The sequence below is a fragment of the Lepeophtheirus salmonis genome, chromosome 6 (assembly GCF_016086655.4).
Source record: "Lepeophtheirus salmonis chromosome 6, UVic_Lsal_1.4, whole genome shotgun sequence".
Lineage (NCBI taxonomy): Eukaryota > Metazoa > Arthropoda > Copepoda > Siphonostomatoida > Caligidae > Lepeophtheirus > Lepeophtheirus salmonis.
The window spans coordinates 11,547,019-11,619,107 of record NC_052136.2 but is presented as its reverse complement, the minus strand read 5'-3'; the positions used below and the strand labels follow the sequence as shown (position 1 = coordinate 11,619,107).

The window sequence follows — 72,089 nt, the reverse complement described above, 5'->3', positions numbered from 1 at the left end:
AAGATAGGTGAGAATGCTTAGTTCAGAAGGAGATACTAACAAGCATGACAACCAATTAATATAGTGAACAGAAAAGAAGAAGGAACACACCCAACAACCGTTTTTCTTTTTCAAATTTTTAAAAGTAGTTTTTCCATTACAAATTACTTAACTCAAATTATAACTTATTACGCCCTTTATTGATCTAAAAGAATCAAATTGCGGATCACGTAGGAGGAGGGAATTAAGAGCTGTCAACAAAATACAATTGGTGTTTTTGTCTTAATAAGCTAACTTAGAGAAATATTCAAAGGGAGATTCAGCATAAAACATGTCTTGTTTGATGGTAATTTGTCAAGTTATATTTATTAATACATTCTCTACCTATAATTTTAGATTATGAATTCACATGTATAGACTACAACGGTCAAAAAGTAGACAACTTATTCACTGATTCTTAGAGTATCATATGTAATAACTACAAAGAGAAGATAAAGTTATAAGTTGCTAAATACCCACTGTAATTTTGGAGTGGCATAGTGTGCCAGTAAATTACTTGCGTTATGATTTAAAGGGAGTAATGGAGGATGAAACTTGAGTTAATTCACAAAAGAGGAATTCATTGGGTTACAATAAACATTATAACAAATAATAGCTATCTTGACTCTTAGACAATTTGATAAATAAATATACCTACATAATTCATATTGCAGTACAATGACCATTAATAGGTTACAAAACTACTTGTACTTAATGAGATGAATTCTTGACAAAGAAGAATTTACTGTTATCAAGAGTTTATATAAATGTATAATATAACATATATGTACTCATAATTAATATTGAGATGGCTTATAATTATATTGAGAGATGAAAATGAAATATTGTTTAAAGGGATTGAAATTAGTGTTGTGTGGACTCGAAGAATTACCCACCCGATGATTTTTGTAGTCGATTCATTTGGTTTGTTGATTTTCAATCTGGGAGAAAGTGAGAGTCGACTTTATATTATATTGAGTCGGCTTAGGGCTTTCTCACGCAACCTCGTCATATTTTTTGAGGTGTTGTATATGATATATATTTGGGAGCATTGTACAAGGTGTGTACAACAAGAAAGGTTATATTTTTAGCAAAAAAATATTTCTTTATTAATCAATATTAAGGTTGTTGTCCCCTTCAAGGTAACCTCTCTCGGATACAGTACACTTGTGCCAACGCTTTTCCAATCCTCGAAGCACTTCTCATGAGCATTTTTCAGTATAGCGATCCAGTCTTTATCTCCTCAATCATTGGAAATCTTCGTCCTTTAATAGGTTTATTCTGTTTTGGGAACAAGGAAAACTCAGATGGGGTCAAATCCGGTGAATATGGTGGCTGAGGCATGCTTGTTGTGTTGTTTTTGTCCAGGAAATCTCTCACATATAAATATCAAAGTTAAGCAGTTTCGGAACAAACTTCTCTGACAATTCTATCATACACAAAACGTTCAAAAAAATGTATGACACGTGCCAACCTATATCTAAATATCCTCAACAACTTCTCTGATAATGATTCAACGGTTTTCAAAAACAAAATTTTCTTAACTGTTTCAACATTTTCATCTGTTGTTGACGTACTTGGGCGTCCAGAAGGAGGCTCGTGAATAGCATCTTCCCGGCCATCTTGGAAGGGTTTGCACCACTTATAAACCTTTTTTATACTCAGAACAGTTTCATAGTATGTTATTTTCAAGATTTTAAGTGTTTTGGAGGGCTTAATTTCATTTTTACAAAAAAAAAAAATAATAATTTAATTTCTTTCATCCATGTTTTGCAAAAAAATTGCCGCACACACAAAATACTTCCAGCCTTTATACCTCTCACAAACAAACTAAGCATATTACATGCATGAAACTGTAAATATATGTTCGTGGCGAGTGTACTATAAAAAGTATAAGAAATTCTACGTACCAAAAGTACCATTCCCGCTAAATTTGAAAAAACACCTTACTTTCAGAACATACCTTATGTATAGTGAACCTGGGATGTACGCTCATTGTACATGCAAAACACTTGCGAGACTTTATTAATATTCTCTCGTTGAGAATAAAATAACAATGATGACAGGTTTGGTAAATGAAAACTTATTTTCAGGTAGTCATTACAAAAATTCAAATTTCATATTTTTTAACCTCTACTTTAATGTTCATATAAATGAATCCGTTTTCTTCAATGTACTCAACTCCTTGAGTACATAAATCCCTTGAAAAAGATGTACAGCACAATGTATTTGAAATGAGATACGATGCACAACAATATTAACATCCAATAAATGTTAGAAAGTTTATATTAACTGGTATATTATTGCTAGTGTACGAATAAGGGCAGATACTATTAGGGATGGAGTGCTCTAGATATTATCTTGTATTGTACATAGAACGATATCAAAATGTAACAATAGAAACACAAATAAAAGAAAATTCTTAAGCTAAAAGGAGACAGCTCAATGGCAATGATATATATTATGTGCATTTTGGGTAAACTAAGCCATTTAGTGGTGAGATGCATTGGTAATGCTCAAAACGATCATAGTTTGACCATTATACCTACTAGTTGTGATTGTTGTTGAAACAAGGTTAGGAAACAAGAAAATCGTAGGTCAAAGACAGCATAGTTATTAAGTAACTTCTTCTGTTGACCTCATGGAGAGAATTGTAATGTAATACCGGGTGGTCATTTGGAATCTAAGCACTCACAAATTCAATAATTAATGAAAGTGAGGTGATGGAAAGTAATTCATATTTTGATATATTTAAACATAAACAAACTTGAGCGCTCTAGCTTCCAAGTCGAGAAAATAGATCGTGAACGTGATCGACGAATTTATATATGTGCACTCGATGCAGTTGGGCGTCTCCAAGCCCACTGTCTGGTTCACACTAGACTGTCTAGAGAGCTTCCAAAAAATTGGGTTGAAAAATTCTATTGAAAGTGGAGAGGCCCTTTTTGACACGAGTAATGAAAAAAAACAATCTCCTTCGTTGCAAAACTCTTTTGAATGAGTCTTTTAAGCTATTTTGAACTCTTGTTTTGACACTTTTGGCCACCCTATAGCCCTGATGCCAGCCGATTCGACTTCAAATTTTGGACGCATGTTGAGGGGAGGCCTACAGTGTCCGCTATCCCAACACCAATATCATCAAAGCCATTGTCAGCAGCACTAGGACGCCATGACAGATGACTATATTTTCAGTGGCGTATATGACTTCCACCCTACGCCTGAAAGCCATCTTTGCCGCTAAGGTGTCTATATTAATGATTAAGAGAACTGTGACACACATATATTTATATTATGTATTTTGTTGAAATCCTATTGTTAATTAATAAATAATTCTAGTTGAAGTTTAAAATTCAAAGCTTTCATATTTTATTGGACCACTTGGTGCATAAAATGGAAAAATTTTATTTATTTAATTTTGTTTTTTCCATTGATACCTATTTCCTAAATTTATTAACGCTATATATAGGGTTTTCCATCATTCTCTTTAGTGATATTCCTGTATTTTGGCTCCCAATGACGTCATCCGTTACACTATTAAATTTTGAGTGAGAAATGAAAATTGTATTGAATATCATAGATAGTGGCTCGACTCTGCTACCATGGATTCTTTGAGTTGAAAGAAATGGGATATTAGACGGAAAATTGGGATTATTTATGTAATGACTGTAAACAAAAAAATTAATGTATTTCCATTAAATTCGGGTCACATCTTTAAATGAAATAGGAACACACTTTATTTACTATAGAAAATCATAAAAAAGACTTGGCCTCTTCTAAAAGTGACATTTTACAAATAAAAATAAAATAACTTCCAAAAAAAAAAGATGTCATTCGATAAAAATTGCTAAAATAGTTTTAATGAAGAAAGGCAGCTTGAAAATATTGGGTCTATATTTATATTCTGAGAAAGAAGTAATTTATATTTGAGACAAAAAAATAGACTATTAGTGGAGGAACATTTTTGGAGAAAATCCTGCAACGCATAGTCATAGGGACGGCCCTGACTGTATAGTGGACACATTTAAAGGGTAATATCCCAAATTGATTTTGGATCCGGTACAAACAATGCCATAGATAAAAATAATGCTATCCGCCTGGATGTTTTGTTTAAAAAGAACCCAAAAATTAATGTTGTCCACAAGCAATATAATAATGTTTTGGAGTAGAGCAGCTTAGCTGTCATGACGTTTTATTAAAATAGCTCCGAGCAGCTATGATAATGAAGGAAATAACAAGAAACCCTCCTCCGTAAATATCAAGGACTTATACGCTGTAATTACTCCGATGTCAATCATAAATTCTACTCCAAGCCCTACAAGGACTTATACATAGCATTCCTCAAAGTTACTCTCCCCTTTGGGGTTTCTCCTAGATCTTTGGGCTTACAGTATCATCTTGGGTTGTTGAAAATATATTTTTTATAGAAAATGTATATAATCATAAGTTTTTCGTATATAATAAGATGAAATGAACAATTACTGTGCATTTTATTAAAAAAAATATATATTTAATTTACTTATTTGATTTAAGAGTATATAATCGAAACACCCTTGTATGTACTTTATATTATATTCACACTTGAAATCTTTTTTTTAAACATGTATGTTTGAAAGCGTTTGCACACGTATATACTTTCTATGAATTGTTTTCAAACTATGTTGGCACTATGACCAGAGTACCTCACCAAATTTCAGAATTTTAGTGATGGTGCTAATGTATCACTCAACCGTCTCTCAAATTGTGCCTCATTCATCTGGCTTCAACCACTAATTAATCAACCAAATTTTTCATACGGATTTTATGCAATAATTAATTTTTATCAATATGACCAATGAAAACAGACTTCGTTAATGAAAATAAAGTTGTACATGCAGCGTTTCAATGCAGAAGGATTAGTTCTTCCTGAATTTAAATATTGTTCCAAACAAGATAAAAAACAATGCTGATTCTAGTTCTTGTAAGTGGTGTGCTGTTGCTTTAAAAAAGTGAAAAATTCAATTAATCCAACAAAACATAAATATTTTTTAAATATAAAAAAATTTTCATTTGGTTAAAAATACCGTAAATATAACTCAATTTATAACCCAAAAAATCAATCAAAAGCTAACGAAATGCAAAGAATGAACTACTTTCTGCTTCATATTTTGATAAACGGACTATTCAATGTGCTAAAATGGATCATCTTACACCATTTTGTGAAAAAAACATTTCGGGATAGTAAAATAACTCATTCTATTAATGTATTTGTAGCTTTAAGATTTATATAGCTACGTTTGGGGTTTTTGTTGAAAACCTCATTGCCAATCTTGATTGGGGACCTATATATGATATACGTATTTTAAATAAAATATACAGTTTACCAAGAAGTCTTAATTAAACTTAATAAAAATTGCTTTAAATTTAATTGAAAGACAAACTTCAGACACTCACATTCCTCAAACTTATTTCATATTTTTTTTAGTTTATTTATACCCCATGATTGTATTATCATGGGCATTTTTGTGCTTCAGAAAAGCGAGCATTTGTTCTACAAAAATATTTTTTAAACAAAATGTTGTTACTTTTACAATTACTAAATATATAATGCAAAATGTATGTTAATTTTTTTTTTTACTTCATATGGAAAACCTTGCAACCAATAAACCTTCTGATATAGTGAGGATCCTAGACCGTAAATTCTTATTTTGCCAAGTGGTAACATATGGCATGTCTAATGGGTAATATATTTGTTATTTTTCTCTCTTTTAAATAAATCATTTATTAATAAATATACATCCCCAATAAATCCTCAGTGTTACTTTCCATTTTTTATGTGCAACCTCACACGTAACTACTTAATACTTATATCAATTCATAGGTGTTCGAATCTCAAGAATGAAAGAATAATAAAAAGAGTGGGAGAAAAATAAATATGTTTAAAGAAAAATCAAAAATCAACCATTTAAAGAATATTATGGAGGAGAACAGCTTAGCTGTCATGACGTTTCATTAGCTCAGCTACAATCAGCTGTGACCAGGAATGAGGGAGAAAATGAATTAAAAAACCACATTTGCTAGAATTACTCCGATGTTGATCCGCAATTCTAATCTGTGTCCAACAAGGACTTACAATAATAACTCCGAAACAAATCCATATGGATACTCTCTGTCTTTTATGAGAACTCACAAATGTTTAATCTGTTTGTGATACATATTTTTATTAATATATGTATAATCGAAATTAAAAGTATGACATTATTGAAGAAATTTTGGGCAATATATGTGGATATAAATATGTACACACATATATTAATACTTTGATTCTAACTAAGGATGTTGAATGTTAAATGGCTGATCAACTCCTTCCCTTCAATTGTTTTGATCCTTGTTTCACAAGACATATGTGTTACAATGTTTTATATAATAGATTAATTATTTGCTGTATTTACATTAAAGCACATGCCTTTGAATTCTTTTTTTTTTTTTTGTAGAAAATTTGCAATTACCCTTTTCATCATTATGATATAACTTTCAAGAAAAATTACATTTTTTGATTAAAACACTTGTTTAACAATTTTAAATTGTAAAAATTACTCAATTCAAAATTCCCTATTGACCACATCATACAAGATACTTTACTATTGACGGATCAAATCGAGTAAGTAGGTACCGAATGACGACATAGACATCAGAGTCCAGAAGGAGCAAAACTGGGTGCACAGAAGGGACAATTTGATGTCTAGCAGTATTCAAAATAAAATTCTCGAGCTGTTTGTACATGGTATTTGGAGGAACATCCAAGTCAAATAATGTATAAGTCCTGTTTTTGGATTATCTACTAATAAAACAGCTGATCTTATTAACAAAAAGTTGATTTCATACAATGTATGCACACTGCACAGTAACCAGATGAACATTTTGACATTAAGGAAATTTTATCTAGGCTTTTACATGCCACAACAACTGAGATGTGTTTTTTGCGCAATAAAGACGCTCTTACCAGTTAAGCCTACAACAAAAAAAAAAACTGGAAGGCTACTGTTTTGATGGAGCCAGGAACGCATTAAAGAGTTTCAAGGGAGTTGAGGCAAAATTAAAGGAAAACTGTCCTGACTCCATATTTGTCCACTGCACAAAACACCCTCTGGATTAAGTGTTTTAAGATGTTTTGGATCGCTGAACTTTTTGCTAAAAGTCACAGTTGTTAGTAATGGTTCAGTATCGAGAATTGTAAGTGTAGTAGTGTTCCTTGAAAATTATTTAATTATGGAAAGCAACTGAGCGGGGGAAGAACTGGTAAGAAATGATAGATTGATTGCATTGGGATACAATCATGGACTGAATAGCATTAAAATATCAGGCATTAACATATAAAGTATATACATAATACTAAAATATATATACAAATATACTCTATCGCTAAATGGTACACTGATTGCTAAAACTAATCCCTACGTCATGTAAATGAAAGTAAATAAGACAATGTTGATACATAGCAATAAGGATTGTTGTGGTGGTCCTTATTTAGAACTGAATACTCCAGTCCTGCCCAGATCAGTATAGATCCAGTACAGTTCAATCCTGCATATAAGTTCTAAAAACTTATAAATTTATGTCCTTGATTATTGCACATAACTTTATTTAATTTAGTTGTAGTGACAGTCCTTAAGACCGATGATCTTAAGGGCCATTCCTAAGACTAGACCGGAACAATTAATTAAGGATTGACACAGCATTGATACTATCGTTGTATATATTTGTATTTTTCTTAAAAGAGGGTGTTGTCTGAGTGTTGTTTTTTGTGTTGACCTGTAGGTGTCATGTTGTTATTTATTCGTGTAATGAAACATACTTACTTTTGAACTCCTCTCTATCCGTGGTGTGCATTATTATAAGTTAATAAGTTATTATGCACGCTCAATTATCTTTCAATGTGGATTTCCTTGGATTAATCTCCTAAGATAAATTACATATAAAAAACAATTAAAGAAGATGAAAAAATATGGTTTTTAACAAAGGGATTATCCTTTTTTATTTATTGACATTCATTTTTTAATGAAATATCAACAAAAAAGAAATACATATTTATATATTTACTAGCAACAGTATCCGACATTGCTCGGAGTAGCTAGGTGTCGACTAAAAGACAAATTTTGCTTGAATAATATAGAATATAACTCCACAAGAAATCCTCCAAGAAATCTTCAAGAGCACTACTCAATACTTATGTTAAGAGGTTTTGAGAAAAAAAAGATAAAATGGCATAACTGATAGGTACTTTAGTCTCTAGAGATGCTACATACAAAACGCCTCCGAAAGTTAATTCATTTTCACATACCAGCGTTTATCTCTTATTCAAATTTTAGCATATACTGTAAATGGATTATAAATTATGATATATAGCACGGAGTAATGACAAAAATCAAACAATTCTCTTTGTGCGCAGCGCACCCATCTGCAGTATTTCATTAATACAGCTATATTATTATTTGTCAGAATACAAATATATGTATACGATATACATAAGTGAGCACAATATACAGTGCACCCTCTATACACCTTTGATGAAATATGTACACGCCTATAATTTTTCAGTACTACGACTACAATGTTATTTCTGCGACCAAAATTTGTTTATGATATATATCAGGGAGCATTATATACAGAGCACTCTGTGACTTTTTTTTCACAAATTTCATATTGGCACCACTGATTATTATATAAAAACATTTATTTTGAAAATCTACATGTTAATAATATTTTTTTGTAAAATGAGTAATTGACTAATAGATTCTAATGACGTTGTAAATCTATGTACATACATTGTAAATAGCCTATTATTTTGTTGATAACTGCGTTACATATACGAAATCTTTAGAACAAGAGGGCCTCTTTGGAGATAGTCAAAAGTAGTCTAGAATTAGAGTCACATCAAGGAATTAAAATATGTATAAGTACTTGTTTATATATTTAAAAATGTCCTATAACCCTATAAAAGTCTTATAATTTATTTATTTGAATTATTCTAATTTTGCTAAAATGAAAACAATTGATGTTGCAGTTCCGTTATATATTGCATTTTTGATCATTTGTTACTCCGTTACTTCACTAATATAACAATTTTGAATTTTTTTAGTTGTTCACTATCGATTTGTCTGCTCTTTGTCCTTATCATTGTTCTGATCGTTGATTGGTTAATTTCGAAAGATTCTTGTTAAGATGCTGTGAACAATTCACAAAATAAATAGAATAATAATGTCATAGTTAGGATGAATTGGCTAACTACCAATTAATTTTAGGCAATACATCCGTTTCTTATTCGAGGAAAGGAAACAATAGAGATGACGACATAGACTTGTACACGCCTACAATATTTCATAAATACGACACAACATTGTTATTTCTTAGATCAAAAATCTTTCTGTGATACACGTCAGCAGAAGCTTCTGCAGGGGTGGGCTGGAAGGGCTGTAGCCCTCCCCCCCCCAAAAAAAAAGACATTTTTGCTTTTAAGTAGAAAATTTAATATTTGAAATTTTTTTCAAAAAAATTATCATTTGAATTTAATTTAATTTATCAAATTTTTTCCCCAAAAAAGTTAATTTTAATATTTTTTTACAAAACGTTTCATATTTTGTTAATAGCTATAGATTTTTGAAAGTTTTTAAAATTGAATTTTTGAAATTTTGTCTAAAAAAATAATTTTTTGTAAATAGCCGTCGATTTTTGAATTTTTTTTAGTAAAAATTCATATTGAAATTTAATTCTTGGATTTTTTCAAATATTCATTTGTACGACTATATTGTTGTTTCTTGATCTACATATACATCAGGGAGCATTTATACAGTGTACACTTGTTTTTCATACATTCAGCCATTCATAAAAACTTTGTGTTATCAGTAAGATAGGTCATCCTCGCTTCTTTTCTTTCTTTACATTAACCTCGTTGTTAAATTGAGTTATTTTTTGACAATCAAGCAAATTAGCAAATACACTTTAGCTTATTAATTTATGTTGATTCAATTGCCCTTCAAACTTGTCAATTAATTATATTTAGCAACAAATAAATTAAGATTAATTTGTATTCAGATAATCTATTATTGATGCATTTTTATAATCTGATATAAAAACTGCATTTAGATAATTGGCAAATTGATTAGCTCCTAAATGTCAATATTTGAAATAACGTTGTCATCCCCCCCATATCATCATAATTTCTTATCACAAGTGATAATATGATGATGACGTCAGCATTGGTTATGTTCCCTATATCGGGGATTTAAATAATTCAATCGTATAGGAATATAAATCCTTATTTCATTAGGATGAAAGAAATTGCTGAATCACTGCCGAGTATTTGGATGCCAACATAACACCCTCATATTGGAGGACTTAAATCTACATCCTCTAAAAATAAATATTTTTCTGATGTCCTTTATTACATTTATGTCAGACCCTAATAGGTATGTATTAAAAATATCTTATTACATTTCTATATAATCATAGTTCTATATTATAGACAAGAAGTCTAGAATTACAGTTCCAAGAATCAGATTTATCCAATTATTTCAATGTTCTCATCTCTAATTGACCTAAATTATATTTATTTCAAAAAAATATAAAATAGAAAGATTTTTATTACCTTTGTAGTTTGATATAATTCAAATATTGGCCTGAAATAGCATGCAACACAGAGGTTTTATTTTATTTTTTACTTTTTAAAGCCATTTGATCAAGTTTCATCAATATTTATTTGAATTTTGTAAATTTTATTTGTTAAAAGTATCAAGTTTGAGTCCCTTATATGCTGTAGTTTTCAATTATCATACAACTGGGACGTCAAATAAAAAACTTTATTTATTTAATACACTTTGTCTACAGTTTCTAACTGTTAAATACTTTAAGAGGAGTAAAAAGGTAATAGTACTCTTCCGAGGATAGTTATAGTTGAAATATGTAGCTAAGTGTAAGGATAATATTATAATCATATTATTGATATTAAATTTTAAAATGCATTTCTTACGAATTTTACGACAACGGAAAAATATAGGCAGGAACTATTTAATTTTTGTTTTTATAACAGTAGTTGTTAAAAGGAGCATAATTAATTTTTTTAGAATAACTCATAAAATATTTAAGTTGAGGATCAGGAAGGGATTATTATCAATATTGAGATTCTGAAACTGGGGGATTCAAGGTAAAAATATGTTGATACATTTTTTTAGGGATAAATGTTCGCTTGAAAAACAATGTAACACAGCATTAACCAATTTTTTGAGCTAGAAAATTGTCCATTTAAAAGAAAAAAAAGCAAGAATCAAACTTTTTTTTAACGTCATGAAACATCTGGGCTAACCTCCTCCTCACATTCAAATTAACACTCATTTGGACTCGACTGTAAACGCATGCATATTGCATTGCATTTTACGTCATTTGTACGAAGTTATAACTTCCCCTCGGTTGGTTTGTCTAATTGTCTGATTATAAGCACATTTACGGTAAAAGTTACTAATCGATTTTAGTGTTACATTGTAGGAAGGTAAAATATGTTAACATTAAAAGGACATTAAATTTTGAGAGGTCAACGTCATTCAAAGACATTTAAGTTAAAGGACATGGTTACAGAAACAGTTATATATTGATTTTGGTAAAACCTTATCGGAAAGTTAAATATGTTTATAGTAAGACACACTGATACTAATTTTGATAACGAAACTAGTCAAAAATATTGGAATAGTGACAAATTTGGAACCAATCGGTTTTTCTTTTCTAATATTATAACAATATATATTTTTTAAACTATAATAAATTATGTATCTTATGATTCAAACAAATTCATTTAGTCATATCCAGGGGCTCTGTAAATTGATTTGTACTTGTAAAATGTCCTTGATTCAATTGTATTTACTTACAAGTAGGTATGTATGTGTAGAGTTATTGAAGGCTAAACTCATAAATATTAAGTAATAATTATTTCTTTTTTTATGCCTCTTATCCTTCTTTTCAAATGCAATTGTTTAAATGCAATAAAATAGCCATAAACATGGAATAACTTGTATAAATTATTTATGTAAAAATAATCAGTCATCAATAATGAGTCAAAAAATGGCCTTCATATATCTAAATATATGCTCAATGGTTTGCTTTTTCCGATATTTTTTTTAATGTTCCTTTAATTGGTCAGATGGAGTAACACTGATTAAGTATAAGCAAACATAACTCTATTTGACCTAGGAATTGTCGTTTGAAGTTCACATACATAAAGTATATTTACTTCTCTAGGAATGGCCAATAGGGAAACCTACAATTTAAAAAATTAAAAATTATTAGTTTAGTAATTATTTAATTGAGAATCATTTTGTTCAAATCCGTATATGTCCAAAAAATGAGAACAAATTATATTTTTCACAAAATATATAATCTATTTTAATCAATATTTTTTCAATGTTGAGTTACAATACTTCAGTGAATAATAAACTTAAATGTATCATTTACCGTTCGTTCCAGAAAATAATTAAACAACTGATTATGAAGGGTAATTATTGCTTCTTTTATGAGAATGAAGAAAGGTAAAAAAAAATTGGTAAAATATATCAAAAACAATTAACTGGTACATTAAACAACTAAGAGTCAGTTTATATACACAACAGTAATTTGTCATTTTCTTCAATATTAATAAAAAATAAAATTTAGTGGCTTAGACCCCCAAAATGGCTGACATCAAGCATTTTTTGTTATTTCTTTTTAGATTTTAGAAGAAAACATAAATTTTAAAGTAATCTTACTGCTATTTTATCAATTTGCATGTTATTCACTTATGTTATTAGCAATGATAATGTACCGGTTTCATTTTTTTAAGCCCAAGGGTTCCACTTTTTTAAGTTCTTTAACCCACAATAACAAACAATAGATATTTATTAATAAAAAAACTAATTTTTGATGAGGGCTTTGTAATTGTAAAATACAAAATCCCACCTCTGGACTCAAAGTAAACTAGCGCCTCCCTAGAATCCCTGTCACTCTTTTTATAAAAACATGAAATATTTTAAATGTCAAATTTAAACCGAGGGTGTTAAATTTAATCAAGCATATAATGAAATAATAGGACATCAGCAAATTTTTAAAAGACAAGAAATATCCGTAAGATGGCGCAGATATACTAAGTTATTGTAATCTATATTAATAAAGCATAGTGTTTCTGTTTGTCCGGATGTTTGTTGACACTTCTTTTTTTTTTAGTGTACACTTAATATCTTAGCACTGCGTGACTACTTGATCTAATAAATACCAATGTAGCAGCAACGAGTGTGTGTAGCTAAAGCTGAGACCGTAATATGAAAAAAGAAAAAGAGAATACAAATCTCCATATTATTGTCAGTCTTTTTGTTGACGCCTAATGACTCTGAGCAATGCCCGGGTCTCCAACTAGCAAACAAATTAGTAATCAAACTACTAATAAAAATAATAAACACAAGGTGATATCACTCTCTTCAGGTATGTTAAGAAACTTCTAATGAACTTAAATAGTCAACCTTATGTTCCCGTTAAGTACAGGATTTCCCATGAAATAGTATTTAGTATTCCAGCATAAGAGCCCTAGTACACACAAATCCTACATTAGAATACAGTAACAAATGTTATTGGAAAAAAACCCGGACAAAATGATAAAAAAAGGCTGTGTATTTATAGAAAATGCGGACTCATTTTGTATAACAGGTAAAAATGTATATAATTTAATACCTGCTCATAAATATTAAGTATCGGTAGAAAATGTCAACAAAAGAAATTGCAAACTAATGTTCCAACTACATTTTTTCATAATTCAATGTTTTTTACCTCGTTAAAACAATCACATATAAATAAACGGTTATCTTGAATTACCTATGTAATTTGATTGAGCGATTCCAAATATTGGCTGACGATAACATTCTTTACATATCCTTCGCAACTCACTGTCAGGTTTTACTTAGGTTAATAATATGATTATTTATGGGTGAATGATACTATAAAAATGGATGCATATACATTTATATGCAGAAAAATGAATCATCAAAAAACGAAGATAACATATTCCATATATTGATAGATGTATGTAGTCATAGACATATTTTCGTCCATTATAGACTTTGTATTATAATTTCTGGAATGATTTGCAATACCCAAGAATGTCAACTATAATTTAAAACCTTTTTTTTATTTTTGAGAATTAATTTGGTTAATAATAAAAGCTTTCAATTTACAACTATTTAATTGAGACGAATAATTTTTGCTAGTTTAAGTGTTATTTACAAGAGCACATCCAAGGAATTAATTAGAATAACTATTCTTTGTAGAATACAAATGCCAATCAGACTCAATTATGAAACATTTGTTTCTAACTTGTTTTTGAGTTGACAAGCCAGATATATAATATTTAATGTATTCAGATTTAATGAGAGATTTAAAAAAAGGAAAATAGAAGAAAAAATCACAAGAAGAATCTAATAATTAATTCAGCATTAAAGATGATCGTCATGTTGCTAATTGAACTATTTTGATCGTTGCATTTTTTTTTTTGCAATGAAGAGGACGTTGATCTGAAGGAAGAGTAATGCAAGAAAAGTTTGAGAAGGCCTTGGTGAAGTCGTGGCCTCTTTGTCAAAACCAAGACTCAAGCAACTGGATTAAAACATTTCCGATTCTAGACAAAAATAAAACATTTTTTTCCCTCTTGGTATCAACCCTTTTAAGCAGGGCTTAGAAAACATTACAAGGAAAGGGTCACATAAAATAAATGTAAGTTTTTCAACGTTATCAGTGTTTTGAACGTTAATTAATTGAATTCAAAATAGCTTTTGTTAGGTTATATACTATTGTTAAATAATATTAAATGAATATTCCATAAGTTGGTAAGGATTGGCTTGATGTTGACCCTTTTTCTTTTTGCTTTTGGAGAAAGTTTGCGAGCTGTAATAAAAGTAACAACCTGCCAAATCATTAACAACTCCAATTTACTATTTTATCAGCTAGTGATTTTTTACTTGTTTTAACCTTTATTAGTGTTCTGACCATTGATTAGTTAATTCGGAATTAGCTGATAGGAACAATATTCTGTCTATAGACAATGAAAATCAGACAAGTGGGAAGAATTGGCTAAATAATAATTCATTTAAGGTCTTTTTTTCTTTCACTTTTTACAAATAGGTGTAAAGTGATGCAATTAAATTGCTATATGTTATAAAGCAGTGTATTTTTAAAACTATTAAATGTTCAAACATCATAAGAATCCCATTTATAAAACTTCATTTAAGCTTTTTGTCGAGCCACACAATTATTTGCCAGGCGATTCGTGGCCTACATGCATTAGTTTGTCATTTGGCCTAAAATGTTTGGTCTCAACTTTAAGTGTTTTTGACCAATAAACCAGCTACTCATTTTATACACGTTTATAATAGGGTGGACACATACGGTTTTCTGAAAAAAAAGACACATACTCTTACCAGTGTCGATTTCAGAATATACATTATAAGGAGTTAGTCAAATAAATATATTTTTTATATTCACTTTTATTACTTTATTGTGTTAAGCTGTATACGTCCAACAACTTTATGTGAAACCGGGGTGAATATTTTTTTTAAATATTTCTTTTCAAGGAATTCTTCGTTTCTTCATAACTGGTTTTTGTGCTTCCTTGTGTAACAGTTCCTAAATAAATAAATGATATAAGACTAATATGTTTAGATTATAATCTAAGGGATGAAGTTTTCTCAATTTAGTTAGTATTTATTTTCACCTAATATGGAAGCTGATTTTTCATGCCCTCATTCTTCAATTTTGAAAAAGAAATGTATATCATAAATATTTACTGCATCAAAAATTTTTATAGATCTATATTGTGTAAACACATATATCTAGACACTATAAATAGTAGTTATATCAAATAAATACAAAAAATATGCATTCACAATGTAAAAAAATACTAATCATGATGGTGAGCCACGACAAATTAGTTTGCTGTCTTGGACAATGGATGCAATGGGCTATTATATGACAAAATATGTTGAATTTACATCCTTCATCGGAGGTCAAATGAGATTTTTAATAGAGTTTTTGGACAATTTATAGCTGAGCATTTTGCCAAATGGACATTTGACGAGAGAATATTATGTTAACATAAGTAATATTTTCCGCGCTGTGATTCTGCTTTCACTTGATTAATCCACCAGTTTAGGCTGATGTTCGTTTAATTTTTTATCCTGTTCATGTGAGCTTCAAATTCACAAAATGGGAAAACGACAAGTCATTATTGATCTCTGGCACAAATTAACAAAGCCAACATATGATGACCTTAAAGGGCCTCAAAGTAACACAGAGCAATGTCAACTAATTTATCCAGTGGTTCAAGAAGACCCAAATCATCATGAACAGCAAGAAATATCAATTTGGTAAATTGTTGAATTGGCAGCAAGTGACGAATTTGACGAGGAAATGACTCTTAAATCGTGCCAAGGTGGGAGAAAGAGGGGGGAGACTTTCAAGGCCGCTGAGAGGGGTCATTGTAGGTAAAGATTCGGGTTAAGATTGATAATATGTTGTTATTTCTTTTGTTATTATATAAATTTAAAAAAAATAAAACCACCACAAATGTGTTTTTTTTTATTGAAAGTACCTGAAACATAAAGCGTATCTTAGATATATCTAGTGGTAAAGATATTCGGGTAAAAATGTAAGAGGTTCTACATTTGGCGATTAAACCCATTATATTTTGCGTCACCTACAGGAAATTTTGCTGCTGCCTGGAAACCGTTATTAGTGCCTACAGTGGCCATATTTAATATTAATTCTCCTTAATATCATTATATTTATAAAATTGTTTTAGATAATAAATCTACATATAATTAATTATACGTCATTGTGTAATTTGTTCATTTTAGTCTCAAAACTTTTGCATACCCGTTATTTTGAAAAAGAAAATAACTGTATCCTGATCAAGATCATTATAAACATAAAATTGGTTATTTTATGGAGGAAAGGATCAATGAATTAGTATAAAAGTACAGGAGTTCTAAACGTAGGCCCTTGATGTATAAAAATTAGTATAAAAATTCAAATCTTATGTAATACCTTGTTTGAGTTCATAGTACGTAGAGTCAGCTGCTTTAAATCATACAAGAGTCAGCTCATGAAAATATCAGCATCTCTGTTTATTTCAAAAAGCTCATTGTGGAAGGCTGATAATCCTTGGCCATGTTGCAATTACAGCAACACGAGTCTATCTAAACATTACTGAATTATGTTATAATGAATATATTTATAATATTACTCCAACAAAGAAGTACTCAGTCATTTACTAAGGGCTATGAACGCAGTAGGTAAGAGAGTGAGAGGAGCTTTAAAATTACGCACTTTATAAGCATATGGGTTAAAGAATGGTGTACTAGATGCGTACATGAGAGAGGGTAAGTGTTGCACAAAATACCAATAACTTGCGGTACATATTTTGTACCTAGGCTATTAAATGACAAGAAACATAGTTATTTCTATTTAAACAAAAAATACAGTGTGAATTTTTTAAACAGCCCCATTATAGATACAAAATCAGTCCAATCTGAATTAGTTGATTGACAAAGTTTCTGATACATTTTGAAGATTGAAGCAGGCACGTCACACAATTAATACACAAAGATTATGTAAAACGACTACTTTTGGCCATTATTACCTTCATACACTTTGTTACTGTTTTGCATTTGTTTTGTTTTTTTCTGGGATTTTTGTCCAAAAGTGTTTTATATTGTTGTTATAGCCTTGACTGGAAACTTTTAAATATTTGGAGACCTCCGTATGTCTTTTTATTGCCCAAGGACTGCAAAACGACTAGATGTGTTCAAGTGATTTTTTAAAGTTAATAAGTTTCTCTGAAAATATGCATTTTTTTTTAAACAAGCGTCATGAAATACTTTAAATTTCATACTTTAAAAAAGATAACTTGTACGGAAATGTTCCCCTTATGATATTATGCCTTTTCTTAGCTTTAAAAATGAAAACTCTTGGATTTCTATATTAGGAGTTTATGTGATTTTATATTGAATATTTTGACGGTTCTTGAGAAATACGTAATACCAGAGGAAGACTTTAATGTTGGAAAATAAGGTGAATCTATGTATAAATTACGTCACTACTTTTCTACGATTTTTACAGCCCCTCAAAAAACCCTCCTCTCTGTAATCGTCATCAATGTTTTACTAGTCACACCATTATAATATTGAAACGTATTAGATTTAAAGTTCCATGAGTAAAAAATTCATTTACATAAGTTTTATTTTATTTTGGTGGCTTTATCGTAGCCTTATAAAAAATCACCAATTATTACAATAGTGATCATAGTAACACTAAGAATTTTGGGAGTTACCTTCTACATTATTATATACAATTTGTTATTTATTCTAGCATTAATTACTCTGGGCAATGCTGGTACAACCGCTAGTATAAAATAAATTAAGACTTACGACTCCACTAGATCTCACAATCAAAGACTAGCACCTTGACTTACATTCGAAAGTGACTTTATACTTTAATACTATGAGCACTACATATATGATAATTATGGATTTAAAACATACTCAAACTAAATATAGTGGCTCAAACTAGACTTGACAAAAAAAGTTCAAGGACTTGGACTAGTGAGCAATGACTTGGGACTCGACATGGACTTGAAGTATAAGGACATTTTCCCACCACTATTATTATTTAAAATACTACTCTGGAATTTTCTAACATCCTTTAATTCAAAAATTGCTTTATTGGTATCATGCTTAAGGACAATTCCCCTGGAAAATGAACAACCTTAGTACTTTATCCATCACAAAGATAAAAAGTTAAAAAGGGTGAAAAGTACATACCTTTATCTTAATTGAAATAGTACGAAACGAAATGAATGACTTGAAGACCCACCTCTTTATTTCCTTTTTATATTTTTATAAAACAAATCTATGTTTGCGTCATGCATATTTCTTTAATAAATGTCAGAAATAAATGGATAATATTAATCATGCTCTAATATAAAGTAATTAATGCCCAGGTTGATAGAATCAACTACAGACTTATCTCCAATTATAATGAGGAATGAATGAAAATAGAGTTTGTATATAATTGGGGCTGAAGGAATAATTTATATAAATTCTTAGTTGGGAAAAAGTAATTTTGTATTCACTCACCTCCCTTTTTTAACTAAGTATACGTATTGTTCAATACTGATCACATCCAATCATAAGATGTTGTAATGGCCTGTGTGTATATTACAAACGTTTTTCGAACACTGGTGAATTATCGTGCGTCGAGTACGGAAGAAAGAAGTTCACAATATCTTATATTTTTACTACCCTCTACTGTGAACAACTCGACTGTTTGAAGCTGGCAATCGAACAGAAGCGGCCAGCATTGGTGAATAGGAAACAAAAAGACATCATCATGACAATGCTACTCCGGACACAGTTTTGATGACACGCCAGAAGCTCCAAGAGCTCGGATGGGAAGTTTTTATGCATCTACCCTACAGTTCGAATCTGTCACAAGTTCTTGTTCTTGTCTATGGTCTTCGCTCTTTTGGGTACAAATTTGACCTCAATAAAGGCCTGTGAAAATTAGTTGTCCAAGTGTTTTGCCAATAGGGGCAAGGGATTCTATGTGAGGGGCATCATTATGTTGGATTCTTGTTAGCAACAAGCTTTCAAACAGAACGGTGTATATTTGGCTTAAATCGGATTATTCTAACATTAAAATAAAGCAAAAATTACAAAATTACTTTTCCCAAACCTATTAGTTTTGATGATAATATTTAGAGGCAATATTGCATCAGTATATTCATCTATAATCTTACTATTTGTGAAAAGAATATTCATGTCTCAAGATCCAGATAAATATGACATTGTGAATCTTGTTTAGAGGTTATGTTATTAAACATTGTTCACAATTTAAAAAAGACCAAACAAATGATATATTTTAGCAAGTATTTCCTCCCTTCTATTTGATATTTTTTTATTCAATCACAAACAAGTTATATATATGTGGATCATCAACGCAAAAGTAAGATAGTATGGTTTTTTACGTCAATAAATTATTTTGCTTTGCTTCAAATGGACTTAAGTTATTAAAAATGCATCGTTACAATGAAAAAATTTAAAGAGGATTGAGATTCTAATAGAAAAGAGTCATATCGGGCTCAAATTAAGTCTCATAAATTAAATGAAGACTTTCAACAATATTTATCAGCCCTGGGCATCTTAACTCATCCCAAAAATTTGATTACAGCGCTAATAAGGGACCAAAATATGAAGTAATTGGCTGTACGAATACATGATGTAAAAAAAAGTATAAATTGGACATTTTTTCTGTTCATGATTTTTTTTAGATTGTCTATATGAGTCTGGCTTTGTTAGTCCTAATTATTTATTTTATTATTGTAAATAATTGCATTTTGCCCAAAGCTTTGCAAATATTTCGAAATATATGTATGTATATTTATATGCTATCATCAATTGGCAAAATATATATAAAAAATTCACTCAAATACCGTTTGAATCATTTATAAAACAGGCTTTGTTATCAAAATGTATGTATAAGCAGTTGTTTATATGAGCAAGTTTTGGTCAATATTTATCAATAATAATAATTTTTCAGGGGTTTCCGTAGGATTATATATATTATTATTACTATTTTTATTTTCTTGGTTTTCGATATTTAAAAAAAAAGTTTCAGTTATTAAATGTCTTCAAAAAAAATTTCAAAACCCACAGCTTTCAGAAAAAATATCGAATATTAGATTTTTTGTATACAAATTTCAAAAATCCATAGATATTGACAGAAAATAAAAATTTTTAAATCAATATTTCAAACATAAAATCTTCGGAGGAATTGTTTTGTAAATACATAGATATTCATAGAAAATTACATTTTTTGGGAAAAAAATTTCAAATATTAAGTATTCTAGTAACAAGCAAAAATGTCTTAATTGAGAGGGGGCTACAGCCACTCCAGTACACGCCCTGCAAACGCCCCTGTCTTTCCATTAGCGATACAATTCGAGAATAAAAGAAATCCGATTCATCTACAAAACTTGATATTAATTAAGTGGATTCAACATTTCATAATTGATCGCTCTTGAGTCTCGACAAGCTCATTCAAAAGAATTAATTTATTTCATATTAATTAAATTAAAGTACTTGAGTTAGATGGGATCTTCGAGGGAGAAGATTTTTATCCATATAACATGTTTTCCTTATCATGTTTAAATATATATTCCCTGAGATATTTAAATATTTTTATCTAACTTGGGACTTTGAGTTACATTTTAAAAGAGGAGGAACGAAATATCTTCATATTGAATCGTTATACTGTTATCCCCTCATAAGTAGAATAACCTGAAGAAATGTTTATAATGTATTTAACTTATAGCAAGTGAGAGTACAGAAACAGGTTCGTTGTTAACAACTTTTCATTATAATAATCACCCCCACCTCCTTGAAGTATAAAAATGAGTCATTTTACGTTTGCTATAACAACTGTGTACAATAAGGGGGGTCTTTATTTATTTATGGTATTGCTGATAATAAGTTATATTGTGAATAGTAACACATCAGGGGCGTCCACTCTTGGACTCCCCAAATTAAGGAATTTCTGCTTTTTTCCAAAAAATTTAATCTTTTTATTTTCACTTAATAGAACGGAGTCCCTAAATTGATCGTCACGATAAAAGTCTCTTAAATCAAATAAAGGTTTTTCAATATAGATAAAGTACTTAAATATCTTAAATAATCCCACAAAATTAAATACAAAGCCTATATTTAACTCATATACAGAGTAGGTACACAAAAAATTGCAGACGCATAATAAAATAAGAAAGATGTTATTTTTATAGAATCAAGAAAAGAAAGCTTAAAATCAATTGGTTATATGTTTAAATTCTATATTTGGCTATATTTTTATTCACTATGTCCCCTTTCACAAGCATTGACAGCCTCGAAACTTCGGCGAACAGACAGAATCTAAATTTGGATAAGAGGTGTTGCAGAGATTATTCTCTATGACCCCCCAAATTGCTAAGTTCGGGGGCTTTAGGTGAACTTCTGTCAAAAGTAAGGCATTATGTTGCTGCATAAGTTTTTAATTTTCTGGTGGTATGGCTCTGTTCTCATTGTTAATAGACTTCTTGATATTGTAAACAGTCCGGATGGAAATGTATTCGGTCTTTTTAGCCTTCTCAGCATTGACAGAGGCTCAAAAAGATTGTACACGCATTGCCTTTTTTGTAGATACTCTGACATGATTTACAGTTAGAGAGATGGAACACAAACCCAACTTGTTTATTTTTGTTTCAGCTGTAGTTTGGTTGGATAATGAAATGGGGAAACTTTTTATTTCAATACAACTGAAAGTTTTAGGTCTCCACTCTATTTATTATGTTTATGAATTATTGGGCTCTATGTCTATATGAAACATCGGAAAATGGGAAATAGACATATATATATAGATTTGTGCAAAGGCCATTTAGATATTTCAGGAAACAAATTTGCAGACTATTTTTGCAAAGAATGGTAATGAAAGTCAAATTTGTTTGTGCGTGGAACGCCTCCTAGCTACATAAAGAAGGTGGCGGGTGACTTATTGTTCGAAGTTTGGTGCATCAGATACATGGAGGATCAATAAATGAAACACACACACATCACATGTTGAAGAAACCAAGACAAAAGTGTCTCAAACTTTGGCGTCAAAACATGAACTTACTTGTTCAAGCATACAGACCATGGACCATTTTTAGCCCATCTGATCAAATGGAAAATGCTATTTTTGCATGGAAGAACCTTAAAGCACAGACCACCTTATTAAAAGATGTATTGCATGAAAGATACTAAGGCATGGAAGAAAAGGATTGAATTGATGAAATGTACAAAAATGAATCAAATTGTTGATAATAACTATAAAATTAAGTAGGACTTAAGATCAATTTTTGCTGTAGTAGCACCCATTTGTGTGGTCCTTTCTTGGCCGTATGTATTTATAGTTTTATAATGTATGAATATCTGTACTATTTTACGATGTATGTATGTATGTACTATAAGAAACAACGACAAATTCTTAACTTACATGTACCGGGTGTGGCGAAAAAATCTTTACACTTTCAAATCTAGAACTTTATCAAAATGTATTTCCGCCAATAGTTTTGTAACAGGGTGAGTCAATAAAATTAAAATAACTAATATGATGTCTTGGCTACTTTAATCATCGATGAAGCGCCTTTTGGCTGTAATGATGGATTCCAGGTGGCTACAGAAGGCATTGTACCCATTGCGGATGTAGTCCTCAGACATGGCATTCCAGTGCTGGTTGACGGTGTCCTTGAGATTGTTGATATTTGTGTGATGGACGGTGCAGACCTTTCATTCAACGTGCACCCAAAAAGTGAAGTCCAATGCGTTGGCATCTGGTGATTAGGGAGGCCACGTTTTCTTTGGCCAGAAAGGTAAGTTTTCTTCCAACTACTTATGGACCTTTTTTGACGTGTGTTATGAAGTCTTCATAAAGGAATAGACGGTTGACCTGGAGATTCCCAACTGTTTTTGCAATCTCCGTTGATTTCTTGTCAGTGTCCAAAAGTGTGCGGGCCAAAATTTGTTGATCACGTTCAGATGGTATTTTCTCGGCTTTTTAGACACTAGTTTGTTTGTTCTTTTTTTTTTAATATTTGACCGGAACAATTTTACTACATTCACAAAAACCTTGATTTATGTAGCAAAAACTAAGTGTAAAAGTTTTTTTGCCGCACCCAGTAGATATGAACTGCAAAAAATATTTGGACTTTCTCTTTTTCTTGTTCAAGATTGTTTTTATGTTGGTACTTTACACATCAACATATTTGCGTTAAAAATAATTATACTAGACATTATATGTATGTAGGTTGTATAAATATGAATGTACACTATGTATCCTGTCTTCCCATAAATAACATCTAATAGCAGCTAAAATAACATTCTTTAAACAACATAAGAATAACCCTTAAAGGGAATAAAAACATATTTAGGTAGACATAGAAAGCATGAAGGAGAGAGGAAGAAAGAAGAGGCAGCCTTACTTTCCCCAAGGATCTGACTCATCAATATTTTTTTCACTCAACATAAATGTACCATGCCGAAGTAATAAAATTCTTTTTTTGTTATTTTCTAATAAGAACCATGGGGAATTTGATAATATGTTGATGGGAAATGTAACAAATAGGTAATGATTCAGACGAGTAGGAGGAGAGTACATGTTGAATAACTAATAATGATTCTTTAAATACCTGTAAAACTATAAAAGTTAAAGTATTTTATGGACATTTTATTTATTTTTATGATACTTATAAATAAAAAACAGAGATTTGTTTAAATTATAAATTTCTAAGGAATTGCTTCATATAAAGTTGTTTTTCAAACTTTTTATGCTTTTAATGACTACAATCATATATATGCTTGTTTTGATCCAAAGTTTAAGTCCGCAATTTTTTTCTTCATTAAAGAGCTATAATTTTGAGCTTTAAAAATATCCTTATCCCACTATGATTTATGGTCGATTAATTTTGATAAAATTGATCCTGTAAATAATTTATGTTCATAAGAATAGTTAATATTAATCTTATCTTTCATTTACCATCATTTGTACATCAATTGATCAGTCCAAGATACAAATAAGTCATCCAAGCCGATACTAGTATCCATTTAAGGACTAATTGATCAAATATTCCTTTATTTATATAATGATCATTTTTGATGTAAAATGATGAATAGTTTTATTTTATTTTATTTATGTTCATCTTTCAAACAAAATAATAAAAATTTGACAATCCGCTCTATTTTAACTATTCATAATGATTTAAGATATAAACTCAAACATTTTGTCATGAATGTGTTAATTACAAGATTACTCATAACATAACGTCCTTTTTCCTCAAACCAACACAACAAGTTTTATAAATCAGAAATCATTTAAAGTTTTTATTTACACAATTTTGAAAAAAATATCACATAGGTGACGTGCCCCATTTTCACCCACTGAATAAACTCTACTTTAACTCTTAGTGACTTTTTATTTCCCTTTATACACCTCTTTATTAAGAGGTTTTAGAGGACTAATTAATTTATACAAAAAGATACAAAATTAAAAAACAAAACAAACATATCTAGTTTTATACTTGTGAATAATTAGTTGATTAATTAATTTATCACTTGTTATTCCGCAAGTGTCCTTCAAATGTTGGTTTTTCATGTAACGGGTAGTTGATGTTATTAGTCTTAATTTAGTAATACCTGAAGTCCCGTTCCTGCATTATCCTTGTGCTCTACGAAATGGCCATCCCTACTCATAGTTGACTATTCTTTACTTGCACATAGTTTACTGAATGCCAATGAAATGTTTGATGGGTGTTCACAGTAAAAGAAGCAATATCTACCGATAAAAGCCAACTTGCTTGAACATACGATGTTCACCTTAAGAAATAATTATTGAAAGAAAATATCAACTTAAGATATCGCATTTCCGTCTTTCAATATGATGTTTAAATATACGGAAGAATTCAATATACCTCATACCTATGCTTAATATCTAGGCAATACATATGTATAAATAATAGTATTTTAAGTATGCATTCATTGTCGAACAAGGAGGATTATTTATGCAGTTTGACCTTGGTGATGTTGTTTTGGATAAAATAGTTGATTGAATTGGTTGTTTTAATATTTAATGTCCATAAATACATAATGACATAATCAAGAGGCCATGAATAACTAAACAAACAATAGTTAACTGGGAAAAACCTTATTTTTACTTGTCTGCACCTTTTAATTGTTGCTTTCTACATAAATGTTCATTGCAATCAAGGGTTAGTAATCTTTTCGAAAAAGACACAAAAGCAAACATATTTAAAATTGTAAAAATGTCAGTGCATGAACTTTAGTTTTTAAGTGTTTAGATTCAAGTATTACTCAAACTCGGAATAAAATCCAAAACAATTATGAAGCTGACAATTTCTTAAAAATGTCGTGAACTTCCCCGATTTTTTTGATTTTTTACAATTCAAGTAATGAGCATTAGTCAAATTTCTAGTGTCACGACTCAAAAGTAAATTATAAAACAACGGATGCTCTTTTTTTTATTAAAAAAGAAGAGTTGATGTACTAAAAAGGAGACACCATATTATATATTATGGAGATATTCTCAAAAACTCGAGCTCGAAAGTTTTGACCAAAATACAACATTAGATATTACTGTATTGGCTTTTATTAACTTTTTCCGAGTTTAAATCAAACTGAAGTTCATATGAGTCTGTTGAGTTATCACCATACGACGTTTCTACTGATAGACAATTCTACTTAAACTAATATGAATTCATTCTATACATAGATACATTCAAATATTATATACATACAAGTTTTAATCCTTCTAAACGATGACCTCACTTACCAATACATTAGCGAATTATTAGATTGTATTTCATCAAATATACCTTAAATTTGAGGTAAAGAACTTAAACATTACACTCTTAACTGTTATTGTGGAATCTTATTAATAAAGGAAAGTTTATCTGCATGTATGAAAAATAGTCACAGGGTACACCAAATATAATGCTCCCTGATATATATCATAAACATATTTTATATAAGAAATAACACCGTAGTTGTATTTTGGTAAAATTGCAGGAGTAAGCACACAGCATAAAGTGGTTATAGATGATGCACGGTATTCAATGATCCTAATGTTCATCATATTCATATTTTTGAGCAAAAAATAATAATATACCCGTATTAATAAAATATTACCGACGTGCATATATTTACTAGGATACTTTTTCTATTGTAGTTTTGTTATTCTAGTCTGATGGTTATCCTAATTAGAATACACTTACAGTACTAATATTTGAATAGAATACTAACGCTGATATGTAAAAATGAATTCACTCTCTCATGAGTTTTGTATGGAGTATACAGGGAGTACTGGCTTATTTGTTGTTGAGTGATCAAGAGACTAAAGTATGCAATAATCCTACCAGTATATTTTTTTTCTTAAACTCCTATTATTATTTTTTCATTTTTCAGCAGAGAACACTAAAAATTGATTTAAGTATTGAGTAATTACGTCATAGTGTGCTTATCAAAAAAAAGAGAGTAACACTGATAATTTCTTGGGGGGTTATTTTCTATATTATTAAAGCAAAAAATTTTCTTTGGACAGACGCGTAATTACTCTGAGCAATGTCGGGTACTACTGTTAAGCATAAATAAAAATAGATTATAAGTCCTAGGTAAAAAAAATCATAACAAACTATTTAGGAGGTGGAGATATTTCAGCCCTAGTACTTTTATATTTGAAGGCCTTGGCCCCATATCTTCGTGGTTACTACGCCAATGATATGTATATTTGTAAATTATATGCATTTTCCAGCGGGATAACTTTTTGTAGTTGTAACCTGAGCAGTATTTTTTATTTTCCGAAGCTGCTATGATTATTCTTTAATTATTTATGTGAGAAATAATTAAAGTATGTGTGCTCATGAAAGACGGAGAGTAGTAATGAAGATTGGTTCTGGATATATTATTGTAAGCCCATTTTGGACTTGAAGTAGAATAAGGGATTCCTACAAATGTCCTTGCTAAATATTTAGCGCAATTTTGCTACAATTGTAGCTAATCTAATGAAACTTCTTGAAAGCTAAGCTGCTCACCAGTAAAACATTATTCCATCTGAAAGCTAATAAAAAAAAGTGACGAAACGTGCCTGTTATCTATAGTACTATCCTTTTCTTACATATATTCTTATATAATTGACGTCACTTTATCGTTTTCTGTCATTTCTACTCAAGACGTATACAATTTATTCTTCGATTGCAGTTTCCCGTTTTGATAATCGAATGGAAAGAGTGAACCCATGGAGGCTGTATAGTTTGTTACAGAGTAATATGCAAGTATAATCAAACGGTAATAGCTGGAAAAAAAACTTTCATCAAGACCACTTCCCATTTCGGGCTTAAAGTAAAATCGAAGATTGACAACGGAGAGATTCTACCTGGGTATGTATACCTTGCTAGATATTGATTTTATCTTGCCTTCCATTACAGCTAATCTGATAAAAGTCATATAAGCTGAGCTGCTCTCTGATAGTGTATAATTCATTATTAGGCTATTCATTTTGTCAAACTCAATTACTATTTGGAGGGTTTTTGGAAATATATCTAAAAACTGCAAACAATTATTTGTTGGAAAAGTTGCCGCATCTTCAAGACCAAAAAGTCTTCCCAAAAGAATGGATTAGGAAAATTTTCCTCAAGATTAAAAAATGGGCAATTGTGAATATCACATATATTATACAATGTCAATCAATGTAAGGAAAATCCATACTTTTTTTAACATTTCAATTAGGAAAAAAAACGATTACCAATATTTGTATGCTACTATTGACTTTTAATGACTTATGAATGAGTAATATTGAACATTAAGATACATAATTTCTACTTGGAATAATGGTGCAGAGCAAACAAATTTACACATAAATAGTTTCTATTAATTAAATCCACTCAATTCAAGAAGATAAGAATGAGTTTCGAGTAATAGAACTTCAGACTCACTTAGAGTAGGAGGCATTTTAACTCCTTTGTATAATTGTGGTTCTTTATTACAAAGAACTTCAAAAGTAAACAAAACTACAAATAAATTACGTGTGAGTAGAGTTTTAAACCCTTAGCATTTTTTAGTGTGCTAATTTTTTTATCTTTGGCAACCTAATAGTATTTTAAACTTTCTGAAACTGATAACATTTCAATACCTAAATATATAGGGTAATTGCATTAAATAAAGAATAATTATGTAAATACGGTGTGTCTTTTAGCTGACCGTTAATAAATAATTGGTAATATAAAATAAAAAAACTCTTTTCCTTAGCAGTTGTCATTATTTTTTAATTCCTCAGTAGTGAACTTCCTTTCCTAGATAGATTCAATTATATTCAAAACCGGATTGAACATTCATGTGCGCTCATATAAGACGGAGCTTAATCCGGAAGATTTGTTCCAGAGATTTAATTGTAAGTCCTTCTACGACTCTGAGTAGAATTGGGGATTTACATCAGATAAGTCTAGCAAATTCCCTTGTTTTTATCCTTTTTCCACTCTTTTCAGCGGTGATTGTAGCTAATCTATTGAAACGTCATGAGCACTATTCTTTCTCCCCTCCTAAACATTCTTCAAATTGTCAGGGTTACGATGTTGATGATCGGATTCTTTTTTTAATATAAATATTCTACATACACTGAATTTTCATGATTACTCGTGAATAACAAAGAGTGTACCCTGTTCACTTGTTGGGATAAGTACTAAATGTAAGTCATTGTGGAACTCAAAGTAGAATTGGGGATAAATATCGGATTAATTCTAATCTATATGTCTTTCCTATATGAGAAGTGGGATTTGTATTTATTCCTCAATTCATAGCAACTTGTATCTAATAAAACAATGAAACGCCATCACAGCTTAGCTTCTCTCCTCCCAAACGTACCATATTTTTTTATTTATTTAGTACCTTGGAGTTGAACCATATCTACTATAACTATACATGCAGAACATATTCATTAAAATGAAATAAAATATCTAATTAAATGCAATACATAAAAGTAGAACAATAAAATAAGATATTATGTCATGGTTTCCCTAAAATTCTGGATTATTCTGTTGAAAACTCTTCCCTTATTGGAGGCCATAGATGTAATAAGTTTGATCACTTCTGATGCTGTCGGCCATGTATCTATTCCTATGTTTGGAATTTTCAGCGATAAGGCTACATATCGAGCAGATGCAAAACTATACCTCTCAATTCTTCCACAACAATCACTTCATATGACATCAGCCGGCTCGCAATAAGTTTAGCAAATCAAAGTCAACTGCATTGAATCCCAATGTAGCTCCTTTCTTCGGGAAAGTCCAAAAAAAACACAATTGCTTTTTGAAACTTATAATTTACAACTAGCACACCTTTTACTATTAATTTTACAAATGGCTTTAGAATGGCTAAACACGGACAATCTACCAATAAATGGACTGTGTCATTGAATATCTTACCACAGTCCTTACATGGCCACGAGAAAAAATACAATAAGCGAAAATCTGTAAGCGAAATGAGATTTTTTTTTGTTATTAATTCCTCTCAAGAATGACTTGATTCTGATCTTCCAGTTTTCAGGGAGAATCAATCGTCCCCTATGTACATCATATAGTATATCCGTCTCACCTTCAAAATTAGACAATGCAATTTTCAAATACCATGGGCATGGCATAATATAGAGACCTGACGCCCTCTCAAGAAGAAACTTGAATCTCCGGTCATTGAATAGACCTGAGGGGTGAATATCGTGCTGACCTAAAATGCGACTGCAAATAGTATGTTCTTCCCAAACCCTGTAATTTCCTAAAGAAAAACTTCTTACTCAGATTTTTCTGAACAATATCTACTGTTGAGTCGTCATTAAAGACAGGATCATTAGTCCAGATAACTCATTGAGCCGCACCCCACACTTGAGAAAGTGTTATGGTTACATCGTTGGTAAGATTGGTTCCCATCATAAGCTCTTTATATATTTTGGTCTCAATAATTGTCCTTCTCTATTCCAGCAAGGGGCATGTCTATAAAAATTTTACTGTACATTCGTCCAAGGATAATTGATAACTGGGTTATTCCTCCTCCCAGATAAGTAGTTTCGAAAGAAAAGTCTACCAATCCTCTTCCTCCCGATTCACCTATTCTACAACTAAAGAACTTGCTGTAGTTTTATAAATTACTGTAGGAAAAACACGAGTATGGTATAGGTCTATTCTTTTTTATATATTTAAACTCCTATAGAGTTTTATTTTTTGATTCATTGTTGACTTAATTTGGTTCCAATTATCTCCGTGGATACCATTACTCTCCCATGTGGGGCCTAATATATCAACTATCTTATTTATATTGCAGCTCCCAACTTTGAGATCTCGAGTAAGATTCTGTGAACTGATAGGCATAATAACAGTTTTACTCAAATTTAACTTCAGATCGGACCTCTTCTTAAATTTTCCAAGGAAATTTAATAGTACTTCCAGCCTCTTGATTAATTGAGCCTCTGAATTTGCTTCTACTACCACAGTTACATAATCCGCGTATAAGTCAATGAGATGCTTATCTCCCTCAAAACCTGCCAAACTTTTTTGATATATCTTCTACAAGTTCCTTAATCGTAGCATTAAAAATAAATGGAGCAGAAGGACATGCCTACCAATAGCTTTTATTCAATTTAACTGGTTTACTCTCCACTCCATCTATAGAAATTGTTGACGTGCTATTATCTACCAGTATCCAAACTGGATTAAAAAGCAGAAAATTTCTCCGTTCTAATAATTTGTGGAAAATAAATCGAATCAAAAGCTTTATAAAAATCAACAGCTAAAATGTCACCAAATTTATCTCTTTTCCTTACAGAGTCAATAGTAGCCTGTGTATTGGGAGAAACATTCGATATTTTCCAGTGTTTTAAAAACCTTTTTCTGCAATTCCAATATTGTTATTCAAAATTGGTTCCATTTGACGAGCTGGTACTCGGGAGAGAATTCTATAGGTTTTGTTGATAACTTTAATATACCTCCAGTGATGAAAGTCCATAGGGTAAGACCGAAAAAAAATCGGTCTATCAAGTGAGACCGAATAAAAGGTCAACAAAGTGAGCAATCCTTCCCTTTATCTCCGTTTTTGGTAATTTCCCGAATCTCTTTATTGAGTAAACAATTCTTTGTAGATAAGGGTTAACCTCATCCGGAATAAGTGAAAAAAAAATTAACAAAGTACCATCAGGATCTGATGCTTTACTCTCCTTCAATGAAATTTAATGTAATGAATAATATTTTCCCTTGTAAATGGTATATTCTCGGGATTACTTGAGATTTCTTTTCTTTTATGAAAACATTTTCTTTCTGTGTCTACTATTTTCTTGAATCTAGCATGAAAATAATTCACAATATCTGTCGTATTCGTGAGAACTTTAACTGTGCATTTCATTTTCATTATTCTTTGTGCTGAGAAATTATCATATACTGACAGCTGGTTTAATCTACAATTTCCATTACTCTCCAAATAAGGTTTCCCTCTATTTCTACCTTAGCAACATCAGCACCCAAAAATAATTGACGGATTTTGGCATAACTGTTCGAGAGAAAGTTGAACCCTCCTGAAGAATCATTCAAACTTCATTTTGAATTCTTCTCTTTCTCCCTTTTATGTTTCTCAAGAAATTGCCTTAAAGTAACTTTTATAATTCTCCTCTGCATCTGTTCTGCTTGATTTGTCGAAAAGGAATCATCGAAAATTCTCGCCAAGCGCCCTTTTAGTTTCATCTACTTCCAGGATCTATTTTGGTATTTTAAAACAGTTATTTTTCCGTTTTCCGTGAAGTTCTATAATAATTAACTTACGATCGGAATGAGGTTCTGATTTGTATGAAGCTGTTTTCAACAAACGAACTAATTAAGGAGAGACCAAATTCATATCAATTCTTGACATCTGACTTCCCCTTCTACACGAAAAAAGATATCAAATGGCCTCAACACACGGACGATACCTCCAAGATTAAATTCGCAAATTAAATCTCTTAAAATGGTTAAATTCGGGTGACAGGAGGAATTTTAAAAGTATCAACATTTAGATCACCAATCAAAATAAAAAGCAAAATATATTTCCTTTGATTATTAATAATACCACGAAAGAAAGAAAAGGAATTCTCACTCGGCCAATAAGCATTTAATAGACAAAATTTGAAACCATTGGCGTGAATTTAAATTTTGTACCACTCACTTTTATTGGAGTAATGTTTGATACAAGAAACATGTTCAAGTCTCCTTGTCATCATGGTTATGACTCCTTTATTCCCGGTAAAAAAAAATACCTTTCGCGTAAACAAATAGGATAGTTATAATAATACGAGGAAGAGTTCTCCGATTTAACTCTTGAAGACAAATGATGTCAAGATCCATTGACATAATATGATTTATTCGTACATGTCTGGATCTTCTATCTTTACCCCCTCAGGTATTCAGAGAAAAATTATCGGGTGAATGTCTATGTTTATTTTTTTAACATAACGAAAATACTTACGATTTACAGCCCAATGATGAGTATAGGGACCGGGAGAGGGGCCAAAGATGAATTAGTCCTCACTTCTTGAAAGACAATGATAGTGTAGGTTTGCATAATTATGTTTATTCATTTTTATGAAACTATAAAACTGTTTAAATATTACTTGGGGGCCACTAGTGATGAGTGAGAGCGTAGGAAACAAACGATTCATAACTCTATGTGACATTTTCGTAAATATTCATTATCCTCTTTTCAGGACTGATGACGACGTCACATAAAGTTTACTTTGGTTGCTCAGTCATCACTTGTAGATAACTGAAGTTATCAATCCTCATACAAAAAAAGAAAACATTCGAAATTACTCATCAATAGTGAAGGGTCACACCCGTGATGCATACTACCGAGTGATCCATAAAAATACGAACAATTTGTATCTAAAACTTCGGCAAGATATAAGTTTTTAATTAACAATAGAATTTCAACAAAATTAATACTATAAATTGATGTGTGTCTGAGCTCTCTTAATAATTAATGTAGCTGCCCTTAGCGACAATTATGGCTTCCAGGCGGTGGCGGAATATCCGATATCTGCTGCAGATGTAGTCATTTGTTATGGCATACTAGTGGTTCGCTGACAGTGGCTTTGACGGCCTTGGTGTTTGGAAGACAGACAGTGTAGGTCTTCCCCTCCTCAACATGCACCCAAAAGGTGTAGTCGAAGGGTTGGTATTAGGATTGTAGGGGGGACATAAGGTGTCATTCAAAAGAGTCATGCAATCGAAAAGATAGGTTTATTTCACTACTGGATCACAAGTGGCCTCTCCACCCTCGCAAGGCTCTTTCAACCCACTTTTTTTTATAGCTCTTTGGACAGTCTGCTGTGACACTCTTAGATCTCTTGCATGGGCCCTCATGAACTTGAAAGGATTGGCCTGGTCTGTTTTCTTGATATCCTCTGGGTCTAGTTTGGCCTTTCTGACAGAACCCTTCTTCCTTTCTAATGTTTTGGACTTGCTGACAGCGTAGACAGCGGTCTTGGAGACCCCCAACTGCTAGGAAGCTTTAATATAACGAAATATGAATTAATTTAATCACTAATCTTTCGTTAAATATTGCATTAATAAGTGTTCCGATTTCATAGGACCACCCGATATAGGTCCTATCGACATGTAAAAATAAAAGAAACAAAAAATTAACATGTTCACCCGGACAATTAGAAGAATGTTTAGCAAAAATATAATTAACAGAAAAGATGATGGTAATATTTCAAGAAAAGAATCATTATTTGTAATGTGAATCAATTTTCTCACTTAAGCTTAACAATAAATTATATATTTAATATTTTTATAAAATTCATTATTTTAAAAAATACATAAATTACATAACTTTAATTTAATTCAAGTATTGCAGTAATTAATGTATATTTCTTTCCTTAAGAGACTGATTGTAGATTTCTTGAGCCATCTCGGTAAATTTAACATAAAATACAAAGTATTATATATATATACATATATGAACTTTTTTATCCGAAACATACTTGAGATTTTCACAGCACCAAGAAGTTCCTGATGGACTCATTTGTCCTGGAATTTAATTATCAAGGTTTCATTTATTATTTTTATGTAATCTTATTATTTACTTACTCCAACTATGAATAAATGTAAGTAGTTATCTTTATTGTAATACACAACCTTTTTTACCAAAATAAAACGAAAAAGACCCAAATCAGTTACCTCATTATTCCCAACTTTGGAGTTATTATTTAATCATTGTTGGAATCGTCTTCAGCTCAAACAGAGATAAATCGATTTATATTTGCCATAATTTTGATTATTATAAAAAAAAATTGTTAACATACATGTATTTCATTTTATGTTTGAATGTCTTATTCACTTGATCTTCCTTTAAAATCTTTGAAATTTAATTATAAAAGGCAATACAATTGAATAACAAAAGACATATATTGATGCAAAGTTGATTGTCCAATCAAAAGAGTCGATTGTGTGTGCTTTTCAAAAGGAATCTTTAGAGTTACAAATGAAATTCATGAATAGCTCGTTTAAAAGTTCATTTTTAAAATAAATTTATGATGGAAAAACTTTTCGTGCAGTCTTTTTAGTTTTTTTTTAAATTGTATTTTGATATGTATGATTTTTTTCTTAAGATAAATGGTATAGTTTTTCTTCATTTTACTTATGTACAAATATTGTTTACATATTTAATCCATTCCTTTGATGATAGACAATGCATGAATCAGTAATTCAATCCTTATCGTCATTCATTCAAATCTGTTTAAATAGTAAACAAACAAAAAAACGCCTATAAAACAGGTTAACTGTCCATAATACCTGCAAGCTTAATCCAGATTCAAATTTAGAGTATATGTTCATTTCTAGAAGTGGTGTGAACTTGTCTCCAACTTGCAACTCGAATTCATCGCACAATCAAAGACTCTATAATTGAATTTAACACCAAAGCTAAAACTTGAGAATACACTTGGGTTTGATGTTCATTTTAATTTTCCCAATAAATATAAGGTACTCCTTGAAGCAGGGATTTTCAATAAGCGGCCCATGGACCAAGTCCAGCCTGTGAGTGAATTTCATACAACCTTTGTAAATTATGTAATAATAATGATTAAAAAATAACAAAAATATACATTATTTGCTTAAATTTACGCATTTGATGTAGCTATAATTCGTAAATTAACACTTATTATATCTACCCTAGATAATATTTTCTTTATTTTATCAGATGGATTTGCACACACTTACCACTGCGCTAAATTATTCACTAATAAAATTAATTGAACGACTAATATAAGTACTCCCTGGTTTGATTTTATATATTTATATCCAGTGATGAAAATCTAGTGTATATTGAACATGCATCAAAAAGATGAATTAAAAATCAACATGGTAACCCTGAAAATTGAAGAATATTTTGAAGTAGAGAAGAACAATGCACATGACGTTTAATTAGATCAGCTACAATCAGTTCTTACAGTGGAGTAAAGGGAAAAGATGTAAACAAGGACATTTGCTAGTATTACTTCGATGTCGATCCCCAATTCTACTCTGAGTCCTACAAAGACTTACAATTATAAAACTGCAACAAATTCTCAGGGTTACACGTCGTCTTTTATGAGAATAAACGAACGTTCAATCAGGGTTTGAATATAATTGTATCTATTTAGGAAAGGAATTAAATAATAATGTCAACTACTAAGGGCAAAAAAAATCATTCTGCAGATTACCAATTCCGAAAAAAAGGGGCCAGATAAAAAGTACACCGTATTTTCATCAATGTTTACATCTATTAAGAATGCAAGTACGCTTAGCTCGAATTTATTGACATAATCATGGTTTATGGAGATCTATAGAACTCTATAAGAGGGATTTCAATAAGAATGAATGGATAAGTTGAGTTGAGCTCTCCTTCTTCTGTCATCCTTGCCATCCATGCTCTTTAAATGTCTTACAAAGCTACTCTTCTGTCCACAATCCGGAGGTTTTCAGCACTTTTATTTTTATATTTGTTTATTACGGCGGAAAGTATCGTTGAAAAATGTAAAATTACAGGTAATATTTTATGAGTGTGCCTTACAAGATTATCTCTTCTTCTAATTTTGGCAAACACTCAAAAACTCTTGAGAACCTTTACTTTAAAGTATCTTTTAATTTCTGAAGAGTAGCCTTGAACTTGCAGGATAAGGACTTTTCCCCCATCTCTGTCTCTTTCTCAGAATAAAAATATGTATGTCTTTTTTTTAAATAGTTTAAAATCTTTGATTTTTTTGAAATCCAGATATTATGGTCTGGTTAGAAATAGTCAATTTTCTTTATTCAAAGTAATTGACTGACTGTTTTTGATGATTTTTATAAAAAATGAAATATTTACTCCAAATAACTCCTCTAAAATTGGATTTGTATTTTTTTTTTTTCAACGTGATTTTAGCCATTTATAACACAAAAGCTTGTCATAAGTAAAAAATTCCCATTTTTTTCTGTTTAATGATCCATTAATTATAAATTTGCAATTACATCAATCATGTTTTTACGCAATAAGAACTGTCATGCTGCTCAAATCGAGTAATCTAAATCTAATATATCAAATTATGACGTTATAAAATTAAGCACGTTCATCTTCAAAGTTTCATTTTGACCTTTGTTCATCTCTAACATACACTCAATTTTGACATTTTTTAATAATAAAGTCATTTACGCAATAAACGATTGTTTATGTAAATATTTTATTCACAATTTTGACATTACATAGTCGTCAAGTTCAAGGGGGAACATAGAAACTCTAACTAATGCACACTAAATAATAAGAACTGAGAATCAATATCAGTATATGTTGTGCTTCAACACATCAGTAATCTGGAACAAAAATTATAAATAGTAGAAATTCTCATTTAATTGTTAACCCTCTATTTTGAACTGGGATATTATACACCCCGAAATTTATAAAAATACTTCAGATTCCTTTGAATCTAAAATTTAATTAGAATAAATACGATTATGTATTTATCATGATTATGAATCAATTATAATTTTTTTCTTATATTGAACAATTTTTAATCAGGTAAATCAGTAAATTTATTTAATTCTATTGCGGAAAAGTGGTTCCAGTGTTTTTCTATTTGATTACTTGGATTTTTCTTATTTTTAATTTGAGAATAGAGGTATAACATGGGCGCCCAAAATTATAATTTTGGGGCCTATTTTTGTATAAAATCACTTCAAGATTAAGAATACAAATGTAGGCCAGACTCACTTTTGAGAAGAATCATACCAACTTGTTTTTTGTTAACAGGTTGCTCCAATTGAAAGTACACAATATTATCTTATGCTCCTTATCAATAATATTAAGAATCTTTAATTGCGTATTAAAAATTGCACAGGTATTATTTGATGAAATCTTTATCTATCAACTAATCCTTGTTTATATAACAAATTTGAGCAATGAAAGCTTCCTACAACTTAATAATTTGCGATGTAGTTTTGTAAGACTCTAAATTGTTGTAATTACAAGTTATGGGAAACTTTCAAAGTAGTTTTGTGCCGGTCACTATTTAGAATAATCATAACACCTTGTTTTGTTAGACGGGCTGCTACATTTGAAAGTACATAATTTTATTTTATCCTCCTTATCAATAGCATCAAGAGAAATTAATCGTCTACTTAAAAATTGATCTGGTATTACGTTATAAAAAACTTTACCTACTAAATAATTTTTGTTAATAGTAAATTTGAGCAATGAACCTTTCCTTCTGCCCGATCTAGACCAAACTTTTCCTTTGAACCGATCTAGGTCAAATATTTTTATGAGACTGGTCCAAACCGAGCTTTTTGTTAGACCAAACTAATTTGGTCCAACTAAAAATATAATGGCCTCAGACTGGTCCAGGATTTCCAGGCCGATTCTCAACAATAGTGCAGTTGTGTTCTTTTTGTTTTTTGTTTATTCTTTAATAGTTCGTGATCGTGTTAACAAATTGCTCTGAGTGCTGATTTCCTACCTACTTTGAATGTTGTTTTTTTTGTTTTTTTAATTTGCATAATAAAATAATTATATTCACGTCAAAACTATTGGACTTATCAGCCAAGTGTGTGGTGGCCTAAAATATGAACATTGATATCCTCCTCTACTGTATAGGTATAGAAGGTTAACTTTGTCCTTTGAAAGACAAAGAGTACCACTGATCATTGATTGTGGAGCTATAAGTGTAAGTTCATGTTCTACTCAGAGTAGAATTGAGAATAGAAAAAATTCTGGAGTGGGAATTAGGGCTGTGGCAGTCCTTTTTTAAGATTGAAGAATGTAGTCCCATCCAGTTCAGTCTCGGTGCAGTCACTTTCTGTCCTGCATATCAGTCCTAAAACTTATAAATTTCGGTCCTTGATGATGTCACTCAACTAGATTTTTTTAATCAGTTCTAGTACTGAGAGTCCGAAGGACAAGTCCCAACGACTGATAAGATCAGTCCTAAGACTAGATTGGAATAGACCAAATTAATAAGGACTAACACAGCACTAGTGGGAATTCTGTTGTTTTCCTTCTTCTCATCGATGCTCGCAGATAATCTAATAAAGCATCCTAACAGTTAAGCTCCTTTTATCCATAACATTCTTCAAATTACCAAATTGATATTTGGTTTTATATATATGTACCAACAGTTCATATTTTCCACAACCCTACCAAAATACATTTGTGGCTTGGCGAATCAAGTCAAATAAAAGGAGTTAGTTTACTAGAAAATAAGCAAAGAATAATTTGCCGATGAATCGTTAATCTGCCAAATTCTTTATACATGCATCACTAATTTGAAGTCACAAATGCTTATAGGAATTTGTGCCTTGGAGATATTCACGTCATGTAAAAAGAGTTGTAATATCCTTATCTATGTCTTCCTGATGTATTTTACAAACATATATGGATGTTACTATTTCTACAGACATATTTGTATGAAAGCATTCTATGATTAGATAGATAAAAGTTATATGTAATTCCTAGAGTATGCATAATTATGTTATTGTAATGAAAGACCTCACTTATTGAATGAGTGAGTCTGTGTAGCATAAGTCACGTATACTTTGACTTTTCAGATAAAATATCATTCAGGCATATGTTAATAGTTTGATAATAGGACAGGTGAGTAAATATAGTCTCTTATTTTGCTATTCGTTTTTGTTCTTATTCCAGAAAATTTTGTATGACTTTCAAAATTATATTTCTCTCTTTTTCTCTCTCTCTCTCTCGTTCTATCGCGCGTATTAAAGATCCATTTCTTCATTGGAGATAGTTTCTTGTATAAGTACAGTATTTGTAGTTCGCTTTGCTCTCTCAAGGATTACTGGATCCAAAAAGGCAGAATATGTTCTGAAGGAAAATATCAAAACTAACCGGCTACAAATATGGACTTGGTAAGAAATGGGTTAAATATTTTTCATTTGTAGATACTATTGTAGACTAATATATTTATCTATTATAATAATTGTACGATGAATATTTAATAACTTCGACGTAATTAGAAACTCAAACAAGCATATTAATCAATAAGACGACGCCTCTTGTCAATAAGTAAAGTCGTAAAGCTATTAGTGAGCTTTAAAATATTCATTAGCGGAGTCCTTCTTCTAATGAATATTGATAATTATTTTTCCATTTGATACATCTATATATTATGTGATCCGTCAATACAAAAGTAATCTTCATAGAAATTATTAAATTGATAAGTTCCCAATCTATTGTATTATATCACTTATATAAACGCATCAATGACCAAAATTTGCCTTATTTCAATCAAATTTTGGCTTCATTACAAATTGTTTGGGATAAATTGAGATATCAAGAAATAAGTTTGCTGGTATTGCCTTAAGGAGGACAGGATGTTTTACAGGAACACCATCTATGTCAAAACTGTCAATTATATTATAATGAAAAAATATGTAAAGTTTTTTATTCAAGAGGCGATGTCTTTATTTAAATTTGGAAGTTGTGGAGAAGAGTTAAAAAGGTTTACTATAAGAGCCACTGGTAGAGACTTTCCATCCATTTAATTTATAAAACTTTATTTAACTCCTATTTTGACCTATTTAGATATAACGGTTCATAGAACTTTTAAGACTTTATGTGTAATTTGCAGTGTAGATTTATCGAAATAAGGTATTAATGAAAATAGAAGATAATTAGTTGAAGAGTACAAATATAATCCGGAATCACTTTAGATAAAAATCCTGCCTTCTTGTTTTTGGGAAATCAAACATCGACAATTTTTCTATAAAAAAACAGGATTATATTTATATTCTTCATCTCTATCTTTATTTAAAAATTATTTAAATTAATTTTTTAGAAGTACTGAAAATGTCACTTAAATGTTGAAAAAGTTTCCGTTCATGATTAAAGAAAAATAATATAATAAATTAATTATATTTGAAAGGCCATATCGGAGTGACCTTATAAATATTTCATGAATCAAATGACGATTATATGAAGACTATATGACATATTTGATCTATTATTATGATGTATTCTCTCAACTTATTCTAGAAATTTGAATGTGAAGCTCATAACTGACCAAAATGTGTCAATGAAATATTGAGGCATTAGTATTTATTCAGGGTTTTTATAAATTACTGTCCCATCAAAATGTACTCATACTTGCTCGGAATAAGAACTGTAAAGAAGCGTAGAAAGTCTGAAATCAATTTTTCCATAGGATACATATTAAAAATATTATTAATTTGCTAATTAGGAGTCTCATTTGCACGTATCACAGCCTTAAGTCTTTGAAAAGAACTCGAACAACTGACACATACATTTTCTTGCAGAATACAGGAATGCAATCACCGAGTGCATGCATTTGTGATATTTATTGCTATGTTACTGGTGAGCCATCCATAGTCACTCCAACCAGGCCTTTCAAAATAAAAATAAAAAGCCTCTCCCAATAACAAAACCGTGATTACTGTACTTGGATATAGCTACAAGCACTCTCTGCAGCTGCTATTTTGTTGACTCTTAGAACAGCATTAGCCTTCATATTCTATATACCTTAAACTCATGACTAAGTTCACGAAGTTCCAATCAGGTGAAGAAGTAAGACAAAAATATTGTCAAATGGACATTGCGGACGAATGCTTCACCCGATTAAAAGCCGATTGAGATTCTTGAAAACACACATCCTAGATCTACGTTATAAATTTTATCTTTAGGAAGTCTAATTAGATTTCTTCTTAAACATATTCAGAACTCGGAAAATAGGTGATTATTCCCCATTTGAATCCACTGCATTCCACACTATGACGGAAGCCGGTTTGAAGGTGTATTTATTATTACAAACGTGGATAGGGGAGCAGGTTTTAGTTTCTTAACAAAACCTAGAAAATGTTTAGGTCTCAAGATAAAAGGATATAAAATTGAGGGACGGTCATCTATAATAACTCTGCAAAGTTAATTAGTTAATTGGGAATTTTTTTTGTTGACTTCTGTCCAAGATTGTTTTTGTGTTGAGGCACCAGAGAATATGTCAATGGATCCTTCACGATTAAGGGATTCATCAATGATATATTTTTAATCAATAAGTCACATTACATAGACTGTCATTCTAATCAGATTATAATCAACTCCACATTTTCTTAAGAATTAATCACATAATAGCATTATCATAATACATAGTATGTATTAAGACACTCTGCTTTGTTTCTCTTTGTATGTGTCATTCTTATTTCTTGGCTTATGGATATGATAAGTAGTATCAAAAAGATACTACTTGCTATAAAACATATAATATAGTTATATAACATGTTTGTAAAACAATCTGTTTGCCTCATGTAAGGAAAAACTTACATATACATTTTGATCATACTATGCTGCAGCATGTTACAGTTGCCTGGAAATTGATCCGAGTAACACCATAGCCGTGGAATCGTACTGAGAAGATCAATATATAAAATACCCGTATATTACACTCAGAAACGGATAAACTGCGGGGAGTTACTTTTTAGCCGGTAAAAGTCTTCAAATCTGTATTTTTTGACCGTTTTTATCATTTGTCATATTTATATTGCTACTTAAGGGCAATTTCGAGTCTTTTCTTTCTTTGCTATGATTATTTATCTACTAGTGGGATAAATGAGCAAACGAAGTAGTTTACTGTCTTTTTGGCGTCATCATCTGTATTTAAAACTCACCAAAAAATGCCAAATTTAAAAGTGAGGGAACAGTTTCATAAAAATGGTAATATAATCACGCAATCTTTCCCTATCACTAACTTTCCAAACGTGAGAGCCCAATACTTCTTGTTGGACCTATGGTCACCACTCCTCTGGCTAATAAGGGTTCTATTTAGTATTTCTGATGGTGTTTTTTGTAATTATATGGAATGAGCACAGATGCAACTGTGATTATTTTTCTTTATTTCTTTTCTTGTAGGAATTGAGTAAAGAAATGACATAAACTCTTTTTTTCGACCAATCATTACTTTTAATATTCTCCTCGTGTAGGATTAAAAATTATATGCGATTATTACAAGTATCTAGAATTCTATGAGTCATTGCTACAAATTACTCGTGGGTATTAAAATATCTGGTCCTATGGAAATATGAAGTTAAATTACAGGTGTTTATCTAATACAAAAAATAATATATACCTGAAATGTATCTTTAAAGATTACATTTACGATTTTGTATCGATTTTACCATTTTCTTTTTTTTAATTTGAATTGAATTCCAGGTTTGGGTTTTCATTTTCTAAAGAAAATATTTCAAATGCATGGCCTTGTTTTAGATAAACGAGTGTCCTTTTTTTTATTACCTAGGATATTTATGTTTTTGATTAAAGTCTACCTTATACAGCGTCCCTAATTTTTATAGTGCCCCCCCGGAAACCGGGTCTGATTTTGAACTCGACGGATATTGATTTTATTAAAATATATCGCTACTAATTAGTCGGTCAATTTTATTTAACCTTCAAACTAACCTTTGAAACCCCATTAAGAATAATAACATTTGCCAAAGAAGGGCAATCCGGACGCTGGAAAGTTTGCTTAAAAAACGAATAATGATAACAGCTTCAAAAAATTAACAACACTCTTCTAGTTTCAAGTTACAACTACAGAAAATACTACACGCGTTTAAATTAATACTTTTATACAACTCTATACCCATTTGTACTCAATGTTCCTCTCTAAACCAACCCCTGCATGGGATTAATATGCAGATTCGTACGTTACTTTCTTCTCTATGTACCCATACAGTATGGAAGGATATCAATGTTGATATTTTAAACTACCACACACCTGGTTGATAAACTCTGCATACTTGACATGGATGTGAATAAACTTTGATACTCATTGTAAGCCTATGTATGTATGTAGTTTGAATTATCATTAAATTAAAGACAAGAGGTTTTTGATTTATCATTTTCATTAGGAGGAATTGAGTACTTCTTAAGAAATACAACGTATATGTAGATCCTTTTAAAAGAACTGTTGACCCAAACTGTTTATTGCATAATATATAAGAATAATCGCTGAGGGGGTCTCTATCAATGATGGAAATATCATTTCACAGTAGTGTGCAAATGAATTATAATTATGTTTGACTTAATAATAAAATAAGAAGGAGGAAGTTACAATTTCAGCTCTTTCTTGGAGATTAAGTAATAACTAAGATATGTATATCCGTATTCTTGGGTATTTATTGTAAATAACAAGTATGTAGTTCATAGAATGAAACATAGAAACCAGATAGCTATGGCAGGCGTACTCACACAACTCAGCCAAATTAACAGCCCCCAATAAAACTAGAATTGTAAAAAATATGACAAAAGATGGAACGGAATCGACGAACCCAAAATTGTCCGGGATAGTTGTTAATGTATGAGAACCATAAACACAATCCACAACTTAAGTTGTCTGAGTTTTATTTTTGTCTTTATCGAAGAAAAATTGTAAAATATGACTTATTTTCTTTTGTTGGTATACTGAATAACTCAATCACAAAGCTGTGCATTAAGTTTATTAGTACGAAATCTTATCTATCGAACACCATCTAGCGTAAGCCGATTGTACTTATATAACGCAAGATACACATTACTAAATTCTTCTATTGGAAAAATAATGAACTTCTTTTAACATACTTATTATAAGAATAAAGTAGAGTTGTCCCCCCCTCAAACAATTATTTAATCGGGTTGATTCGACTTCATTCGATTATTTTTTAACTTTACTCAAATTGTGAGTTGATTTTTAAATTCGAAAAAACCGTAGTGTTCTTCAACTTTTATCATAACGTGTTGTATATTTTCATTATAGATTTTTTTTTGCTTTAGTTCGAGTCCAAATTTCATCTTTATAATTAATATTTATTTACTATTTTCACTGATAAAAACACAATTGTTGTTTTCAATTTTTTTAATATTAACTGAGTCACGTCTTGTTATTATTACAGTATGAGGACTCAAAAATTAGAATCCTTATTGAAGCTGTCTAGCCTCACTTCTAAAAGTCTAATAAGTTTGTACTTGACACCATTCAAAAGAGCTGACGTAAAGCAACAATTTAATGTTTGTTTTATTTGTTTGTGATCAACAATGTCCGAGTAACAAGCAAACAGCAGAGGTTTTGTGATTTCCGTTGCGCAAAATTCGATCTCCGACAAGAAGATCTTCACAGTAGACGCTGTTCTGAACAAAAGAAATGATCGCTTCCTGGCTCAATCAAGAGCTCAGGTCGAGGGAACCTTCAAGATCAAACATCCAGCCCAGGGCATGGTCTTCGGTGTTGTAGCATCTGACGACTCATAGATGCCTCGCTACTTCTTCAAGGCCAACAAGAAAGTCAACTCGAACGTTTACTATAAGGTCCTCAAGTACCATGTCTTGCCATGTTGAAGTACACTTTCATCAGGTACAACTATGTGTTCACCCAAGACGGTGCCCTGGCCTCCAAGAAGGTGCAGCATTTCTGCAGGGAAAGCATGGCTGCTTTCTGGCCTGCAAATTTCTTGCCTTCGTCCTCACCCTACGTGAACCCCTGTTCTTCGTTTTTGGTGTATCTTGGATGGCATATCTAACAGGGATTTTCACCCGAATGTCGATGCCCCGACGGCTGTGATCACGGAGAAGTGGAACAACTTGTCCTCGGAGCGCTCTAAGCCAGTTGTCCGTCTATTCATCCCTGTATTGAAGCCATCATTCAGAATTGAATAAAAAGTGTAGAAAATTGTTGAATTGTTAACTTTCCCTTCAAAAGTTTCCCATAAAAATGGCAAAAAATCAAAATATATAGAAGTGTAAACAGTTTTAAAAATTTTCTAATTTTTGAGTTCTCACCCAGTCAATAAATGGTTACTGTAGAAGGCCATTCAAATTTGAGAGGTCAAATTAGAACAAAACGTTAATAAAAAATTGTATAATAGACGAAAACTTTTTTATATTTTAAGTTCAAATTGTTGTCCTCATGTAAACTTAATAAAGATACATCATAAAACAAAAAAATGAAAAATTACCATAGTTGGAGGTTTGTACTCAACCGAGTGCCCATTCCAGTATTGATTTGTATTTGGTCTCTCCAGGTCATTCAAACTGCTTTGATTCTACATAAACTCTTAATATTGTTAACTACTTTGAATTCTATTTACAACGGTATGTAAAATAAAAAACGAGCAACAGTTTTTGATGTAACAGTAATTTGGATATTGAACAGACTTGGAAAGTTGTAAATCACTATAACAGGGTATTGCTCTAATAAATCAAGTTCATGCTTAAGGAAAGGTAAAATATATGAAGTGGTAAGCATCTAATAATCATTAGTTGAAAACAGCAATATATTTTTTCAATGATACTTCCTCTCTATAAATCATATAATATTAGCTTCATTTTGCAAAATCTTATTAGGTGAAAAGGTAGAAATTTAGCCACAATCTGTACTGCACATCTCAACCTTTCCTTTGCAAAGAGTAAAAAAAAAAAGAATCTTAATTAGAGTTGTATAAAATATGACTCCTCATAGACATGAATAACTACGTTTTCGATCCTCTATTCTGCTCCGATTCTTACTGGGACATACACTTTTAACTCCTGGGTTGTCTGCAAGAATATATATATATTTATTTTTTTTTTTTTTTTGGGGGGCTAAAAACTACAAAATTTTGAAAAAATTGCAAAATTCACATCTTTTGACAAAAATTAAGTTTTTCCGACGAAAATTCAAAAGCTCATAGTTATTCACAAGAAATTTAATTTTTTTGAAAAAAAATTTCGAGATAAAATTTTTTCTTTTTTAATTTCAAATGTTAAATTCATTTAATAATTATTCACAAAAAAGAAATTTTTGGAAAAAAATTCAAAAATCAATATGTATTTCTAAAATATTAAATTTTTTGGAAAAAAAAATAAAAAGCTGCTTACAATAAAATCAAAACTTGTTGGAAAAAGATTTCAAAAATCCACAGCTGTCCACAAATAATTTCAAAAATTAAATCATAAATATTCAAGTTTTGTAAAAAAATTTCAAATATTAAATTTTTTGTAAAATAAATTCTAAATCCATAGCAATTCACTATAATTACAGTGGGGCATGTGAAATAAATAGGAAATAAACAATTTATGTTCAAAGAGCAGAATATCTTGAATATTATGGGAAACAGTTATTAAAATCTGTAATAAATTTATTTATGTAGAGATTCTAGGTCTTGACGATGGTAACATTTTATTAGTGTGATAAATAATTTAGTAATCCAGACTCACTAAGTTTTGAAATTTGAATGACATTCAATTTGTCCAATGCCATAAATGACTCAGGAGTAGTAAGGAATTCGAGAGTAAGGCTTGAAGAGTCTAGGATGTTTACCGAATTTATATTCGGTACGGAGTGTACAGCACAAATTCATTATCATAAATAGAATTGCAATTAAATGAATGTGGTGGAGATGATAAATGTGTTTGTCTAGAAGACTAAAGTACTATAATCAATAAAATATTCTTCATAGTAGGAAACGAAGTGGAGTTGTCTGTAGGAGGAATCCCTCTGAGTTCTAATTAAGGAATTGAGGATAGACTTCCACTGATGTGAGGTTATTGAGCACTAAGTTTTTTTATTTCTTGATTTGCTTGCATATCTTTATGTACTAACCCTCGGGAGCCTTCCCTTCCTTGTCGTTCAAGCAATGATATACATAAGGGACCAATAAAAAAAATTGTATCATTGCTCTTGTTAGACATGCACACGCCTTGCAATATTTCATTAATACAACTACATTATTATATCAAAAATATTTGTATGATTTACGTCAGGGATGACCATATAAAGTGTATCCTGTACACCCGTTCGATGTATTATGTACACCCCTCCAATATTTCATTAATATGACTAGATATTCTTAGATCAACTATATTATATATTCATAGGTACATCCATAAAATTGATCTTAATTGAGAACTAACAAGAAGGATGCTTTCTGTTGGACCTTTGTACATATTAAATATACCGTGAGTTCCGGCGAATCTTGAACAAACTTTCCCATGCTCAACTTTATAAATATTCTCAAAAAATAAAAGTGTTAAGACTTTATATGAAAATTAAATTTCAAAGTGGCAACCCTTGGCCTCTAGCATGACCTCGATCCTAGGCCTGAACCCCTTTCATCCCTTCTTTACGCATTCATTCGACATGTCAACCAGCTCCTTCTCCAAGGTAGCCTAGGGGGACTTCACTTTTGCAGGGCTTCCTCTCAATGACGTGCCAGATACCCTAATCAAAAGAGTTATAGTCTGATGAGGACGAAGGTCATATTGACCAGGTCCAGAAATTTGTCAACTTATCTATACAACACCTTGATTTTTTAGTCAAACTTTCTCACAAGGCTGTTTTTATCGTCCGTCAGTTTTTTAATCTTGGTAATGAGACAATTGGACATGGGAAGGATGGGGGAGATCTCATCATAACTCATTTCGACGTCAAGAAGTGTTGATACAGGGTTGTTTTTGTTTGTTTTTTGTCTCATCTCAATATTCCTTGGTCTGATGAAGAAATGTGTTCCATAAGAAATGTTTGTTTCTATTTTTGTACTAATTTGTATGACAGAAAAAATTCGGTAAATAATTTCAAAAGTTAATGAAATATTTTTATAGTTTTATTCACGATTCTCTTCGACACGTTTTATTAATTTGTGAAAAAAATATTTGATAGATGTTATGAGTATTTTGAACCCCACGTTTACAAAATCCAGGCGATTCAAATATTTATTATTTAATCAATAAATAAATATTATGAATGTATATTAGGGATAAAGTATGTACATAAAAGACTCTATGACATAATGGAAAATCTAATTAAATAAACGCCTGAATATTTTATAAGTCTCTCTACTTCACCGAATAATTTATATAAATTGTAGTTGTTTATATAATGTAATTTTTTTAAGAAGTCCCCCGAAAAAATAAACTTACATCACTAGGTTTTTGAGTATTCAAAACGGAAATATCAATCCCATTTTATCCAGGTTGGTCGAAAATAAATTTTGGTTAAGTAATTACCTTTTTTTCTAAAATAATTTATTTTCTTTTAACCTAATTTCAAGCTTTTAAAAAAAGTGTAACACATGGCAGTTTCTCTACTAATAAAAAACCCAGAACAGAAAGGTATTGAGTTATTTATTTACTTTGCGCTGATGTATAGAAAATCGTGCAAATTGTCGGTAGGACAAAAGGACTCTCCAGAACGCCAGAGACCAGATTGCTTTGTCAATGGAAAAAGAACAAAGAGTCACCCGAACCAAAATTTCCAGCCTCAGTTATGGCTATGAGAGTCATCTCATTAGATTCTAAAGTCATGCCAACCCACTATTTTAATGTCGATTGGGCTAAAATTTACTCCAATGTCTAAATCCATATTCTCCAGGAAAGTTGTCAAGCCTGGATTGACACCAATTATCCAAATGGAGCAAATGTTTACCATAAGATGGTCCTCCTTATCAAATTTCCAAAAAATATCACAAAGTTCTGTGCTGAACAATTTGAAAAATGTTGTCCAAAGGAGATGTGCCCTCCTCATCACCAGATGGAAATCCTTTGGATTTTTATTTTTTGATGCATCCTCGAGAGGAAGGCTTACCACATTCTCTGTTCAAGTGTCGATGCACTCAAGGACTCCATAATCTGGGAATGGGCCAAAATGCACCTGCAATACATTTTTCCAGCTTGTTGGAGTTTTTGCCCTCTTGTAAAAAAATACTTAGCAGCTGAGGGCTCAAATTTTGAGTTATAATTTAATTATGTATTTACTCTAAATTTTAAACTGAATAAATATTTATATTTATTATTAAGTTATACGGACTTATTTTTTAAATTGAAAAACTGAAGAAAAATTTATAGTCACTATATTCAAATGTTATCCCAAAATGTTTATGTTTAAATATTTATTGTTAGTTGGTTTTTTTTATATCAAATCTCATAAGATGAGATTTATAGCGAATGTTTGTTTGTTTGTCAACCGTTTTGAGGTCCCTAAACAACCAAATAAAAATATTTTTTCATTAAACATTAACCCTTTGTTAGTGAACTGGGATATTATTATGTCCTTTAAATCTACACTTGATCTCCAATACTTTTTCAGGAAGCTCTCAAAGCATTCAATACGATTACATCCTATTTTTCTTTTATCTAGATAATGCCTTGTTTAGGATTTATTAGTGTATTTAGCAGTTGTTAATCGAATCTGAGTGAATTTAATGAACTTTTCTACTTAAAAGTTTTTTTCCTTCTGATTTATTCATTTTTTTTATGTAATGATATTGTATCCATTATTTTATATCAGACAAACAGCCTCATCAAAATTGATTAGTACTAATTTGATTCCCAAAATTTGTATAAAGTATAAATATTTAACATATATTTTTGTCAAAAATGAAACTTTTATATTTTTACTTTACGAATAACAATTTATATCTTGTTAAAACCCCAAACTCATGTTGTTAAACATATTTTAACAAAAGGATTTTTTTTTTCTCAAGGTCTTTTGAGCAGTCTATTTACAAGTAAAAAGTAGCTGTAAGAAATAAAAAATAACGTAATTATTATAATCCTTCAATCGTTTATCATAAAATTAAATACTTTCTATTTTTGGGGTTTATTTTAAACCTAGTTCACTACCAGCGGTATAAAAGGGATGTTCACTAAAGGAGAATTAGGGAAAATAATGAAATAATAGATATTAAAATGGCGCCAACAAATAAAAGGACTTAAATCTTTAAGCAACCTCTCAAAAATATATCATTGTATGCTTATTGTAAATCCTTCCAAAATATTTATTAAAAATAATAACAAAATTGTTGAAACGGAATAGAGGAAATCAAACTTGCACGTAATTGGCTGTTACAGTTTCTGAACCCAAAGCACTATTCACATTTACAGCCGTTTGGCTAGCGTTTAACCCTTTATCAAAAAAAAAGCTGTAAATATGCCGTATTTCCTCTTTGTGGGAGTCCATCTTTGACGCACTCTCAAACAATACTTAGTCAAAAAACCACAAAAATTTCAAATATTTTTTTAGTACAAAATCCAATCTTTCTAATACCATATAGCATAAACTGATTGCAATTATCCAGGGCGAGATAGACAATACTAAAGCCATCTATTGGAGAAATAATGTATTTTTGTTTTTCCACTTGTTATTACTTCGTTATAGATTCTTATTTGCATTGTGTTGACAATCAATTAACTGCTACATTTGCAAAGATTAAGTTCAATTACCTGATTTGGCTCGTCCCCAATCGATCCACAACAAAAATAATTGTCATAAACTTTACATCTAATAGAGATATTCAATACTTATCAATTTGATTTAGTTCAAATATCACTGTTTTTCTTTGACATCAAATTGTATTCAATACGGGTGCTTAATCATTTTTCTAAGCAATTTGATGATGTTTAGGCAAAATTAATTGGAAGTATGTTTTTTATTTGATTAAAAATATCAACTATGAGCAATGTCGCGCCTTCAATTATAATACAATTTGTATTCAGTGTAAACGCGAGTATGTAAGTAGAAAAAATATTATTATCCTACAGATATTGCATCATTGATGTTGAACAAAACAAATGCCTACACTCAATTTACCATTGTCCTTATCAGTGTGAATTTTATAAATTTTAATCCTATTTTGATATATGTAGGTATAAACAGTTGATATCACAATTTCAACGAAATGTTTGCTCTTATCCGGATTTGTTCTGATCCAAAGTCAGGGCTCTCAAATGTCATGATCCTACACTAAACATGGCATTTATCACGCATTTGTACTTTATCACCAATCTTATAATACAATCTTTATAATACCAATATTTAAAATGGAAGCAACTCAGCCCCGTGATCTCAAAATAGGTCGCAAGTGTTGTTTAATGTTTTATCTGTACTCAATGAATATTTTATTGTCAAATGTATTATCATTTTTCATTTCTCAGAACTTATTTAAAAATTTGATAATCATATTCAATGACATTCTAACACTGATAACATCTCGCTGACAAAAAAAAATCTTAAATATGGAAGCAAACCAAAAATAAAAAAACTTTATTGATTTCAAACCATAGAAAAAAAAACCTAAAATCGACGCTGATTCAGCTGTATGCCCTCTTATGGGAAGTCACCCTAAGTTATACAGAAATATACAGTGTTATCGGGTGTCAATGTTTTTGCGTCTACTGATAATCAGTGTTTTGAATGTTAATTGGTTGAATTAGAGTTAGTTATTTTTATGCTGGAAAAAGGTGCTAGGTGGGTTAGTGTCGTTTTATCCTTTATAGGGAGATAATGAAACTATCAAAGCAAAATCAAATGACTTTGTCTTTTTACTCTGTATCATAGACTTTCTATTCAGGTGAAAATCAGGGCGTTATTACGGGTAATAGGTAACTTCGTATGAAATATATTCGTATAAGGACAATTCGTATAAAAATATTTGGTATCAATTGATGTAGAAACGGGGCATGGACTTTATGAATTGTCATTTTATACTCTGAATGTTGGGGCTATTTGGGGTACCGCTGGGTCCCAAAATGGAATGCAACCCTGTCAATACTTGAAGAAACTACTAAGAGACCCCCATCATTCCCCAATTGTACACCGAATTGTAGGGGTGTTTTCGGGGACCGTCAGGTTCTAAAACGGTATGCAACCCACCATTGATACTAGAATAAACTACTTAGAGCATCCTACCATCCCTCGATGGTACCCCGAATGTTGGGGGTGTTTTTGGGTACTGCAGGATCCCAAAACGGGATGCAACCCACCGTTGGTACTTGAAGAAACTATATCGTATTGGTGTATCGGTGGTACCCAAAATCAACCACAACATTCGGAGTACAAAATGGCATTTTATAAAGTGTATGAAAGTTTCACCATCCATCGAATTTTAAACAAAAAGATAAACCTATTTCTCCCACCCTAGATACTAAATAAACCCTGCCTCTTTTACGAAACGAGACTCTCTGTTCGCAACACCATTTACCTTCCAAAACTAAATATAGACATTTTAAAGTATATATTTTATTATAGATTGGGTATTCATGGGAATTCTATACATCTATGCTCTAGCCAGGGAAATGAGGCTAACCTCAAGTGATTTTTAGTTAACTAATTTTTGTATGTAATATTTAAAAATATATAATTTACATTTGGGATTATTGTATTTTGTTAGTTTTTCCTTAGCACTTTTACGTTTTTTTATTAGAATTGTAATGTTTTTATCTCAAATGTATTACTTCTAGTAGGAGTTATAATTTTTATATTTCCTAAACACTAAATATAAACCGACCTTTATAAGCTTTTATTATCGCCCCTTTTCTGTTTGTTTGTTTTTTGTTTTGTTTTTCGAAAGAAAGTTTGCATGATACAATAAAAGGAACGACGTGCCGAATCTTCTCCCTTTTTTCCAAAGGGCTGTTATAGAAAATGACCTTGAGAGTTGAATAATCTTATACATGCCATAAATGTTTTTCGTCAAATTGATTTAAATATTCTTTTTTTTTTTTAAATAGCAAAACATGTACAAAGAAAAGAAAAGTAATTAAAATTATATAATTCGAGAATATGATTTTTTTTAAACATAATATATATTTGACTGAGTTTTCTTAATGAAAAACTTATAAGTATCTATAAAAAATGTATACAAGGAAATTTAAGAACCCCATTAATCTAGTTGATACAAGGAGGGTACTCAAAAATGTCCGATAAAATTGTTGGACATTTGATAACTAAAATATCGGTTTAAAATTATTTATTTAGCAACCAAAAACCCTCGTTTAAGTATCTTGAGTATTTCAGAAACTCATTTAAATTTAGTAAATCATTTTTCAACGGTTGCTTTCCTGGTGCAGAGTCCAAATAATGTTTATCAAGCCAAGCTCTAGTTTCATATGATTTTTTAAAAATCAAATAGCAATACTTCATTAACACACGAAATTCTTGTTAGTCCATTTTTCTACCAATACCAAAATTTGCTACACTCACCATGCTATATTTCACGAACTGACTGTCCGAAAGTTGACAAACTTATACACATATCGTTTAAAGTTTGATAATTACTAAAAATCATATGATTTAATTATAGTGCCTTCATCTACAGCGTGCAGCCGTTATTTAACAACAAACTATGAGTTCATGCACAGGAAGTTGCTCTTTGTTGTTTTGGCGGCTACCCAAATGTAATTGGGGACAGTTTAAAAAATGGCAAGACAGAGTGTCCTTGTTGCGATATGCGACGACGAGACAATGTTAAGATTGACAACTTCTTAAACCTGGACAGATCCTTTGTCTGGAGAGTCAGAAAAAAACTGGAAGAGTCTGGAGGTAATTATGAATCAACAGCAATGTGTACTATCCACAAGATGAAATTAGACTGGCAGAGGGACTTAAATTTCCAAGCAAATTTGTAAAAAATTATTGATGATGAGCCATCCAAATCGATGAGGGCTATTGTCAGGAATCTCAAATGCTCGAAAAGGCTGGGCAGGAAGTGTGTGGCAGATGATTCGTTTGGCAAAAAGACTCTCCTATTTTTGACTTTGTCCGACCGAGTGGCTGGCCTCCAAACTCATTGAACCTCAGCCAGATGGACTCCATTGTGAAGGATGCAGTTAAGTGACACACCAACAGATCCTCATGCAACACAAAATCCGAGCTTATGCCTGGGATCTGGGAGGAATTCTGGAATTGCCAAAAAGACTGTCATCCAGATCTGCTCCTGCTTTTGAGGTCGAGTCGATGCTGTTATTAATGCCAAAAGGGATAAATTTGGGAAATAAATACTTTTTTTTTTTGCATTCAGCTTTCATTTGGTATTAGTTTTTATTAAAATCAGATGATTAGTTATAAGAAAATCCTTTTTTTTTAATCGTCTTGTCTGTGAAATAGAGGTTGCACCCTGCATATGTCAGCCTACAAACTTTTTAGACGACCTAATGTATACTAAATAGTTTTATTTTAATTAAAATGGATTGTTTTTTTTTTTGTTTAAGTCTAAGTTTGAATTATGAAAGAAAGAGACCGACCTCATTTATCTTTATCCTAGTTTTCACTCATACTAAAACCGTATATGAGACTAATATCGTGTCAGTCCTTATTTATTTGGTCTATTCCAGTCATAGAATCAGTCCCAAGACTGTCAGTACTAGAAACGATTTTTTTTTTTTAAAGACGAAATAAAGTTGAGTAATGTCATCTAGGACCAAACTTCATCAGCTTTTGGGACTGATATGTAGAACTGAACTGGATTGGAGCAAGACTGGGCGGGACTACAAACCCAACGCTATAATAGACGTCATATTAATAAACATAGTTTAGATTTTAACTACGTCATGGGCATTAACTATTAATATAAGAAAATATACATACCCATAAATAGTTATATAATATATATTATAAACATGAGTAGGCAAAATGAATTGATGTAAAAATGAGTCACTACTTAAAGAACCATTCACTAAAAAAATCCTAACGTATTACCATTAGTAGGTGTGTTCAAGCTTGAAGAAGGGTTCACCTCAAGGCTAGTTCTCTTTCTTCAAATATCAGTATACCTTGTTCACTGGTATATATATACCGGTAGTTGCATAAATACGCGGACTAATTTTTAAACACTTTTATCCCAAGGTTCCGTGACCGGAAATAAAAATTCCAGCACAAGTAAAGTCTTTTGCCTTTGTTTTTGTTGTTCTTACTCGCATCAAACAAAGTCGTTTACGATGAATGACGAGGCCAAACGTCATATGGTTGCCACTCATAATCAGACTTAAATGAGAGGCCTACTTGGAGATTTTGAAGGACAAAGTCCTTCCATAGGCCCTCTAGATCTCTAATGGGTCCCTTTATCTTCCAGCAGGATGGGGCACCTCCCCATACCTCTGGAATGACTCAGGATTGGCTTGCTGCTAAGATGCAATTTTGGAACAAAAACATTTGGCCACCTCAATCACCTGATTTGAATCCCCTTGACTACAGTTTGTGGTGGCAAATTGAGAAGAAGACCTGTGCTACCCGCCACCCGAATTTAGACTCATTGAAGGCCAGCGTCAATGAGCAATGGGCAGCCATGGAAGACCATTACATCATCAATGTGTGCAAGGCCTTTCGCGAGCGCTTGGAGGGTGTCATAGCAGCTGATGGCGGTTATATTCAGTAATCATATTAAATTTTATACCAGAATAAATTCTCTATTATATAATTCTCAAAAAAAATACGTCATACAAATTTTATTACACATTTAATTATTTGCCACAAATAGTCCGCGTATTTATGCAACTACCGGTGTTATATATATTCAATGCCCACATCAATTGCTTGAATATTATACATATGTGTGGTACACACGTTCTTTGTGCTACTTAATAAATAATGAGTGGGATAGGGTATTCCTATTTTAAAAGTCAATAAATATGAAAGCAAGCAAATATGACTAAATCCCTACGACAAGCGATAAAAAAAGGGGACCAAAAGACAAATTATGATTCGTGTCCTAATTGTGTCAAGGTTTATTAATTTATTATATGAACTTTATTGACTTTTATGTGTGTGTCTGTTTTTTAATAAAGTTGTGACCTTGATAAGTATATTGAAATTCTTTTATAGTTTATATTATACTTACTACACTTTATTAAAAATGAATAATACAAATTTTAAGACATTTGACGTTTAAAGACATTTTTACCTTCACATTACTAAAAAGTAAAGGGATAATTATAAATAATTTCCAACAAAATCTGTTATAGAATAAAAACAATTATTTATGAAAAAAAATTATGAAATTGGGAAATTTATGTATGGATATAAGTTTACCATTTGTGTAATTAAATTTGCAAAAACAATTATTTCATTGGAGACAATAAATCTACACAATATTTTTTTTTTACATTTTTCTATCTACACATATTTGGATTGAAATGATTTATAAAACAATTAGTATTAGGAGCTGAGCCTGTTAGTATTATATATCAGAACAGCAAACATTTGATATTAGTAGAAAGAAAAAAATGGAATATGTATAGTGGGGATTTTAAACCCAGAAAAGGTATGGATGATATAAATAAATTAACCCTTCAACGGATTTACCACGATATATCTCGTTTTCAATTTCATTTTTTTTTTCATTTTTTTTGCAGGAGACGCGATATCTGATAAGAAAGAACTATGTAATATAATAGAAGGTTAATTTTAATACGTTTAGAATGAGATTAGAGTACTAAAAAAGATAACCAGTTGATTTCGAAAAAAATGAGTCTTTAACATGTCAAGTTGACAAATTTGATTAGGTTGTAACTACGAAGTGGAAATGAGTGCATAAACTTCATATACTCTTTTTTCGACGTGAACCCATGATTATGAGAACTTAAACGGAGATGAAAAAGGGATTTATGGATTGTTTTAAAGATTTAGCCTTCTCAGAGGATATATCTATTCCAAGGTTCATGGGCCTTCAATTTCCTCTCGACTCTTCTCTTGCACCAGATTGACAATGATTGATAACCCCTGTCTAAATATAAACAGGTGTCTTTCAAGAATTAGGCCTACAAAAATTAATTTATTTTGTTTCAATCCTTTAAGGCGTTAAAATTTATTTCTGATGAGTAATTCAGCGATTCATAAATCTTTTTTTCTTACATGTAAACTCTTTGTAAACTCAATAATCTCATTGGGTGTGCAACCGGCACGGAGGCACACAATAATGGTCGTACGCCATTCGTATTCGGAGAACATCTCTAGGATTTTGTATTTTTTCTTATACAATTTTGTAGGATGAATCTGATGAACCCACGTTTATAAACATAGATCTCAGTTGCCAAGATGTTGAAGCTTGAACTTGCTCTGGATTTGAAATCCCCCCCCAATATATTTCTACAAAATCTCAAATCAAAACAAAAATATGAGTTTTTTAGCTTTAATATTGAAGCAGTTCAACAAAAGTCTGAATAGAATTTGTTGAAGATCATACACCAAACAAATTCAAGCACTTTGAATTTAATCGACCAAACTTCCTTCACCACAAATTTGCTTTTGGAATAATAATAAATATAAAATTATACGGAAGGGACGAGAGGAAAGCGGTTCTCCAGAATCGAAATATTGATTGGACTTGAAATTGTTTTCGAATGATTCAATGAACAATGGACTGTACATGCATTGCTGATTGATCTTTTCTATTTTTATCAACTCGTCTCCCCTCGACTCAACTGAAATTGACACAACGCTATTTTCATCCTTTATTGATCAAATTTTGAAGGACATGTGGGTGATTTTTTTAATAAGTCATGAATGCAAATAAACTCACGGGAATCTATAAAGTTTTACCATGAACTAATGAAATTTTTTATCATACTTATCAGTATCTATGTAAAAAAAAAAGTAGACGCTATCAATATATGACGTAAGAACATTGATAAAGTTTGTTGTATGTTTTTTACACTCATGCGTACATTGCCTTAATATAATTTGCTTCCATGCAAGATTTTATTGACTATCTAAGGTTGCACTTGATATTGACAATGGAAAAAAATAGTAAGTTGCTAAGTGATATTTAGCATGACATCATATACAGAATTCGCAAGGAGGTGGGGACATCTCTTCTTTAAATTTTGTGTAACCCATTAATTGTCTGTCTTAGCTTATATACTTCAATAATATAGGTATCTATTTTGAACTGTACCGTAATGACAAAAGTTTAGAATTTGATACTGCAAATTATTTTTATTTTGCATTTTATTCATTCAAAATAAGAAAATAACATTATTTCTTAATTTCAAAAACCAAGCCATCCTAAATATAATCTTGTGAACACCTAAATAGCAAAAATGTGTTTTAACTGTTATTTAAATTATATTAATGAATTGTAATCGGCATCAGGAATTTTTACTTGAATTTCACCGGAATCGACATCGGGATTTTTTTAAATTGTCCCATCACTAATTATTAGATTAGATTTATGTGGAAATAATTGTAGTCTAAGTTTATTCTTGGTTTTATAAATTTAAGAGTAAAAATCACCATGAAAAAAGTATCTGCATTAATGGTTATAGGTATGTACCTTGGAGCCAACTAAATCACAAAATATTGTAAGTATGTATTTAAAAGGGTGTTCGACTTATGTTTAATAATGATACAAAGTATTTTGTAATTTTCCCAAATATATAATCTTACACATATTATTTTAAACATAATAATTTATAAATGTCTTAAATGCAGCTAAATTTATTAGCTGACACACGACAGCTGACTTTTTAAGCCTTCGAATGAGCTATTACAATCGCCTCTATCATTTCTGTAAAGTAAAATGGAAGCAAAAAGAAATCAGATTGCTGCTATGATTTGCGCCTGCAACAGCACACCTGAAATTGTCAATATTGTTTGGATCGAGAGGCACACTGTCTACAGGGTCAGATAGCTCATAAAAGAGGGGAAAAGCCTTAAAATTGGCCCAAGTAGTGGAAGCCGCCAAACTTACCCGATAAGTAGTCACGAAGGCATTTGAGGTCAAGCTCGCCATGGTCATGGCCAAATATGCCAAAAAGAAATTAGTGGAACCCTCCACCGTGTCCAAGGCGATCAAGGTGGCCGGAGGAAAGTCCAATAGTACGTGGAAAGACCATTAATGACTCGACAGCAACAAGATGTCCGTTTGGAGCGGTCGAACGCCTCCTAAACAACCTGAAGTATCATGGCAGCTGTGTGATCTTCTCCTCGGAAGAAAAAAACATTCACTGTGGACACTGCCAACAACAAGCAGAACAATCGTGTTGTTTGCCTTGAAGATACTTCTGAAGACCTCCGTCACGTGTCCAAGACGGGTAGGCGTGTGCCTCATCCTGCTGAAGGACGCCATGACCGACTACTAGGAGATCTTGAAGACCAAGATACTCAAGATCACCAAGAAGTCAGGCATAGCATCCTACATCTCCCAGCAGGATAGGGCACCCGCCCACACAGCCAATGTTGTGCAACTCTGGATGGAAGAGAACATTGAGTTTTGGCCCAAGAACTTCTGGCTTCCCCAAAGCCCCGGTCTGAATCCTGTTGATTACTCTATCTGGTGGCAAGTCGATCCAAGGCCTGCAGATCACCCCATAGTAATGTGACTGACCTGAAGTCCTCCTTGGAGAAGGAGTCGAAGCTTATGAGATGGGACTACGTTGTCAGAGTGTGCTCCACCTTCCGTGGCCACTTGAAGGGTGTTATTGAATGCAATGGAGGTCAAATTTATAAATAATATGTGTCATTGTTTGCTTAATAAATGTCTTTAAGTAATCTGTCACGTCTGACTTAATTGAGACTCAGGAGGAGCAGAAGTTTGCTCACGTTGATTATTGGTACATCCATTTCGCACGACCCGGTATTTATTTTAGTTTATTTATTCTCCATTGATCAAAATAATTGTCAGAATATGATTAACCTTTATACACGATGGTAGCAATGGGCATTTTGTAGAGAACAATGGGAAGGCAGGAGAGAGATGAGAGATATTTGTTGTGTTAGTTCCTATTTAGGGCCGACGACCGCGATCAAGCCCAATTTAGCCCTATTCAGTACAGTCCCACTTTTAAGTCCTTAAAAAACTAAAATTTATATCTTGTGACGTCATTGAGGGTTTTTTTCTTATTTAATTATTCTATTATATAATAAAATAAGTTATATAAATTATTAAAATATAATACGTATGTTCTTTTTATTTTGTATTACAATGAAAACATAATATTTCTTGCAAAATATGTACAATGTTCTTAATAAATATCTCATATACTTGCTTTAATATACTATTAACATTTGTCGGAAAAATTCTGAGGACTGACAGTTAAGGACCACTCCCAAGGATTTTAAGTCCTCACAACTTATCCCAAGGACTGATAGAACCCTCCTAAGACAGAACTGGACCAAATAAATAAGGAGAGGCACAAAGGTACTAAACATAGTACCTTTGAAATGATAACTAATACCACCTTTCAAAAAATTAGCTGCATTGTTTATAATTAGGGGTATCATCCAATATAATATAGACGTCTGCAAAATAACAGACACTGAGAAGCCTATAATTTAATAATTGCCTGTCAGACGCCTTATCTAAGAATGCTGTTTGAATATTTTCAACACTAATAATTACGTAATTTATTTTTCTCAAATGGATTGACGAGTAAAATGATCACCCTTTGCATTTAATTAATATTGCATTTAGATATATATGTATATATATTTACTTTATTTTTGTTGCCCCTTAGAGCATTCAGTTTTATTCAGCAATTCTCTAATACAGATTACATTTATACAATAATTTAGCCAACAAAGACTATATGTTCATTCTAATCAACATTGGTAATCATGTATTACAAATCAGATTCATCTTTCAATCACCAAAAACCATCTATAACTCCATTACAATAGAATAATAATTAACAAATAATCAATCCCATTTAAAGCCCTAAAATACGAAATATGAATATGAATAAAATGCCAGCAAAGTTATCGTCTCGTAATATTTATATATACTACCCGTTTGTAATTAGTGCGTCGATTTTTCCGTCGTTTGCTATTGATAAAAAATCTTTTTTTTTTTTGCAACTTTGAGGCCAAATCCCTCTTCAATGCTGTGTTTTACGTCACTGTATATTTCTGTGAATCTGCAGCATTCCGGCAGGATGTGGTCAGTTGTTTCTCCTGTTAAACCGCAGGGAAACACAATCTGTTTGGCCTTCTTTTTAAAGAGTACCCAAAAGTACTCTGTACTTAAACCATTTCTCAAGAGCGGTTAGATACTTATTTTTAACGGCTTTGATGCTTTGTAGCGGGGTTCTGGGATTTTGCAACAGTTTAAATTCGCAATGAAAGGACTAAGTGTATGTTGTGTTATACATCTTCTTAGGTACCAGGTGGAAAAAGTATTTATCCTTTATTTTAAAAGGAAGTGTTGGTAGCTATACTGGTAAAAAATGTCCTAAGACTGACTTATATAAGGAAAAAGCTATCTAATTTACAAGAGAGTGTGACTCTTTTAAATCTGCGTCTACTTCCAATGTAAAATCTACCGTGAAATCTGTTGCTAAATTAATAAATATTAAATATCCGTTAAAAAAGCAATGACTGATTGTAATATTGAAAAAAACTCCTCCTTCACTATGTATAGTTTAGAAAGTAATAAGGCTTCATTATATTTTCCCAATTAGGTTTTTTCTAAAACTTTCTTTGGTACTAATTGAACAATTCTACGATCCAAACACAATTATGAATTGTAAGGACAATATATTATTAATTAAATATTGTTAAAAAATGTCATATAACTGCACTTTCGAACAATAATTAATGAATCTATACTTTTCTAAGATTTGATTTATACAACAAAAGTTGTCAACATGGGTAAGTAGATACAGCTTATATGTATGAATTGTTGCCCGTTAACAAAAAAGAAAGTTAGCTAGAATATTTTCTCTCTAAATAGTTATAGTTAATTTATATCAACTAACACAACTGAAATTCTGCGTGATTTGCAGTCATAATATCAGGACCATAAACTATTTAAATTTTTAACTGTTTACCTTGCTTTTTATCCTTCTTTGAAGAAAATATGTAAAATATACCGTATTTTCTCTTTGCTGGTGTCCATACTTGACGCATTCTCAAACAATACTGAGTCAAAAAATCACAAAATTTTCAATATTTTATTTTGTACGAAATCTTATCTTGCTAATGCTACAGCGTAAACTGAGGGCACTTATCCAACGCAAGATACACAATACTAAAGCCATCTATTGGAAAAATAATATATTTTTGTTTAGTATACCTTCTATTACATTGTAATTGATTCTTATTTACATTGTGTTAACAATAAATTAACTGTTATCCTTGCAAAGATCAAAATCAATTATCTTACTTTCGTTGTCCCTTATCGATTCAAAACAAAAATAATTGTGAAAATCTTTACATTTAATCGATATATTTAGTACTTATTAATTGGATTTAATTCAAATATCACTGTTTGTCTTTGACATCATACTGTATTTCATAACCATGTTTTTTTAGTACAAAATCATATATTCCTAATACCATCTAATGTTTAGACATTGAACTTATACAATATGAGATACTCATTACTAAAATCACCTATTGGAAAAATAATATATATTTTTTTTTACTAAGCAATTATGGTGTAGAATCAAAAATTAAACATTTCTCCTCATCTTTTTTTGCGTTCAAGATTGTTTTTTGTGCTAATTCACAACAGATGTAATTTTTCAGTGTCGCTAAACTTCATAATTTTCCACTGTGTACATTATATATTGCGTACATTTTGTGTACACCAAGTGAATATTTGTGTGTGTTGAAAAATGTTTGTTTGTTTGAAAATTGACTTAACATTTTATGTATATATATATATTAAATGAAATATAATGTAGTAGAAAGGACCAGTTGGAACTAACAGCTGGTCGTTTTGAATGTCAGATGTATTTGATAGATTTATTATTGTACCAATGTAGAGTTACTTGCATTTATACAAAGATATGTTCTATAGATATCTTATGAATGAAACTTTTAAAAAGTTTTAAAGAGTTGTGCTATGTGCATATATATTTCAGAAATTTTGATGGGAAATGTCCATAAGGATAATAATTTAGTCATGTTTTTTGAGTTTGCATCTTCTTCAAGAAAAAAATACTTCTAACATGAAGTATGTATATTGAGTATTGTCAGGACCTGTAATATATATAAATATATTTTTGGGAGATATGTTTTTGAATATATATTTTTTTAAATTGTCTAAAATTTCCAGTAGCATGAATAAATTATGAAAAACGTATTTTTTATGGAATCTAGAAAATATATAACTCAAAACCAATTTTTAATATGTTCAAATACTATATTTACCTATACTTTTTGTTCAATATGGCTTTCTTCACATGCAATAACATTTTCGACACGGAAGAGAAACAGATTGGCAGCTTTTGAAAATGAATGCCGTGTACCACGCTGTCATAATGGCTACTCCGAGCGAATTCAAATTTGGATTAGAGGTGCTGTAGACTTTCTTCTTCCGGATTCTCTACACTACAATGTCTAGGGGTTGAAATCAGGGCTAGAGGAAGACCAAATGGAGGTAAACCAAAATTCTGCCATATTGCTGCTGCTAAAGTTTTGGTTATTTTTGCCAGCATGGAACTGTAGTGGAAGAGATCGAAGACGTCGTGCCTTTTTTGTCGTTGCTCCGAGATCTTTACACTTAAAGACATGGGGTTAAAACAACTTCTTTTTTTTTTTTAATTGTCGTTTAGTGACGTAATGAAACCTTGTAATAAAATGTGTTTGCAAGTTATGGGTCCCCACTCAATATTTTATTATAAAAAATTCATTTTAGAATGAAATAATGTATAAAATAATATCAGGGATTAGGACCAGCATTCCTGTCAGAAAAGTGTGTATAATCAAACATGCTGGATAGGCCAAACTGACTGGGTATTAACTTCTTCAATAATAAATTTACAACAATGAAACTATCATATTAATATCATCTGAGATGTCATTTTACTCGAATGATAAATTTTTTTTAGTTGACAATCTGAACAGTGTTTTATATTATTTTTTTCCCCACAATGCAGTAATAATTATTATTTAAGACTTGAGGAGTAATTCATATCCTTGTTCTAGCTCGATACAGAATTGTATTTTGTGCTTATTTCCTTCTTTGCCCTTTCATAGATGTTTGTAGTTAATCTAATAAAATGTCATGGCAACCTCGTTGCTCTTTTCTCCTTCATTTCTCAATTCGTCAAGGGGTTTTGTCATGCCAGCAGTGCATAAAATTTACAACTCTACCGATCAGTGGGGGAATTTACCGGTTATAATTTTGCTACGTTCTTCTCGGTTAACCTTTGATTATTTTTTGTTCGTAAAGGGCAACCTGCTCCCTTGTACAAGCTACGTCTCTGTTCCAAACCAACGACTTGTACACCCTCATGACCTTGTCATTCGAGATAGATCAGTATGTTTTTATTTTCGTGAAGTATTAATCTTTTAATGACCTGTTTGGAAGTTATTTTGCAGTGAGGTAACTGTCAGGCCATTATTGGCTTTGTTTTGTTGGACATAATATAACTAGTACATATATAAATGTTAAAATTACAGACTCCCATTCACAAATATTGTTAAATTTAAGTATTTTTCTTTATACATTAAAACAAAATGATAAATTTTAACCAGTCTTACTCATTTATTCTTAACTGTCATTTTCTGCATTTTAATGATTATCAAAAATAGGCTGCGAGATGTTTTTGCAAGCCTGCAGGTACGTCTTTTTTAAATTCCCTAATCCGATTTAACTGACAAAAATAATAATTCAATAGTAAGTTATGAACAAGCTAACTTTTGGTAGATTATACATATATAATTAAATATGGGCTTTGTTTACTTATAATAGTTTGTAAGCAAGGTAACAGAAACTGACGCCGCCGTGTGGCAAAATGTTACAACCCACTGAATGTTAAAATGTTTTGATAAAAAATGTTACTCACATGGAGGGTACTATAAAAATTCTTATCAACATGCGTCATTTTTTTAAACAACGAGCTACAGATTGGCACACCACCTTGCAGAGAATAAATATTTCTTAGTTTGCTTATGCAATATTAAATGACATTTACAGGTTGGGGGTTTTAAATCCAGAAAAATTAAAGATAATGATTATTACAATTTATTTCTCAAATTAATTCAGCAAATTTGCAAATCTCCATCCAACCATCTCCAACTTCAACTACAGTCTCCAACCTGGAATAGGACTTTCTAAGGAATTTCTTCCTGATGCTGCCCACTGCTTCGAGAATGGAAGCCCGCAAGTAGTCAACAATTTTAAGTAAACGTTTATTGAACTCTCTATCCTAGACGCCTCAAAGATAGTAGCCCAAGGGGCTCAGATCCAGTGGGCTATGGGGCCACATTTCCTTTGCCTAAATAATAAAAGTCTTAAAAATGTTGGTCTTTCCTGAATAAATCCTGTTCTACTTACCCAATTTGGACAAACTGTACCAATTTAAAATCATAGCATAACACCGGATCTGCTAACATCAATTAAAGCTCTATAGCATAATTATCTATGGAGTTATTTGCGTCCTTTAGACCGAGGTACACAATAATTGCCGTATGGTTTTCGAATTCGGAGGACATCGATTTTGTATGTTTTCTTACACAATTTTGCCAGCAGAAATTGATGAGCACACTATCATATTCATACCTTTTAGGATTGCTAAGATATTGAGGTTCAAACTGGTTCCAGATTGAAAATCCCCATTCTGTATAGTATTAAGCAATGAAATCCGGGAAAAGAAACCTACATTAGTCAAACTCATTTGATTCTCCATATGTCACAACTCTTTCTTATTTTATTTTTTTAAATATTATTTTTGACATTATGTATATTTCATATACCATAACAAAATATTTATAATCCAACTCTTCTTACTAATATGGACTAATACAATTTTGCATATATGGATAATCTACACTTTTTTAATAATCCAGTTTACCGTTTTGTCCACTTTATGAATTTGATTGCAAATTGCGTTCAGCGCACGTAAAAAGAGTTGTGTAATAATAGAAACAAATATGAATATTATTTCATGGACTTTACCGCTTTGCAATGAAATATTTTTGTATTAGTAATAAAAAAAAATTATAGGAGTATTTACTTGAATAAATTGCATTTAAACTACGATTGTTCAAGGATATATTAAGTTTTGCCAGATATTTGATTACAAAGCTGTCATGACGTTGTATTAGATCAGCTATAAGTAGTTCTGACGAAGGGGGGAAGGAAATAAATAAGGATATAGGAACGAATTACTCAGATTTCGATCTTAAATTCTACTCCGAGTCTTACAATTATAAATCTGGAACAAATCTTCAAGGTAACTCTCCGTCTATTATGAGCACACACAATATAATAAATCATAAATAATTATGATTAAAAGCTCCGAATAAGAAAATTTATTCTCCTGTTTGCCAATTTAAAAAAAAGGAGATCAAGACATATGGTAAATTTGAATTAATACCCTTCATTATATCACCTGCCTGATTTATGATTTTGGAGGGAGAAAATGAATTACTGCTATAAAGAGGAACCTTCAACATTTGAAATAGTATTAGTGACGGGAAAATATTATAATTATATTTAAATTAGTAAATACTTATCTTATTTTGCATTTTTAAATCAATTTACACCAAAAATAGACGAGAATTCTTCTTTTAGAGGGAGATGTTAACAACCTCATGACTTTTTTAAAAAGAGAAGAAGGGGCAAATTCATCAACCGTTTTTCCATTTTCAATCGCTGTACTTATTTTTTTCTTGACACATATCCCCTCTATAATAATTAAGGCGGATTACCACATCTATCATGCGTGCACACGTTTAAGTGTATATATATTTATACACTTGGAGCGACGCACAATCGATGTGGTAACCTGCCTTTACATTCCGTTATTATATGTTATTAAACGAAAATCCATTTGAATGACTACGAGTGTAGGTCATAGTGGCTTCTTGATTTTAATCTGTTCGAAGCTAACATAACATCAATTTATGTAATGAACCTCCAATAATAAAGACATAATTTTCCTCAATGAAAAAAAATAAAAATAATACTCATAACGATGTGCTATCTCTATAAATAAATCTACATACCTACAACATAGGTCATATATTTTGAACAACTATATCTAACAGATGTGGTCATCCCTGGAATCTCATTTAACGACATTTTTTAAAGTAAAATTATGTATGTACAGTCGTAATGTATATGTGGGAAAGGCTTTTATCATCACAACCATAAAAAGAGTTCATTTTTATCAACTAATAAACTTTTTATGGCTATTAACAATAATAATCAAAAGTACTAAATAAGTAGAAATATGTGGCTATGTAATACCAAATCGATAAGTCCCCCTCCCCCCTTATGTTATTTATTTAAAAATAAATAAAACTATGGCATTTAAAATAGGTATATATATGTATAATATATATCAAATTAGGAGCTGTAGACCGAAAACCCAGTAAAAGGGACCAAAGAGCCGTGACTAAGGTACAAAATTTACAAGACAAGACAAGAAATCAACCACTAAGAAATGTTTTTCTAAGCTTAAATGAGGCGATATCCACGTTGAAGAAAATACACGCAGAGGATAATCGAATAGTTGAATATTCCTAATATCAGTGATTCCCAACCGGGGCTAACCAAACAAAAAAGCTCGACATTGCATCATCTTGGACTCTGCAAAAATATCAAGATTATCAATCTCTTTTTTTAAAATGGTCCTAAAAAAATTTAAAACACAAAAATAATAGACCTAAATATTTGGCTAAAATTAGATGCTCCCTCAAAATAAATAAGGCTAGGAGCTCTGCAGATATACAAAGTTTGAGAATTACTTTCTTAACTCGTTACTATATTAATGATATAGTACTTGATTTTTTATTAACAATTAACAGTCCATCGATAAGGATTATATAGTACACTATAAAGTTCAAATGCCCACATTTATATTGCTAGTAAATACATAACTAATGTATCATTTTATTTAATGCATCAAAATACAATGATAGTGTTAATTACTAGCAGTTAATTAAAATGACCTATGTAGTAATTAGTTAATGCGTAATGAAACCTAGAAATGTAATTGTACAAACTACTTATTCAAGTTCAACTTGTACACAACATGTTGTACGGAGATACTTGAAATTGTTTCCAAGGATCTTTGGAATCGCGAATACCCTACGATTTCATTGTTTATTACATGGAAAATTCCAGATAAACCCCATTATTAGTATGTATAAATAATACAATAACCTTACAATTATCAGCAACTCAAAAGTATTAATTGTTTAAGCTTTTTACTTGCCCAGATCAAGTCAAAATAGGATGTGATTTACCTAATATTATTTATATATATATATATATTTATTTTACAACACTTGATGGCAGAATTATTATTATTATTTGAAAATATATTATTTCATCCACAACTAGCGTGAGTACCCGGCAGTGCTCAGAACTATTAGGTGTCGATGAACTTTGTTTTTATAATAACGATATTATGAACGTTCATTTTCTTTTCTTTTTATAGAACTTTAGCTACACACGCTCGTTGCTACAATTTCATTTTTTAGATCACGCAGGCTAAAATATTAAGCGCATACTCAAAAATGAGTACTCCACAGACACACAATTTTTAAAATTTATAATGATTATGTATTTTTGTATATTATTTTTCTATTTGGAAATTAATACCTATGTACATGCTATAAGCATTGTGCATGTTTCCATTTCTATATATATGTAAAAACAAAAAATGATTGTACCTATGAGGTACTAGGTAATGCATAAATATACTTTTTTCTAGACTTGTGCATGTTCACACTTTTTAAATTCATTCGTTCAACTGTTCATTTTTGAAGAAAAAAAATGTTCATTACCGTGTTACCCTTATTTTAACAACCCCACCTTTCTTCCAAAATAAACCAGAAAAAAATCCATGGATCAGTGGGTTGTTAGCTTAATAAGTTAATCACACTCTCCGAGGCTATTATTGTGATATTAATTCTCCACAATTTTTTAAATAAAGTAAATATATAATATATTTCATAATATTAAAATCCTACATAGTATAATATTTTATTCTACACTGTAACATAATATGTCTAAGTAATATTTTATTAAAAGCGTAGCTATACATTTGTATGTGATTTTTTTTTATATATTACATATTTTTGGTGAATTGTAATAAAATAAAATTGTAAAGCTTTTTTATCAAACGCAATTTAATACCTATTTAATCTCAAAATAACTGTCTACCTACTTCATTAGCCAAAGAAATAGATGTCTTTAAGTGATTTTAGTCGGGCCTATAAAGTCTTTATTTTTGCCGAACAATAACAAAGAGAAAAGATAAATAATATTAAAATAAATGCCTTAAACTCCGTACTATAAAAAGTAAAGTCACGTTTGATTCCAAGAATTCTAATTTTAGATCCATATATCAAATGTACACTGTACAGTCAAACTAGTGTTGAAGTGGGTTTTGAGATGGATGTTTTTTCCGGTTCGGCTTTTAATCATTTTATCTAGGCCAATTTTTGAGCCATATTTCTGTCGAGAACACGAAATTGAATCAGTTTCAAATAGTGGATTAATTTTTTCATACTCATTCTATGGACCTTTTTCTTTCCTTACTCAGTTGAAGAACATCTAGATGAAGGACAGTGCAGTTCTTTCATTTTTCTATTCGTTTCTACGAATTCTCAGATCCAAGTAACATTATTATCTATAATTTTTTTTATTATTATTTGTTTATTACAATGTTTTATTGAGGGCGTTGAAAAGTGAATGGCTATAATTATTAATTATCATGTGTTGCAGAATGGGAGATACTCCCACTATAGAAGATCAACGAGGAATTTATATTCATTATACTTAACCAATTTCTAAGGATCAACACTGTAAATATACGTCAGAAGAATAGAAATTATTTCTATAGAATTCATGTGTTAACATATTATATTCTTTCATCAGATGCCCGATGGGAACCTATGTACTTCAGAGTGGTCACTCAAAAGAAGGATTGGACTTAATATGCGTAGGTTTGGGCCCGATCATTTCTAGAGAAAGAAGTATACTTTATGTATATGAATTTCACGCAAGATTCTTTGGTCAGATGGAATAAATATTATACTCTAATGTTTACTTAAACTTAATCAGTGCAACTCCATCTGTGTAATTAAAGGAACATTTAAAAAAAAGGATTCAACATATTAAATTTTACTCTTTACTCCTTACTTAGCCCGGTATCATATATTTCTTCTTGAAGGGGAACGACATTACACTCCCCATCATAATATTTACCAGGGTTGTTCAAAAGTAAGGTGTCAGTACTAAATCTGATTAAAAAAAAGAAGAAATAAAGTTGATTGGCGTCATAAAAGACCGAACCATATAAGTTTTAGGACTGATATGTAGGGCTGGTCTTGACCTTATTGAGCCTGAACTGGAGGGGATTGCAGTCTTTAGTCCTAAATAGGGGTCAACACAGCATTAGTTATATCTTGAATTATGAGACATTTGATTGGATTTTGTTTCGTACATAGAGTTGTACGTATGTGTTTTCCATTTTGAAAATGATAAATGATTTTAGTGATTATGAGAAAGATTTTTTGTTCTAGTTACTCTTCCTATAAAGCCAACAACTCTTACTTAAAACTAGGACAACCATGCTAAAGACATTCAACTTGTTATTATAATAATAATCGATGTCTTATGGGTGCTTTTTTTTTGTTTCTTGTTTATCGAACATTTTATATTACGAATTTTGCCCGTGATGGCTCTTAATCCGAGGTAATATTGAATTGTGCGTACATATACTATCTTCAATATAATTTTAGATAATTATGTCATGTAGTTTAATAAATTTAATAAACATCAGGTGGTTTGAAAATATAAAAAACACAAATAAAGGATGAAAAACTTCTCCATTCAAGTACTCCAGAAAAAAAATATACCTTTTCCAAATTAAGTATTACACAATAATCGTTACGAGCTCCACTTTTCCAACTCTCATATGTTATAAATATAAAATATAGTTTGTGTGTGTGCTTCCTTTATGGTTGCTCACACAGTTGGACATAGTAAACTGAAAAATTTGCATAGATGCCTTTTTTTTAACCTGGTCAGGCTAAAACAGGATTGGTTATTTGGGTATTTGTGGGGAATTTGTCTAAAGATTTGTTTGCATATAAATTTGACACATAAAAGTTGATGTTTAGCTGAAATATCTGTCATTTTCTGAATACTTTTTCAATTTTTTTCTCTTTTTTTCATGAAACGTAAAATTTTTTAAGATGAAACGCCACAAAACAGTGCATTTTGAACGTAA

At 30.9% G+C, this 72,089-nt stretch overlaps 1 long non-coding RNA gene across 2 annotated transcripts; it reads right to left on the bottom strand.

Annotated features, from left to right (window-relative positions):
* Positions 1-34,453: 34,453 nt before the first annotated feature.
* Positions 34,454-62,803, bottom strand: LOC121120930 (uncharacterized). 2 transcript variants are annotated; one of them, XR_011781015.1, is made up of 4 exons: positions 62,718-62,803; positions 59,642-60,740; positions 35,492-35,754; positions 34,454-35,431 (listed from the first exon to the last, which is right to left on the bottom strand). It is a non-coding gene; the product is annotated as an uncharacterized lncRNA (long non-coding RNA). The 2 variants fall into 2 exon arrangements; XR_005865270.2 differs by lacking the exon at positions 59,642-60,740.
* Between the last annotated feature and the right edge of the window lie 9,286 nt (positions 62,804-72,089).